This window comes from Tinamus guttatus, unplaced genomic scaffold (assembly GCF_059628265.1).
Source record: "Tinamus guttatus ecotype Peru unplaced genomic scaffold, ASM5962826v1 Tinamus_guttatus_pri_ptg000512l, whole genome shotgun sequence".
In the NCBI taxonomy this organism is placed as follows: domain Eukaryota; kingdom Metazoa; phylum Chordata; class Aves; order Tinamiformes; family Tinamidae; genus Tinamus; species Tinamus guttatus.
This window is the reverse complement of record NW_028289046.1, coordinates 148,599-215,861: the sequence shown is the minus strand read 5'-3', so window position 1 is coordinate 215,861 and position 67,263 is coordinate 148,599. Positions and strand designations below refer to the sequence as shown.

Genomic DNA, 67,263 nt, shown 5'->3' with positions numbered 1-67,263 from the left:
GCAGGAAATCCCTGCCATGGCCTTCTTTGCTGAGGTAGGCCTGGTGGCAAGCAGCGGTTCTCGGCGATGCCTCTCAGAGCCCGGCCTCTCTTGCAGGCAGGGCCACGAGGCGGCAGGGCAGCCAAGGGAGCTGGGCAGCGGCTGTGCTGCTAGTGCCGGTGCTAGGGCATGAAGTGGGGGAGAGGGGCGTGTGGGCCCTGCGCCAGCACCGCCGCCTCCAGCACAGGCCGTGTGTGGGGCTGGAGCCCTGGGTGCAGCGGTCCATGGGGAGCAGGAGCAGCAGGGGCGGGAGTCCTGCAGGCCCTGCCAGGCTCCCACACGCTGCCTCTCTGTGCGTTTCAGCTGCTCTCCTGTGCAGACCTGAAGGCCGAGGAGTGCTCTGTGCTCTACCTCCTGCAGCGCTACCTGAGCTCTCCAGGCCTGGCCATGCGCTCCCTGGTGCTGGGAGGCCTCCTGACCCTTGCCGGGAGAGCGGAGATGGTGAGCATGGTGCCGAGTCACGTGGGGCTGTGTGGGCAGTCTGAGGCTGCTGAGGAGGCCAGGGGCTGAATGCAGTGTTTGGCCTTGGCTGCGAATCGGGACGCATGGCGGTTGCTCCATTTTCCCTTGCTGAGCATCCACAAACGCCCGGCCGCCAGGCGAGCCCCTGTGTCCCTCAGGGCAGGCTCTGGGCTGTGCACTGCTGGCCCATCCCAGCTGCAGCCGGCACAAGAAAGTCTCTCCCACCTGCCTTAGCTGAGGGAGCGCTGATCCCATAAGGAGTGTCCCACTGAGCAGGGCTGGGAAAGTGGAGCCCAGGAGCAGCCCAAGGCAACTGGCTGCCTGTGACAGCGCGTCCTGTGCCCCGCTGGAGAAGCAGGGCAGGAGGCGGGTGCTGAAGGAGCAGAGCCCTTTGCCTGGCTGGGCTTTCCTCACTCCACAAACAGGAAATTCTCTCTTGCCTGCAGGCCAGAAAAGATGCCGGGTCTGCTGCCCGAGCTCATGGTGGCGCTGCAGAGTGCTGACCCGGGTGTGAGCACAAGGCCCTGCTCGTCACCGCAAAGATCATGCAGGGGATGGAGAGGGCAGCAGTGGGCCCCGTCGCCTTGCAGCTGGTGGAGAAGCTGGTTCCGCTCTTTGATGAGGTGAGGCTGCTGTGGGAGCCTGAGCTCTGTGCGTGGGCACTCTCTAAGGAGAAGCACCTTGTGCCAGCTCAGCCCTGTGGGCAGCACTCAGGCAAGGCCTTCTCCACGCCTGGCTTCTCTGTGCTCTCCTGCCTCACTTGTGGCCTCTGCAGCCCTCCAGCACTTCTCACTGACCCCCTGAGCGCACCGCGTTCCCCCAGTGCTCCATGCAGGGCGCAGGTGCTTCCAAACCCTAGGGAGCTCCTCAGTGGCCACTGCAGGCAGGACCCCACGCTGTCAGCACCCACTGTGGCAGGCAGGCAGAGCCCTCAGCAGGGGCTGCACGTGCTCGGGCGCTGGGCTGAGCGTCTGCCTGGGGCTCCTCCTTCTGCAGGGCCACGGCCTGTGGGAGCTCCTGCCGTGGCTGCCTGGTGTCAGTGGGGCTGGGAGGGGAAGGCACTTTCAGGCCCAGAAGACACCCGTGACTCTGCTCTCTCTGGGCACAGCCTGTTCTGGAAAGCTGGTGCCTCTGCAAAGCTGTTTTGGCCCCGGGGCGCTTTGGCACCAGGGGCACATGGGGCCCACAGCTCCACTGCAGAGGCTTGCAGTGCCAAGCACCTCTCTGCACATCAGCCTCACTACTGCTGATGCTGAGCGTGGGCAGGCAGCAGCCGAAGCTCAGGTCCCCCCTCCTCTCTCCTCGCAGGCATCCAGCCAGGTGCGAGAGCTCTCCATCCGCCACTTCAAAGAGCTGATGGAGCTGGTGGAGGGCAAGGCGAGGAAGGAGATGCAGAAGAAGGTGCGCAGGTGCCTTCTGCCGCTCTTCTTCCACCTGCACGATGAGACCCAGAGCGTGGCCAAGGTACCAATTTCCAAAGGGCTGGGAAAGGGATGGAGGGAAGGTGGAGGGGCGAAGCAGGTGCTCCCCAGGCCTCCTCATCTGGGCTGCGGTGCCACGTCCTGCTCTCTGCTGCTCTCTGCAGGCCTCCTGGGAAGCCCTGTCAGCCACTGCAGTGCTCCTGAAGTGGGCACAGCTCAGGGACATGACCCAGGCTCAGCAGAGTTGGAGGATTGGAGACTGCTTGGTAAGGAGAGCCTTTGGTGGCCCAGGGCCCCCTCTGCACGAGGCCTGCTCGTGCCCTCACAGCTGTGCAAGGGGCAGGCGGCTGTGCCTCCCCTGCACTGCTCCAGCACTAAGAGCACCACGTGCTCCTGTGTGCCTGACGCCTTTCCTCAAGTGCGTGATCCCGGCGGGCTCTTGGGGTGGCCCCTCTGTGAGCTCTGGCCTCATGCCAGGTTGCTGAAGGAGACCCTGGCCCACGTGGGCCTTGGCACCACTCCAGCTCCTCAGCAGCACCAGGCCACACGCCGCCTGCTGCTCTCTCCAAAGCTCAGCCCCACACAGCTCCTGCCTGGGAGGTGCCCTCCATGCCCTGATGCAGACGGCAAAGGGAGGTGCAGGGAGCAGGGCCTGCCCTGACTCTGTGGGGAAGCTCTGAGCCAGGCCTGTGCTCTTGTGCTCTGTGCAGCTGGCGAGAGGCAGGAGCCACGTGGCAGAATACGTGCAGCAGAGCCTGCCCTACCTGGAGGACTCTCAGGCATCCTTGCGGGAGGCGGCCGTGAGGTTCCTTGGTGAGCAAGAGCCCCTGGCGTCCCTCTGTTTGTCCCTTGCTCCTGGACCCAGCTGCCATCGTGGCAACCAGCGCCATGGCTGCCAGAGCCCAGCATGCCCGGTGCAGGGCCTGGCCTTCCAGGAGCCCCGCGTGGCCGGGAGGAAGCCTTGCCGCTTCCCAGCACAGCCCCTGGCCCTGCCTTGGCTCCTCCGCTCCCCTGGGGCCAAGCCTGTGAGCGGGGAGGAGGCTGTGGGGAAGTTGTCCCTGCCCGGGGAATCTGCGCTGCGGGAGCGTTCTGGGCAGGGCCAGGAGTGAAGGCTGCTCTGTGCCTAGGGCTGGCGGGGCTGCACTGGGAGAACGCCAGGAAGGAGAAGGTGTTGCAGATCTGCAGCGGTGAGTGAGGGCAGCGCTGCGCTGAATCAGGGAGGGGAGGGCTCTGGAGGGGGCTCAGGGAGCTCCAGCAGTGTGCCCTGCTTCAGGGAAAGGTTTCTGGGGCGCAGGAAGAGGTCAAGGGCACTGGAGGACACTGCTGAGCGGCAGCAACTTGCAGCTGATCCCTTTGCCCCACGGGTTCCCTCCTCACCATGACAAGGGCTGGGCAGGGCCAGGACAGCTTGGAGGGTAACACTGGGGGGTGTCTCTGCAGAGAGGTGCCTAACATTGCTGCTCCCTTCCTTTGTGTGGCAGCCCTCCAGCCCTTGGAGTATGACCTCCAGCCGTCCCTGCGTTCCCTGGCTGCCCAGACCAGCCTCCTCCTGAGAGCTGCAAGCAAACGCTCACCATCCAGATGCAGCTTGTCAGCTCTGTGCTGCTGGCCTCGGAGAGCACGGGAGAGCTGAAACGGCCTCTCCTGGAGGAGAACGAGGGCCCCAGGAACCATCTCCGTGGACACAATAGTCTGGGTCATTCTGTCCATCTGTTGCACCTCAACCCTCCGGCTGGATGCCAGAAGGAAATTAATGCAAGAAGTTTCCCAGCAGAAATTTGTACAGACATTATAATAAAATTCCTCATGTTGTACTCTGGCCTGTGTCTTTTCCCCATATATTTTCTTTTCATTATCTATTTCCCTTTATTTATTTATTCTGTTCTCCTCTTCCTCTTCCTCTTCGTCTTTCTTTGTATTTTGGTTAGTTCCTCCAAGCATGGCTGTAAGGGCAAAATCAGGGAAGAAAACAGAGTGTAGGACATCATTGTGCTGAAGAGCATCCCCCAAGGCAGCAGGGACCTCAGCTCTGCTGAACACTGAGGTGTTCCCTGCTGAACACCTGCACTCAGGCAGTGGCAAGAGAGGACAAGTGATCCTCAGGAGAGCGCGCATTGCTCTCTGGAAAGTCAGGAAGCTTCCAAGGCCGTGCCTGGAAAGCTGCAATCTCACCAATGCTTCTTTTGTAGCAATGTGTATGCATTTGAATGAGAGGCGGTAGAATGACTTGCTCAGTTAGGGAGAAGGGAGGGAGTGTGTGGTGCACGGTAAAACGGGACAAGCAAGGAAGGAGACCAGGAGGCTCTTGGTAGATGAGCTCTAAACCAGCACTGCTGGGCCCACCGGGAGCTGCACGGCAAACATGGACCAGCTACATGCGCGGAACTGCCTGTGTGATTCCCGTTGTGCCCATTCTTCCCTAAAAAGAGTCTTTCTTAAAAGAAATTAAGGACAACAGCAAGTCCTCAATACCTTTTACTCCTGGGAGGGGATTAACAACTTTCTAGAGCAACTAATGTAACTAATCTCCCCCTTCAATTTATAAGATTCTTGTAATCAAATGAGGTCCTTGATCAGAAGGTACCTCTGGGGTACCCTTCTGGTACCCCAGATTTTTGCTCTAGTTCCTTAAGAAACAACACTTTTACCACCTCCCTTGCCTTATTGGTGTGACATGGAAAGGCCTCAGGGCACCCTGAAAACGTGTCCAGTTAAGTGCTTAAATCCCCTGTGCTTTTCTCCCTGCACTTGGCGCTGGTGAGGCTGCAGCTCGAATGCTGTGTTCAATTTTGGGCCTCTCTCTACAACAAAGACATGGCAGTGCTGGAGCATGTCCAAAGAAGGGCAGCAAAGCTGGGGAAGGGGCTGGAGGACTGAGTTTATGAGGAGTGTCTGAGGGAGCTGGGGTTATCTAGTGTGCAGAACAGGAGGCTCAGGGGAGGCCTCATCACTCTTTACAGCCACCTGAAAGGAGGTTGTAGCGAGGCAGGTGTCTCCAGAATATCTACCGATAGGAGAAGAGGAAATGGCCTCAAGTTGGACCCGGGGAGGTTCGGGTTAGACATTAGAGTGAATTTCTACTTGGATAGAGTGGGGAAGTGTTGGAACAGGCTGCCCATGGAAGAGGTGGAGTCACCTTCCCTGGCAGCGCTCAAGAAGCACATAGGTGAGACACTTAGAGACATGGTTTGGCAGGTATGGTGTTGAAGGGTTTGCAGTTGGACTTGGTGATCTTAAAGGTCTTTTCCAACCACAAGATTCTGTGATTCTGTGATCCATGACAATAAAAAAATCATCCGTGCTCTCCCCTTGCAGAGCAGCGCTGGGCCAGGTCCATGCACACATGCAGCCTGCACAGCTCTGCCCAAGGAGCATGCAAGCTCGGCACACACGGGCAAGGGCTGCTCTAACGTGCCCGGGACGATCCCCGCTTCAGACGGGCTAAGCCCGCTCGGGAAGCAGAGGTTTCCTGATGCTCCCTCCCCAGTCCCCTCTGCGCCCAGAGAGCTGAGCATGCCATGGCCGCTGCGGGACGTGGCCCGTGGCCGGCTCCAGACTCCCAGCACCATTCACTTGCTGGGATGACTGTCCTGTGTGCAGGCCTTGTCCCAGCCCAGGGTGTTGGCAGGGATGTGAGGGCTGGGGACAGGCCAACACGGGCACCTGTGGGGCAGCAAGTGCCACGTGCCCTGGGGAGGGGGATTTCTGTCAGGGGTGAATGGGAGCTGCCAGGCAGCAGGGACAACTGCGCTGATGGCGGGACCAATCCAATTTCTCCCTTTCAGGCTCCAGTGAGGGCCAGGAGGGCCGAGGCGGACGCTGACGCAGAGCAGGTCCAAGGGAGCGGTGCCATCGGTGCACAGGTATCCCCAAATACACGAGCCAAGCCATGGGCTTTGACAGGGCTCCTTTTCCTGGTGCTCCGACGCTGGGGCAGCGAGGGCAGTGCCAGGCTCGGTTCCTGCTCCAGGGGACAGGGATTAAGCGCAGCTCATGGCTGACGGGCAGCACCGCTGCAGCCCGCACAGAGCAGGAGAGCCTCTTGCCTGCCCTGTGTCAGCACCACCAAGCCCTGCTCCTTTTCCCCTCCCCACGGCCTCACGCTGACCACACTGACACCGTTGGTCCTTGCAGGGCTTTGCAACGCCCCTGCTCTTGGGTCCTCCTGCTGACGTCCAGGACTGCCACCCCCAAGCAGGACGGAAAATGAGGAGCGCGCGAGGCCACTGCCAGGCCAAGGAGGATGAGCAGGTGAGAGCCTCTGCGTGGCAGCCCCTGGGCACCCATGGGGGTCCCGGCCTCCCCTACCCCTTCCCCGAGCTCGGCGGACCACCTTGCCGCTTGTGCGCAGGGCACAGCCTGCCTTTGCAGTGGGGATGACGTGGCCGTCCTGCCCAGCGCCTGCAGCCAGGACAGGCCTTGTGCATGAGCTGTCGCTGTCCAGGTCCCAGGGAGGCCTGCTCTTGGCATGTCCCATCTCCTGCGCACGTGTGGGGTGGCAGCCTGGCCGTGCCCCTCCAGTGCCCCGTGCTGAGGCACACGGGGGGTCGCTCTGGGCCCCAGAACGCATCCCGCATGTGTGTCCACAGCAGCCGCTGCTCCCCGGCCTGGCCCACGTCCGCCTGGAGATCAGCTCGCTGCCGCCTATCCGTGAGCGCAGCCAGGTCGGCCAAGGCTCCGCGTGCTCCATCAGCACCTTGTGCAGACAGCTTGGGAGCAGCTCCACAACCTCTCCAGGGGCTCAGGCACCCTCAGAGTAAAGAAGTTTTTCTGGATGTTCAGGCGCAGGTTCCTCTCTTTCCATTTGAGTCTCTTGTCTCATCCTGCCACTGGGCAACACTGAGAAGGGGCTGCCTCCTCCTCCTGACAGTCTCTTTTCAGTATTTCACTGCCTTAGGATGCACCGAGGCCCTTCATTTGCATTTGGCTTTGCCCCAGAGGCCTGTGTTTCCCCTCTCAGGTCCTCTTCCCCTCAATTCACACTCTGTGCTGTCCCCAACCCCTCTGTGTTGCTCCATCCCCTTTGCAGGGATGGAGGAGAGGCCAAGCATCCTGCAGTTTCCTGGTCCTCCTTCTTGCCCCTTTTGAAGACTGGAGCGATGTTGGCTTTCTTCCAGTCCTCCGACAGCTCTTCTGTTCTCCACGACATCTCAAAGATGAAGAGATTGGCTGAGCATTGACGCCCACCAGTTCCTTCAGCAATCTTGGGTGCATCCCATCGGGGGCCATCGGTCTGTGGGTGTCTGCTTTGCCTAAATAATGTCTAACCCAATCTTCCTCAACCAGGAGAGAGTCTTCCCCTCTCCAGGCTTCCTCTTCTGTACCCTGTCTGTAGTTCATGTGTGCCTGGACACATTGGCACAAATGCTTTGTCTGCAGCACTCTGCAGATACGAGGTGGCAAGGAAGGTGTCCACAGCACCCTGAGCTCTCAAATGCTGTCTCTGCCTTTCCCTCCACTGCCTTAGTCTCCACCTCCAGGCCCAGGCCACCTCCCTCACTTTGCCCGCTTGTCCCCTGTGCACACTTTGCCATCTCTTAGGCAGCAGGATGAGGCCTGTGATCACCATCTCGCACATCACCAACCTCTGATTTTGCAGATACAATTGCAGGAAACCCAGGACACCCTCATCAATCTCCTGCTCAAAGTCTGTGCAGTTGTGAGGGACCCTGTCTCAAGCTGACTGTCTCAAAGCTTGTTTGCATTTCTGTTGAATTTATGGCAAGGACCAGGCTCAGAAACTGTGAGCAGGTAAGGACTCAAAACAGCTTTCGGATGGGTCAAGGAACACCTATGCTGCATTGGAGGATGTGTACAGCCCAGCCTGGCAAGGCAGGAATGCAGGAATGCCAGGAATGTCCAGGAAACAACCTTCCTGGGTACCCTATAAAAGACTGGGCAATGCAATAATAGATGTTGATCCAGAGATCCCCACCACTGACATGTACAGAGACTACGGACCAATGAGATGCTGCTGTATCCACGGTGGTGACTATCCCTTGCAATCCCATCCCAACTGCTTGCTAGATTTCCTTCTTTCCTGTCTTTCCCTCCCTTTGCTATCGCTATTTTCTCAGTGCAACACATGAATATTTTGTTTGTGAAAGTGCTACATAAATTTCCTTGATAGGCAGCATTTGACCATGTTTGCACCTTGATCTCACTCTGGATATAACAAAGAATCTTCCCGGCTCGGCTCTTCCCGGGCCGTAACAACAGCTCCAGGAAATGCAGTTCACTGGGCTGTACGGAGCTGACTCCCTGGAGCAGAGCCCATCTTCAGAGCTGATGGCCCTTTGGCTGCTGCCCTGGGCTGTCCTGCCGGGCTGCCCCCTGCCCTCCCGCTGTCTCATGGCCTCTCTGTGATACCTGATAGAGCCGTGAGGAAGCTGCAGAGATGCCGAGAGTGTGGAGCTGGTGGGGGAGGCTGCAAACGGGCAGCAGAAAAGAGCCCTGTGGAGCTCACTCCAAGGCCTAGGGGATGCTTACTCTCAGGACACAGACAAGAAATGCTGAGGATTTCTGCTTCTAAAGAGCCCTTCCCAAGGGTGACAGGGGCATCTCCAAGAAAATAAACCAGAGTAAAAAATGGCAGAAACTCCCTTCTGCAACCCTCGTCCTTTAGAAGTGGCAGAGAAGGTGCTGCAAAGGCCTCTCACCAGCGGACCTGATCTCATCTGAGAGAAATTCTGAACCTCAGAGTTAGTCCCTCTATTGCCAGGCACCTTCTGCTGCTTGTGACACACTCTGCTTGGATGAAGCAGGGCTCAGGCAAGGGAAACACACAAAGACTTTACCAATAAAGAGAAGCAATGTGCAATTTTAAATAACACAGGAAATATTTTATTAAATAAAATAAAATTTCTCTTGCACGCTGCTGCAAGAGAAAATAAAAACTTGTTTCGGTGGGGTGAGGCCGAACAGGTTACCCCATTTAAAAAGAAGGAAAAAAATCCATCGTGCCCTAATTCTGTGTTTCGCACCACTGCTGTCAGTAGCTTCCCAGGCAAGCAGGCCATGAGCTTTACTTAGAGTCCTAGGCACAGTGCCATGGATGGTAAATTGACCATCACAGGCTCTCCAGCTGTAATGTTGTTGGACATCCTCTTTTACCTGTAGGTTGAGCTCTAAGCTCAGCTTTCACAAAGAATGCTGGGCTTACAGGCCTTCCAGCAGTCCCACAACGATTATTTAATTGAGGGAGTACTTTGGGAAGTTGGTGTCCCATTGAGTCTTGTGTGGGTTGAGGCTCTTTTTCAACAAGCCAATAGCTCTTTCATCATCCCATTTGATTTGGGATAGTACGGAGTGTGGAATACCCGCTGGATTCCTTCTTGCTTTCCCCAGTCTTGCACTTTTTTACATGAGAAATGTGAGCCGTTATCACTCTGGATAATAACAGGAGTAGGTAGATGTGAGAACCAAAACAATAGTCCTTGCACCACACTCCGCCCCTTGGTTTTCCTACACTTAGTTGTCCTGAGCAAGCCAGAGACCCCTTCCACTCCTGTGAGGATGTACTGATATCCTACAGGGGATCTAAATGGCCTGATATAATCAATCTGCCATGTAGATCACAGAGTTTTCCCCTCTTTGATATGCAGAGCTGAAACTTTAGCAGGATGATCTGCTTGCAAACTTAATGTGCACTGGGGACATTCTGTGAGAATAGTTGCACAAGTTTTCATGTTCAGGACTCAGCCCCTACTCTGTGCAGCAAAGTAAAGTGCTTCCTTATGTGTGTGACCTGGGTTTTGATTTAACCATTCTCCCAACGGATACCACTCTGGATCTAGGGTGATTTTTCTCATTTTAGTCAACTCATTACCTTTTGATTCCATGTTGTGGCGGTTGATTATCCTTAACAGGAGCTTTTGCCCATCCCATTTAAATGGTGTTTTTCTTGCTATAACTAGCAATAGCTGCCAATCCTGTTCTCTCCACCTGGAGAGAACTACTTCCCAGTTAAGAGCTTCCCATCCACAAAGCCATTGTGTGGCACCAGCCCACACAGCAGAGGAGGCTACATAGACAACCCTTGCTCCATTTTGTGTAGCTAAAGCTACTGCTCTTAACTCTCCTGCTTGTGCATTGCCTTCACCTTCTTCTGTTACTTCTTCACCAGTGCTAATATTTAATGCAACAGCCTTTTATAGCTATTTACCATTTACCCTTTTTGCTAAAGCATCTCTAAGCTTTAGCACATGTTTCTTTTGGGGTTCCATCGAAGAGGAGTGGTATGTTCAGAATTGCTGAAGGTTTAAGAGGTTGTCCCAATGCTAATGGGTCTGTTTTTACAGGCATCTGCAGTTTGGAAACCTTAGTATACCCTTCAGTTAACTGCATATTTTTTGCAACACCTGTTAGGAAGGCATAGCATTTTGTGGTAGTGTGGTTTGGTGCAATTCTTTCTGGGGGAGCAGTCCCCTTTAGGATTGCTTCTAGTAAATGAAACAGTCCTCTAGGATGCACAGGTTGTCCCTGATGCATTTTCTCAATCTGTTTATTCGGATGGGAATATTTTGGCTCTTAGTTCTGTTTACCTTCTTTTTCCCCTTCCTTAAGTTTGAATCAGTTGTGACCCACTCGTCCTGGCTACTGTCTGATCCGGAGTCGGAACTCGACTGACCAGTTACTTCCGGGCTCCGGCCCTTTTCCGTTGGGCTCTGTCCCCGCCTACTTCCGTCCCGCCTGCTTCCGTTGCGGGGGGGCTGTTCCCCCCCTCTTGGCTCGCCCCGCCTTCTACCCGCAGAGGCGCCTTTGGTGAAATGGCCGCTCTGATCGGTCCTTGGCCCCTCACTCGGGCTTCCTCTCGGCCCCTCACTCGGGCTTCTCTGATTGGTTCTCGGCCCCTCACTCGAGCTTCTCTGATTGGTTCTTGACCCCTCACTCGCGCGTCCCTCCCCTGTCCGGTCACTCCCATTGGTTCTCGGCGCCTCGCTCGCGCCGGGGGCACCCTTGCCCCGCCCTTCCCCTTGCGGCTGGGCGCCATTTTGAGGGGCAGAGGGTGGTGGCCTGGCCCAGAAGTCACCATACTCTGACTTCTTTTCGATGTTCCTAGCTTCCTTGGCTAGCTCTTCCCAAACAGATTTCGGCTGTTTCTGCTCCTCTGTAAGCGGGACCGGGTTCGGGGATGAAGGGGATGTATCACCCTCTTGCAGACCTTTAGGCTCAGCAGAATTGCCATCATCTGGGGGGGTGCAAAGTCTGTGTGGTTGCCCCGACTCCCAGTTTTGGGGTGGCTAACAAACAGTCCCTCACTGCCACCCAGGTCTCCTGCTCTTTTATAGCTTTCTGCAAAGCCTCTACAACTTTTCCCCAAGCCTTAAGGTTTTTCCCACAACCCGAAGACATCATCTCCTCTGCTAACGCCTCAGTACATTTGTCCCACACTTTAGGGACACGCTTCAGGGATTTCAGAATATCCACCGGCCGGTCTATAACCTTAATTTTTAAAAGCCTCGCAACAGCGAGAGTAAAATCTTTTGATTTACAATCAATCCCCCAATGCTTAGGTAATTGCGATACGACCTTCATGAGGGCTTCCATCCTCCTTGTTGCTCTGGTAGCCTCCTCTCCGCCGGGCTGGTCCACTCGCTCCAGCCGCTGTTCACCCATCCAGGCGATGACTTCCTGGGTTTCGGCACCACTTGTTGCTGTTCAAGCGGCACGGCGACCTGGTTCAGGAACGGCACGGCGACCACCCCCAGGCCGCTCGGGCCATCAGCACGCTGACACCAATGTGGTGGACGGCAAATGGCGTTTATTGATGGGTAACAAGGTTATATAGCTAAGGTTTACAACATCACATCTGTCTGCCTACATGATAAACTAAATGCTATTGGCTATTAGGGGCCCTATCTTTCCGTACAGCGCGATATCTTCCGGCCGCCGGGCTCTAACTATCTGCAACAACTAACCTTTCCTCCTAGCTATTCCCATAATAGTTGGCCTCAGAAAATCCTTTATCCATCAAGCAAAGCAGACAATTGTTTTCATCCTTGGCCATATTAATCTTTCATCTATATTTTCCCATACCAGCAGTTTAGCCTTTTCACCCTTCATTCCCGTCCTATTCCTAAGCCTCAACTCTTAGGGCTATTGTTTGAGCTCTTTACTACCAGCTATTTAGCCCTAGACCTTAAGCCGCAAAGCTAGTGCACTAAGTTCTAATCCTTTAGCCCTGGGTCTTAGGTCCTAGTCCTTTAGAACTCAGCCATAGCCCCAAGCCCATTTTCTTTTAGCTCTAGTCCTTTAGCTCTGACTCTTCAGCATTTAACCCTAGTCCTAGTTCTTTAATCCTGGCCCTTGAATTCCAGCAATTGAACCACAGCGCTTTAGCCTTAGCCATTTAGTCCTAGCCCTTTGACCCTAGAACTTTAGCCCTTTGATTCTAGTTTTTTAGCTCTAAAGGCTCCCCCTTCAGCACTAAAGCCCTTCAGCCCTAAAGCCCTAAAAATTACTAGATTCTCATTGAATGTATCCATCTTTAAGGGGGTTCTGCATGAGAGAAAGCTGCATGGCTGCTCATAGCTGCAGTGGGAAGTGAATGTGTCTTGTCTTGCATGCCATGGCATATGCAAACCTCTCTGGTAAAGGAAGGGCTGAGCTGGGCACTGAACGCAAGTCTCCGTCCATGTACTCCATGGGGCAGTTTCCTCCAGGGGCTGCAGGTGAAATCTGGAAATGTCCCATCTTTGCTGGTGCTTCCCTTCCCTCCTTTCAGAAGATAGGAGCAAAGTGCCCACAGTTTCTAGCAGCACTTGGAAAACCAAAGGAATGCAGTGCTTAGTCTGTGCCGAGAATTCAGGTTAGAGGGGCTGAGACAGCTGCAACCAAATAAAGGTGGAGAGGGAATAGTTGCAGGGAATCAGTGTAGCCTCTCTCATCTTTGCAGAAATCAAGAAATCAGAGACATGGAGGGCTCCAGTTGTGCCTTGGGTTCAGAGCCTTGAAGAGCCTCCAGCCCATCGTGACCTATTTTGGCAGAGCCGTTTCAGCAAAGCGTAGGAAGGGGAGAAACCTCTGCCACTGACTGTGGCAGCCGTGCTGCATGGCCAAAATCACTTTGTGTGCCCCTCCTGCTGGCAGTAACCTTGACCTGTCTGCAAAACCTTTGTCCAAAGCAGAGCAGAGCAAAGGGAAGCAGATAGAGAGCACGCTGTCCTTGTGCTGCCCATGGGACTGAGAGATTTAGGCGCGGGAGGGCAGAACGGTGCCTGTCTTGGTGCCATCTCCGTGCTGTGCTGGAGGCAGCTTTCCTGCTCTCAACAGAGAAGTGGGTGGTGGCAGGGGGACGAGGAAGAGGAGACCCGACCTGCGAAGCTTGGCTTCCTGCAATAACGCTGCGAGGCTGCAGAATGGAGAGGCCTCTCATTTAGGTCCTTTCACCATTTTAGAGCTCTCATTTGGATGGTATTCCCGGAGCCTTGACTCATGGCAGCTCCATGAGGCCCTTTTGGGACTGGAATCAACAGATCCTCTTCTGACACCAGCTTGAGAAATCCTACCTATACCCAAGCATCATTGCAGTGTTCTTTTCGTCTAACAAGGCTGCTATTTAAACATTCTAACCTTAATTTTAAAAATTAATGCAATTCTGATTAATTTAATCCTGACATATAGAAATCAGTTCTGATATTACAATTCTACCCCTTCTAGTAAGAGTATGTTTTTGTCCTTTGCAGAGTTGGAGATGGACTGGCATTGAATGAAGATCCATTAAGTCTAGCCGCTCCACTAGTTACTAGTATTTTGTGTAATGCTTTTCAGGGCATTTTCTTCTCATTTATGCTCTCATATAATTCACTTTAATCCTCATTGTCATTTGAGCATAGTGTAAAGAGTGGCTTAATTATTCAACTGGAATACCATTCTTCTAGGTGTGGTGGAACATCCCTGTAGCCTCCTCCTCCTTCCCCCAAGAGCTTTCCTAGGAGCAGTTTTTACGTAGCCGACAGCCGAGAAGGAATACACACAAGAACGTAACTTGAAAACAACACCAGTCATTTTATTTAGAAAACATAAAGGACTACCTGGAAAGGGAGGGGAATGAAAAAAAAAGAGAGTTTTCTGCAGGTCGCTGAGGCAGCATGACGTACAGCAGGAACAGCACTGCTACTGTATATTAATACTGTGATAATCAGAGCCAAACAAAACAAGACACACACAAAAGAAGGAAAGAAAACGGAGTAGCACTGGCTGACATCACCCCCAACTACCACCAAACAGGAGTGTTGTGCATCTACCCATAGTGTCATTGCTCTGACTAGAAAATGGGACTGAACATGGGAAAGTACAAGAAACCTCATCATTTCAAGGCCCTTCAGTCCTAAAGCCCTAGGACTTTATCCTGCGCCTTTAATCCCTGTCTTACACTGTTTAGCCCAAACTCCTAACTCTTCATTCTTCTTTATTCCTATCCTTTTAGCCCCAAGCTGTAGCCCTTTCCCACTGCTTCTTTCATCTTAGCCTATGGGGATCACAGAGGAGCAGGAACAGCCCTGCAGCCCCTTTTAAGCCCTGGGTTTTGGTATTTTCACAACCTTCTCACCCGGGGAGCCAATAACCCAGTGACCAATCCCAGAGAAGGGCACTCCCTAATCTTCTACAGGTGACCTTTATATCCCCACATCTCCTTACCTTCACCAGGTGATCCTTATTAACCTTTCCTCCTAACTATTCCCATAATTATTGGCCTCAGAAAATCCTTTATCCACCAAGCAAGCAGATAATTGTTTTCATCCTTGGCCATAACAACATAACAACCTTTAATCTATGTATTCCTATACCCACCTTTTTGCCCTTCAGTCCTGTCCTAGCCCTTTAGGCCTAGGCCCTAGCCCTTTAGTCCTGGTACTAGAGCTTTTTAACACCAGCCTTTAGCCGTGGTCTTTTCGTTGCAAATCTAGTGCCCTAAGCCCTTTAGCCCTGGGCCTTTGGCCCCAAGATCTTGTTAGCCTTAGCCCTTTAGCCATTCCCTACAGCCCTTTACCACAATGTCTTTTTCCCTAAGCACTACCCCTTTAGCCCCAAGGCCTTTTCCCTGTAATCATAAGCTCTTTAGTCCTAAGTCCTTTAGCCCTCGCACTTTTGCCCTAAGGCCTTCAGTGCTAACTCTTAGCCCTTTAAGCCTTGCCCTTTAGTCCTGAGTCCTAGCCCTTTAGAGCTGGCCCTAAGCCCCTTAGCCCTAAACCCATTTAGTCCCAAGTGCTATCCCTTTAATCCCAACCATTTAAAGCTAGCGTTGAATGGTACCCTTTCAAGTCTTACCCTATAGCTTTTTAGGCATTTAATCCTAGCCCTGTAGCTCTAAGCCCTAGCTTTTTATACCTGGAGCATTTAGCCCTTTCCCTTTAGCCCCAGCCCTTTAATCTTTGCCCTTTAGCCCTATAGCTTGCTATCACTAGCCCTCTAACCCTAAGACCCAACCATTCAGCCCTAGCCCTTTAGCCCTTGGCCCTTTAACTGTTGCCCTTTAATCCTCAACACTAGCACTTTAGCCCAAACCTCTTTAGCCCTAATCTCTTTAGCCCTAGTCCTGTAGTCATAAACCCTTTAATCCCAGCTCCTGAATCCTGGCTTATGAACCCAAACCCTCAGCCGTTTGGCCCTTCAAGCCAAGCCCTTTAGCCCCCACCCTTTATCCCCACTGTTTTTGCCCTGAGCTCTAGCCCTTCGGCCCTATCCCTTTAGGGCAGCATCTACTTCAATGAAGGCAACAAAACAACACCTCTATCTTTATTTGAAATGAGACACCACACAAACATCTTCATTTGAAATGAGACACGACACAAACATCTTTATTTGAAATGAGACACGCACTCCAGCACTTCTGCATCTTTATTGCTCAAAAGAACGTACAACCGTGCCATTCTCGCAACCTATTTCGCAAATCTAAACTTACCCTATAGACTTAGGAGGATCCTATAGGGATGCTATAAGGCTTAGGGCTCTGAGCCTAAAGGGCTAAAGGGCTGACGCCTACGGGGCTAGGGCGAAGGGCTTGGCCTGAAGGGCTAGGGCTGGAAGGCTGAGGCCTATAGGGCTGAGGATCTTCCTTTCCATTTGGGCCCCCATCTTCTGCACCTGCAAAACCAAAAAACAGGTCAGTTAGCATGCGTGATCCTTTTTAATGTAAAGCCTAACAACCCCCCAGGGTGCATCAGCGGGACATCTCCCTCAACAGCCGCCTCTGCAACCTCACCACTACTACTCACAGCCCCCGGCACACACTCTGCCTTCCTGCTCTAATGGGCAAAGGCCACCGGATTCCCAGAGGGCACCCGGGAATGGAGTTACCGAGTGCCTCCAAAACCTCCCTGCTTAGAAAACCCCAGCTCCAGGACCCAGCTCCCTGCAGGCGCTGGAGACAATCAACACCTTGCAGAGCAGCCAGGACAGAGGGAAAAGCCCAGACTGAGGTTAAAAAAAAAGATCTATTCCTTACCTTATTTCTAATGCTTAAACAATTCTAAATGCTATCTACAACCTGGAAAAGAAAAAAAAATCATTGCACACAAAGTTAGACAAAACAACCTGCAACAACCATCCATCCCCACAGTATCACAGCCAGTAGCACTCTGCCTTCCTGCTATAAGGGGCAAACACCACCAGATTTGCAGAGAGCACCCGGGAATGGGCTGACCGAACGCCTCCGAAAACTGCCCTGCCTAGGAAACCCAGCTCCAGGACCCAGCTCCGTGCAGACACGTTCAGTACCAAAAGCAGCCAAAGAGCAACTGCCCACCAAAGCTCAGCATAACTCCTGCTATTAGATCCACCTGCTTCCAGCATTTGCTACTAAGACTGTGCTGGCATGGTGGGGAACACCCCAAAATCACAACCAAAGATCAGTCAAACAAACAAAATGTTTAACCCCAACCTAAACCCTAACCTAACCCTAGCCCTAAACCCTAATTCTCCAATGGCTTTTGCTCCAAGGCAAAAAGGATAACGATGCTGCTCGGTTCTTCTTGTCTGGGAAGAGGGATCATTCCTCTGCCGACCTGTGGTCCCGCTCGTCACTCTCCAAAAATCCACAGCACGTTGACTCCTGAGGCACCGAGACTGACGCGCCTGCAAAAAGAACACCACAGTCACAAACCAGCGGCAAGTTAAAGCTCCTGTTTACACCCCATCTTCCTTACAAGGAAAACTTCTTCATCTGCAGCTGGCACAGGACCAAAGAGAAACCTAAAACCTTTCCCGCGTGCTCACGCTCACCCAACTGACACAGTCCTACAGAATGGCTGCCCTTACTTAAAACGCCAGCAGGATTTTAATCCCGTCACCACCATCCCACGGAGCAGCCTCATGGCACCTCAGCACCCAAAGCTGCTGCTCAGCTCTCACCAGCAGCGCGAGGGGACCCATGGGGAGACACTTACCCGAGCATGCCCGATTCCCTGGTCTTGATGATGTAGAGGAACAGGAGCAACGCGTGGAGCAGGTTGTTTCTGCCCTGAATGCGTGGGAAGAGAGAAGACTTTGGGAGCGACTGCAGGGACAAGCACTCACACCACTATCTTAGAAAGAATGTCTTATGCAAACCAACAAGCACATCATGACCTTAGCTTAGCCACAGCTGTACAGTTCTTCCTTCAAATCTTTTGGCAAGGTACGTATGCAGGGGGCATGCACCATAATAGAAGGGGTTTAATAACCTGAGATGAGGAAAGACTATAATAGAAACCTCAAAAAAATGGTACAACAGCCTGGGGGATTGCCTCAATATTTACCTCTCACTTAGACAAACATCAGAAAAAAATTATTTTTGAGGGTTTTTTTTTGATGGAGTACCATCCTCAAATACTCAGGAATTCTTCCAGCATTTTTCTGAAATGGGTGATCAAGTCACAACCCAGGGCTCAAGAGAGAAATAAAACGTGCAGGAAACATCTGGCAGTTTGGCATTGAGATGAGATGGTTCCCTCCACAAACTCCTAGAAGGAAGCCTCCGGCTTGTTGGCATTCAGGAATAACAGCTCACATCAGAGCTTACAGAAATTAGGGTCTTAGAAGAAGTCGTGAGAAAATGCACAGGAACCTGCTTTCTGCACTGAGCCAGCCTACATCTAAATGTAGATGTGGCTAGTTACAATAAATAAATAAATAAATAGAACAAAAAACAAACCCAAATCAGTTCTGCTGAACATTTCCTGTCAGCCGAACACACCTAACATGCTCCTACCTCCTGCACATTGTAGATGTGGCCGTGGTAGATGACCTGGTAGTGCGGTGGGTTGATGCTGCTCTGGTAGATGCAGAAGAGCTTCTCATCCGTCAGGTCTGGGAATGAAGGTCAGAAAAGAAAAGAGGGATTTTAAGGGTGCCCATGGGATGCAAGGGGCAAACAGCAGCTAAAGCAGCAGCCCAAGAATGCCAGTACCTGGTTCATGGGGTGTCTGGACGAAGTACTGGGCAGTGAAGGTTTTGCCATCGGGATATTGGATGTTCCATGGCAGCCTGGAGTCCAGGTAGGTGCAGAAGATGTGCATAAGGATCTGTGCAAACAAACCCCAAATTTCACTTGAATGCCATCAGAAAGACCGAGGAACCAAAGGCTACAACGCAGCAGCAACTCTCTTGTCATAATCTTCAGGTATGAGAACAAACACAGGACACAGTCAACCACATGACTGATTTCATGCTAGTTTAATTGATTTAATGCCTTTTTTTCCTTTTTTTTTTTTCAATACTGGTTTTCCTTCAAATACAGGCAAAGAGGGACAGTGTAAAGATTGTTTTCCACTCCCTGGCTTATCCTGCAGTCTCTCCTTTAACTATTTCAGGTGAATTACCTCAGGCTGCTGCCCTCACAGTTACCTGTGGGACATCTCAGAGGAGACTGAAGAAGAGGCTGCCCCCAGACTAACACATGCAAGGGCATTTTTGTGATCTGCACCACGTCCAGGCCCCTTTGCATTATTCAAAACTACACTGAGATCCTGGGGATAAGCGAGGCAAAAAGGATTTGGACTTCTTGCAGCCACCCACAAATGCCTCATGCCAGAAGACGAGCAGCTTTAGGGAGTTTTACCAAGGCATCTTTGAAAACTTACAGCGGAGTCGGTGGGCAAGTCAGCTCCCCACTGCCGGCCTCTGAAATCCCCTCCTCTGCCCCAGCGGAAGCTTCCCTGGGACAGCTCTGGAAACAACAACACCTATTCAGGTACTGGCGGTGGAAGGTGCAAGAAAGACCTATTTTGCACTAGCTTTGGGAACCCCACACCTCCGTGTGCATTGCCAGGGTACCACATTCACTGGGAGGGAGAACTGGACTCATTAAACGCTTGCATATATTATATATACTCAAGGCAGTTGAGTTAACAAGGGAAGTTTTATTCCTAATTAACAAAAGGATTGAATAGGACACTTCTTGCCCCGCTGTGAGTGAAATGAGAAATAAAACCTTCTAAAACCAGTCCCGGGCCCACACCACCACATTGCTGCAAGCAGAGAAAGCTGCCAAAACACCCAGCACTGCTCCTTGCAAAGCAGCTCTCTGCCCTGCTGGGACTGCAGCCCGAGCGTCTCCACTGACGGGGCATCTGGCACCACCAGTGCTTGACCCAGCTCAGCGAAACGCTCCCGAGTCTCCAAGGGAGCACGTACCTTTGATCCGTTGAACCAGGTACTCCTGGTTGGCCGTGACGCCCAGGTACCGCGTGATGGTGAGCAGGCTCTGCCGAATGGCTGTGGCTTCAGCCAGCGCTGCCTGTTTCATGCTGTTCGTGCTGACTTGTGCGCGGAAGAAGAGCCAGCGCGTCACCTGCACCCACGACTCGAACGGGATCAGCCGCCCTGCCAAGGGGTCAACAAACGCACTGTTACAAAGAGGAACTGCCTCCTCTGCTCTAACTACTTGCTAAGCTCAGAGCTCAAGCTCACACCTTAGCCAGTGCCCCACACACTCCCTGCCCGGCCCCATGGAGCACTCGCTGCCTCCCTCCCAGCACAGAGCAGAAACCCTGTGCAGGGCTGGGCAGGCACAAAACCCTCCCTTGAAGACTGCCTGGCGTAAGGAAGGAGAAACAGAGAGGGGCTGGAAAGGGAAGAATCAAAAGGAAATTTTAACAGAGAGCAGCAGGGGAGCAGGGAGGTGCACAAGAGGCCAGCAACGGGGCAGTTCTTCACAGGCATCACAACGGATGCGGGTCTCAGCGGAGACTACAAACCGGAGCACAAAAAAGCAGCCCGTGTTGAAATGCAGCGAATCAAACCCTGCTCTGGGAGAAAGGGACGTCTGTGTGAGCTGCCCATGGAAGGGGCCCCTTCAGACTTGGCCTGGGAAACTGCAGCTGCAATTTCAGCTCAGGGAAATGGAAAAACAAATAAACAAAATACCCTCAAAACATAAAAACACCCAGAACAAACCCAAAATAACAAAGCCACCACCAACAAAAAACAGAATTATCCCCAACAAAAACACCATTTCTTCCTACCCCCGACCAAGACCATTTCTTCTAATGCTCAGAGCTCTCTCAAATCCACCTCAGATTGCCCTGCCCAACCCCATCAGCATGACAAAAATCTACTACCAAGATCTTGAAGATGCTACATAACAGACAGGAAGAGCTCAGAGACAGCTCTCCTCATAACACAGAATCATTTTTGGACACTTGAATTTCCACATATCTTAGGAATAACCCTTCCAGGAAAACACAATGCAACCCCACGGCTCCTCCTATCATCCTACCTCCGCTCGGCATTGCGGGGTACCCCATTCTTCTCAGCTGAGCACTCACAGACTCCATCTCTTGGACAAGGGGCTCTAGAATTGTCTGCAAAATCCACTAGCAAAAAGAAATGCAAGCAGTGAAAAGGTTAGAAGCAACAAGGTGCTCAGGAAGCTGCTAAAGGACACCATCTCAGATCTCAAGAATCTTTACTGTTCAACCCCCCCACTCCTTTTAAAACAAACAAACAAACAAACATGCAATTGTATTTCCTTTGCTACAATGACTCCTGCTCCCAAGACTAAAATGTTATTTTTTTTTGTTTGTTTTCATTTCTTTCTTTATTACGCTCCTCGAGACTGTCAGGAAAAGCCACTGTGCTGGCATTTTCCATGCTTTACTTGAGGAGAAGGAGGTTGAAAGTCAGGAGGGAAAAAAGCAGTTTGGAAATCTGGATTTTAGAAAGAAAAAAAAGCAGTCTTATCACATGCAGTGTGCATTAAGATATATTTGTCTCCATTCAAAGGTGGGTGAACTTTACAACTGGAAGGTTTGCAGAATACACAACACCCAGGTCAGCCAGGGCATAAGTTGAGGTGGGAAATTTGTTTTACTCCTCCTTTGGTACTAGCATGCTCTTTGAATCTCCATGGCCAAGCCCACCCTCATCCCCACCAGTCCCAGAGATCAAAGTCTCTTAGAGATGAGGCCCTTCTCCACCCGGCCGCACCTCTTCGAGCAGCACGAACAGGCCGTCTATGGGCACAGGACTTACCCTTCGGAGCCGATCGGTCCAGAAATCCAGGGCATCCAGCTGCCACCCATGCGCCAGCAGCCTTGACCAAACCTACACAAACAACACAGTCATTATCCACCTACAGAGAGAAACCTGAGAGAAAAACAAAGGAGCTTTTAGGGCCTACGATGTTTTTGGAGCCCAACCACAGCCCACAGGGCAAACTGCAGATGTTCCAGAGCCCTCACACATCTCCTGGCTGCAGCATGGGGAGCCCTCAGCACCTGGCCATACTGCACTCCTACTCTCTCCTCACAGGACACCACATGTCACCCGAGGCCACAGTCACTGCCTGGAGCTCCCGGCTCTCACAGGACAAAACTGGGGCAGAGGTGCAGGACACATGAAAGAGGTACTTGAAGAAGAAGCTTTCTTAGATTAAGGGATGAGATCAAGACATGGATCCAATTTAATTAAAGCCCCCTTAACCCTATCCCTTTGAATGAGACTTTGTCCAGACACAAGTGTAAAGGAGTGTGATGGAGATCATGGCCAACCCTTTGGAGGAGCTCTATGGTTCTGGGCTCCTCTGGTGCTGAACTTACCTCTCCGCCAGCCTGTGGCACGTCCAGACAACCTTCCTCCCTGCGGCCCAGGGGACACCATGACACCTGGTACTGGAACTTCCGCAGCACCTTGGCCTGCTCCACCAGCAAACGTGTCAGGTTGCAAAACGCTGGGCAGCCGAATGGGGAGCTGCTGTAAACTGAATTTGCTGAAATGACATTCAAGGCACGCACAATTAGTACAAGCAGGAGGACAAGAATCACGCAATAGGGCAGGCAATAACTGCACAGATTCAACTCTGACTGGAAAGACGAGCTCATGAATTATGGTAAGGGAGGAGAATTTTCTGAAGTCCCTGAGGCACAGAGATGTGGAGAATTTACAAAATTCTGCCTCCTGTCTCAATTACTGCCTAGAAGACTAAAGTCGTCAGCAGTCACCTTGACCACATCTAGGGGGAATACCATAGCAGGAACGTCATTTTATTTACTAGCACTTCAGGAGCTCGCTCCCTTTCCCAAAATCCCTTCCAGCTATTCTCACCCACGACTCTCTCCACTAACGACTAATAAAACCTACATCCTCTCCTCACCCATCCTTTCAGGCCAAGCAAAGGGATTTCTTTACCCATCTGACGGCTGCGCTCTTTCTCCTCTTCCCTTTGCAGGTATCTTTGCAGGGACTTCTGGTCTGTGATCTCCTCCTCTTGGCTCCGGAGGAAACGAGGCCGAACTGGTGAAGGGCAGTGACGGCTCCTGAGCTCACTTCTCACTGCTTCAATATTCACATCAATGGAAGAAGCTGCAGGAGAAGGGCTGAAGCTGGGAAGCTTGGGCAAACAGAAGCAGACACTTGTGTCATATGAGGAAGATAAGACTTCCACTTTGATTTTACAAACTGCAGGAATCAATTGACTCAACAGATGAATTTATGGCTCTGGAGTTTGCTGCTATTAAGCCTAGTCTGAATCAGGGGAATTGGTTTTCTACTCCTCAGCATTTACATTTGCATTCCTCATTCAGGCTTTTTGTCTGAAACCCACCAACTCCTCCAAAACAAATAAATTAACTCTAGGGAAAGGATGAATCCTGGAAGGACGAATGTGCAAAGGGAGCAGACAGCTGCCGGGCACCTCCAGCAGCTCAGGGCCCAGCACGAGCACACGAGGAGCCAAGCCAAGGCGCTCCCTCGCAGCCAGCGCCGTCCTTACCTGGATGCAGCTGCTGCTGGGCCGGGAGCTCAGAGAACTGCTGGAAGAGGCGCTGCTGGCGGGCAGAGTCGGCAGCTGAGGGTCACAGTCTGGGGCAGGAGCCGAGGCCAAGCTGGGACGGGAGCTCAGAGAACTGCTGGAAGAGGCTCTGCTGGCGGGCAGAGCCAGCAGCTGAGGGTCACAGTCTGGGGCAGGAGCCGAGGCCAAGCTGGGACGGGCCACGCGGGGGCGACCTGGGCTGTAGCTCAACACGTTCTGGCCCTGCATCGCAGCCCCACACCAAGGGACTCTCCTCGCTGACGGCTCCTGCACTGGAGCTATCGGCACCGCTGCAAGAAGCACAAAAACACAGTGAGTCCTGCACATGCAGCAGCCTCCAACTCCCCTGCTTCCTCTGAATCCACACTGCAAAACACAGACACGCAGCTTGCCCTGAAGGAAATTCAACGGTGCTAAAATGCCCTCTTCCCAGCTCCACGGGGAGGCCACAAATTCCTTCTCCAGCTTCACAGAGAGTCTCTCCAGCTGCCCTTTAACAGGCTGCTGTCCCCTCCTTTGTTAGGGCTTCTTCCCTCTTCAGTTCTCCCCTCAATCCTTCACCAATTTTGCACTTCTACTTTAAATTTTAACATGCTGCAGGGAATTTGTCTGACTGCTGTGTTCAGACAAAGAAGCTGAGAATTGTACTTGACCAAGACACCAACTGCAAAGAACACAGATAAACAGGCGTTTATACTACCTACCTGAGTTCTGCATCCCCAGAAGGACCTGCTGCCTGTGAGTCATAACCAGGTGAGTTGGTGCCCTCGTGTATTTGAAATACAGGCAGAGATCAAACACGGCATTCAGGCTGAACAGAGACACCAGTGCAAGTTCTAGAATAAAGAAAAAAAGGTTTTATCATGCTAGATGGCATGACCATGATTAATAACTTATTGTTAATACTAAAAAACAGGTTAAAAATGCATAAAAAACTGCTCCTGTAAGTGCTAGTTTGAGGACGGAGGTCAGGCTTCTTCATGGGTTCTTTTTATTCAAGAACCAGTTGAGACAAATCTCCTTTCTACATTAAAATTCATTTATGTGGCTAAAATTCATTTATGGGGCTTTAATGCTTATTTGCAAAAGTGCAAGGTATTTTCCAGGGAGAACACAACTCTCTACAAGGAAGTTTCACGCTCCTTAGCAAGGCTCTTCCATCAAACCTTCTGTCCCTCATATCTGCATTTGCCTCACTCCTCCTCCTTTCCATCCTCCAAGGGGATTTGATACAGCTCCTTTGGAGTCTACTCCATTGAAAGGAACTTTCATGACCTGGAAATGTCACACAGCCCCACAACAGGGCCGCCAAGAGACTCTTCCCTGTCACTGCAGTGAGGAAGTTCCCACAGCTCCAACAGGGGTAAAAGAAAATGAAATCAAGTTGTGCCTTTTTTTTTTTTAAGTTGTCTTTAAAACAACTTCCCCAGGAAGAAAACAGAAGTGCGAAATATTCCCTTCCCCCAAAACTCATACACAGGCAGCGACAACTCACCAATGAAGCAGAGAGGCCAGAAGGGGATATTGTAGTAAGTGCTGAGAAGTTTTCCAGTCCTGGTAAGGAAATACAATAAAACAGGAAAAGTTACCAATGGGCAGTAATGGGGTTCTGGGAAGTACCGAGGCCTGCACAAGGCAGGATGTTTTCTGTAACGCAGTCACATTCGCAGCCAACATACATGTCCACGCAGATCATGCCGGCAGTGCAGATATTGAGGAGCCCCCAGGCCCAGAGCACCTTCCGCTCTCCAGCCTCTCTCCTCATCCTCATGCTCCTGTCAAGGAGGGCACCTGCTGAAAGCCCTGGGGCTGCCATGGTCTGCAGCAAGAGGGAGACAAACACCCCACAGTTTAGACAGCCACATCCTGGCTCAGCACCACGCTGAGGAGAACAGCAAGAACCAAGAGCAACCTGGACAGAAGGACTTCACCTGAGGATCTCCCGGTCCCGATTCCCGAGCGGGGAGCAGGGCTTTTGGCCAGCAACACTCTCCTGCAAAGCCTGTGAGCGCCGTCACCCTCTCCAGGGAGAGCACGTCCGTTTTCCCCAACGGGCTGCAGGGCACAGGGCCCCCTTCCCATTCCGAGGGCACTTTTGAAAACCAACATTCCGCAGGGGGCCCAGGCAGCGCTGCCTTCCCCTTTCCTGCTCAACATCCCCCCGCTCCGGGAGGCCCCGCGAGCGACACGTCCCGCCTGCACCGCTGCCTCCTGCCCCCTCTGCACCTCCACGTCCCGCCTCGGCGCCCCACAAATTACACACGACGCCCCCGACGCCGGGGACTTTTCCTGAGCCTCCCGGCCCCACGAGGCCCTCCCGAGCCTCCTGCCAAGCCCCCGACGGCTTAAAAACGCCTCGAGTTCCCCAATGCCAAACAGGAACATAAACCTGTAAAAGTGACTTCAGCGAAATAATGGGGCTTTGAGGGGAAAAAAGGGGAAAAAACAGCTAAGGATGAGGGGGAAATGGAATAAAAAGGCTGAAAAATAGAGGGGGAAGGAAAGAGAAAAGCTGAAAGAGGGAGAAAATGAAGGAAAAAGCTAAAACAATGAAAAAATATAAAAGAGGAAAAAAACATGAAAAAAGACAAAAGGGAGAGCCAAAGACAAAACTAAAACGGAGAGAGAAAGGAAAGAAAAAAAGTTGAAAGGGGGCAAAAAATGAAGGAAAAAATAAGCTAAAAGAGGGAAAAAAATACTGAAATCAGTTAAAAGGGGTAAAAACAAAGGAAAAAATGTAAAAGGGGAAAATAAGAAAAAGGGATAAAATGCATGAAAACAAACGAAAAAGATTAAAGGGGGACAATGACAGAAGAAAGCTTATAAAAATGATAAAAATACAAAGAAAAAGGAGAAAAAAAGGCGAAAAACAATGCGGGGATGGGATGGGATGGGATGGCATTGGACGGGATAGGGTGGGGTAGGACGGACGGAACAGGCTGGGCTGGGACAGGACAGGATGGGACAGGACAGGACAGGACAGGACAGGTCAGGACAGGTCAGGACAGGACGGGGTCCCCCCACAGCCGCCGCCCTCACGCAGCCCGTCCCGTCCCGTCCCGTCCCGTCCCGCGGGCAGCGGCGCCCGGGCTCGCGCTGCCCTCGCTGCCCGCGGCACCCGCGCCACGGCCACGGCCACGGCCCTGCCTCCCGCGCCCGCCGCGCGCACGGAAAAGGCCCAGGGCGGCGGGGGACGAGGGGCCGCAGGCAGCGTCCCCAGGAGGGCCGGGACCCGGCCCCAGGACAGGCTCAGGCCAGGTTCACGCTGCGGACGACTCCCAGGAGGGTGTCTGCTCCCGGCAGCGCCAGCGACACGGCTCTGGGATCCCTCCGCAGGGGCTATCGGCTCTCTGGCCAGCCGGGCACCGCTGCCAATTCCAGCGCAGCGAGACCGGCCCTCCCCGCAAGACCTCCCGCTTCCCCGTCTCGGCCTTGGGAGCAGCCCCCAGCGTTTCCGCACGGGCACAGCTGCTGCCAGGGGGCACTTCCAGCTGTTAACTCTTTCCTTCACAGAATCATAGAATCCTTAAGGTTGGACGGGACCTCCAGGGATCATCTAGTCCAAGCCCTGCACACGCAGGGTCACCCAGAGCACGTGGCACAGGGCTGCGTCCAGGCGGCCCCTGGAGATCTCCAGAGACGGAGACTCCACAGCCTCTCCGGGCAGCCTGTTCCCGTGCTCCGTCACCCTCACTGCTAATACGTTTTTCCTTAAGTTCCTGCGGAACTTTCGCTGTTTCAGTTTGCGGCCGTTTCCTCTCGCTCTGACGGTGCCACCGCTGGGCAGAGGCCGCCCCCTCCCCCCGCCGCCCCCCGCGCCCCAGGAGCGGCGCCGCCACGTGGGGGAGGGGGGTGCGCGCATGCGCAGTGCGCTCTGCCGCGCTCGCTGCTGCCCCCGCGTGTCGGGGCGGAGGCCCTGCAGGAGCAGGGCGCGTGCGCGTGCGCAGTGCGGTCGGCGGCCCCTTGTGGCGCGCGGCGCATGCGCGGCGGGCGGCAGGTGCGCGGCGGCGGCGGGAGCGCGCGGGAAGGGCGCGGGGGGGCGGCGCTCGCGGCCCGTGGGGCGGCCGCGGCCGCGTCCTGCCGGCGGGGGCAGCGCCGCGCGGAGGCGGCGGCGGGGCCGGGGGGCCGGGGCGCGGGGCCGGCCTGCCCGTGTGCGGGGTGTCCCGGGAGGGCTGCGCGCGGGGCCGGGGCGGGGGGAGGCCGGGGAGCAGCGAGAGGGGGGGCGGCGGCGGGGGAGGACGTGGCCCCGGCGCTCGGCGTCCTTGGGCCGGGCGGCTCCTGCCGCTGCAGAGCGCTGGGGGCTGGTGACAGGAACCCGAGCCCTGGTTGGGGTGGGTTTGCAGGGCAGCTCCGCGGAGGGGGCCGCGCTGCAGAGAAGCGGCCGGGGCGTCGCGATGCCGTCGCTGCTGCTGCTGGTGTCGGGATCTGGGAGCTGCTGCCTTTGTAGAGGTGTTGATTGAGCAGACATTGGAAACGGAGCAATGTATTAGCTGGTAAAGTGTCTTTCGTGGACGTGTTCATGTTCATTTGTGATTCCCAAGTGCAGAGGACGGAAGCGTGTCCGAAGAGGATGTCCTGTGTGCAGCGGGTGGGAGCGTTTCTGCCGTTGCCGTTGCCCTGGGCTCAGTGCGGGCTCAGGGCCGACCTGTGGGCAGCCCCAGTGGAGCGGAGTGAGCTCGGCCGTGGGGCCACAAAAGTGGCCACCAAAGTAAGTTTGCTCCAGCAGAGAGCGGGGCTGACACAGATCCGAGCAGCAGCTCCGTGGTCAACAGGGCTGTTTTTTCCTGGTACAAACTGGGAAAAACAGTAGCAGCTGTGGTGGTGTAAGACTTTTGGAGGGGAAAAATTCTTTGGAGGGGAAATGATTTTGGCAGAGGAAAAAAGAAATAGAGGTGAGTGGATAATTTTTTGAGAGGATAAAATATTTGGAAGGAAAAAATGGAAAGGAGACATTAGGGGGGAACATTTTTCTGGAAGGAATCTGGAGACTCTGTTTCCAACATGCCTAAATCAAATCAACACTGGGATTGCCTGGCTTGGGTGGTGGGTGCCTCCTGAAGACATTTGCTGACTGCTGACAACTCCTAAATCCTCTTTTACAGGGAGAGAACAGAGAACCTGAATAATTCCTGTAAAACCTGCCCAGGCAGAAACCTCCCTTTATATCAAGTTGGAGACACTTGAACTTCGAAGTTCAGAAGAGATGATTGGGGGACTAAAGAAAAATCTCCAACTCTTCTTATGCTTTATAATTATTTTAAAGCTGTTGAAGAAAGGAAGGACTTAAGTATTCCCGTGTTTGCCTACTTGTAGGGGGAGAAAGAGTAAGTAAGAGACTGAGAAGAGAACGCTCCTTTCATGATCCCCCCGTTCCTAAGGAGAGAAAGAAAGAGAGAGAGAGAGAGAAAAAAAAAAGAGCAAGAAAAGCTTTCCACAGCCTCCAAGGTTAATTGCTTTGAAGGAGTTGTGCGGGTGGAACCATTGTCTTCAAGTCCAATCTTTTTTTTCTCCTGCTGAAACTGCAAATAATGATGCCAAATTTAACAATGGTTTTGCAATATGGATAAATGTCTTCCATACGAAAATGACTAAGTCTTATGACAACTAAGCACTAAAGCAATTAATATGAAATAAGCATGATATCCAGAGTGCATGCAGACTGTGTAACAGTGATAGAATACTGTATATAAGCATTAGAAAATATATATAAAATTGACCATAAAGAGTTTAGTTTTGTCATAATTGTTCCAGTGCTGGTAAATGCACTGGCTGAAGAGAGCCTATATTTTTTCCAGGTAAAAGATGTTGAAGTTCCTTGTTAGCTTAGTGACACCATCCAGCAGATGCTGAAAACAAAATGGAGACAACACAAGTTTAAAATAGCATAAGACCTTCTGGAAAAGCTCAGGAGCTAAACAATCACATCACAGCACAACTGACTGCCAACACTGTTCAGGAGCTGTGCGTGGAGTGAGGCTGTCAGACCCACAGACAGCAACCGGGCAAGTGGAAATAGTGCCCACAACTGCCCATCAACCTCTGCTTCCCTCACAGCAGCGAGGGGAGAGAGTTCCCCACTTTGTTCTCAAGAACACTGAAAACAGACATACCACAAGCTTGCTGTAATCCCTCACAACTGGGGCATCTGGCTCTTCAGGAATTCCCACGGCTTTCTCCATGTTCATCCGTTGCTGCTGTTCTGCCTGAGAACATCCTGCCGGACTCTCACAACGCATGTAAGTTTCTGGAATGAAAACATGAGGTTTCTTACTGCCCAGTTGTCCAGTCTGTCCAGGTCCCTCTTTGTGGCAGCGCAGCCCTCTGGGCTATCGGATACTCCTCCCAGTTTGGTATCATCAGCAAACTTGCTGAGGGAGCACTCTGTGCCTTCATCCAGGTCATTGAGGAATAAATTGATCAGGACTGGGCCAAGGACTGACCCCTGGGGGACCCCGCTAGCTACAGGCCTCCAACTAGACTCTGCACTGCTGATCACCACCCTCTGAGCTCTGCCATCCAGCCAGTTCCTAACCCACCTCACTGTGCACTCATCTATCCCACACTGCCGGAGCCTGCCCAGGAGGATGTTGTGAGGGATGGTGTCAAAAGCCTTGGTGAAGTGGAGATAGATGACATCCATTCTGTTCAGCCTGGAGAAGAGAAGGCTGAGAGAAGACCTGATATCTAAGACAAAACTGCTTAGATGTAAGTTAACTTCTAAAGAGCCTCACGACTCACCAGAACATCTGTACTTACGTGTCCATCTGTTGTAAAAGCTTAAATGTTATAGTGCAGTAACAAAGTACATTAAAACCAGGTCACCTGCAAGCATAATTGTTAAATACTTAATACAACAAAAGATATTAAAAGATATTAAGTAGCAAAAATGCTTTTTCTCTGTTTTAAACTTCCTGCTAGATTCGGTTTCTTTCTAAATAAGCTACTGTAAAGCAAAAGAAAGGTGGAATTTTACATTTAAGAAATTAGGTGAGCTCCCACCAATGCAGCTGCTTAGAAAGAATCAATCTAAAAATACAGCTCGAGAGTGCTGAGTGACAATCACCAGTTCCTTAGATACGATTAAATATTGCTACAATTTAGAGGTTTTGTAAATTTATTTATCTCATTTATTTAACTTGCCTCACCCTATTAAACTGTTTTCTTTGTACCTCAGTTCCTAGTGAGGTGCTCACAGGGGTAGATGAAAATATTAGTATGAAATTAGTGTAAGATAAGGTAAGAAAGTATTAGTACAAGATGAAAGTGCTTGAGCAGGGGAGTTGGACTAGGTGATCTCTAGAGGTCTCTTCCAACCTCAGCTATTCTATGATTCTGTGTATGTTGCACCTTGCACCAACAGGAGTTTATGTATCAAACTGTCGAATCCTTATGAAATATAAAATGAAATGAATGGCAAGAAAAACTGCCAGAGAATGAGTATTTGTGCTAACAGACTAATGACAAATCCGTTTTCTTTCCCAATTCGTTCTCCTTAGGGAAATGTGATTTAATTGTCAGGGAGTGCCGTGATGTTTTGGTGCTTTTTTGTTTTCTGGTGCTTTGGTTTCTCGTGAAGCTATATAGCAAACTCTTAAACTCTTTGCAGTGAGTAATTGTTTTGACTATTACTGGTGTAGCTGACTGGGTACCTCTATTGGCTAACATGTTTTAGGCCTGGAGCATGTATAGTCCGTAAGGGACAGCAGTTTGTGCTGAGGTCACTTCATGCTTCTTGCCCTCAGAGACAAAGCCTGAAGCTCCTTTTATTATAGCATGTCCTAGGCAAGGGCTTGTTACGAGAGCCCGTGCCCTGGCATGAGAGTCAGCGTTTGCATGAAACCCCAGATTCAGTTAGCCGTGTACTTCTCATCTTCCAGCTGCTTCTTAGAGAGGATTAATATTCTCTCGGAAATCAGAATCCCTTAACTGTATATTACACAATTTGAGAGATGTTGATCCTCATGAAAATGCAGATGTAGTGGGCAGCTCGAAATGTAAGAACATTCCTTTAATTTGACTGACTAATCTACCTTGTTTTTTCCTGTAGTTACTTTACTTGACACTTATTTCTGCATTTTGGTGCTTGTCTAGTTCCAATTTATGCATTTGTTCAACCACAGACCCAGGCAGCAGCTCTTTTCCAGAGGTTTTGATGAACAGCATGGAAGAGTCTCGGTCTGTCCCTTCAGGAAGGTGGTCTTCCTCACGAGAGCAGGAATGGTCACAGGTCTTTTAGCAGGTCTTACCTGCCATTTACTCCAGCCACTATGTTTTTTAATGACTCCTCTGTGTATATATGGTTAAGGGTGGTTACGGAAGTGAATTTGTGAACGTCTTGAGAATTGCTGATTAAACTGGAAATATTAAGGTTTAGGTCTTTATTTTAAAACAGAAAACAAAACCAACCAACCAAAAAAGAAAAACACAGAAAGAAAGTCAAGGGTAAATGGCATCCTGCCAGCTGTAAGAATGAAACTGTGTTTCACTCTCTTCTCTTGAGATCCTGTCACTTCTTAAACGTGATTTAATTTGGCTGTCTGCTGGTCTTCACCTGCAGGAGAAAATGCAAATCCAGAAAGCAGTTTGCAGGAAATAATTTAAGCTTGGAATATTTGAAAATAGTCTGAGTCCTACCCTAGCTGAAGAGATGGTTAAGTCAGCTGCTCTTAAACATTGTGAGTGTTTGCCTTGTAAAATAAAAAAAAAAAGGCAAACTGTATGGAAAACTTACCACATGAAAGAACTGTGGCAGTAAAGACCTATAAAGTAGGATTTGGCTAACTTTCTACTTCATTTTCTTCCAGTTAATGCTGGGAATGAGGATGCCCCTTATTTCAGCTGCGGGAAGGATGCTGCTGTATCGTCGGAAGGCAGGATGGTGCTGGCTACAAAAAGCTGCTAAGTGAAAGCTGAAGTGGTCCCCTCAAAGCTCCCAAGTAGCAAAAAGCTGCAGGTTTATGGTTTCACCATCTTCCATTGCTCTCTTGGTGGGTCGGTAGTGCCAGTGTACCAGGAATCTCCACCAACATAGGGGATATTTAAGCACAATAAGGAATATCTTCCATTTGAGAATGCCCCAGCTAACACTGTGGGGACCTTTTCAGGAAGGGACCATGCATGAAATCGCGTGGTCTTTTAAGCCGACTCTAAAGGTGATGTACAAGAGGAAGCGGCCGTGCCTCCGTGCCGTTCCCAGCTCCGCGGCTGAACGAGCTCCGGCGGGAATTCTGTCGCCCGGCTCGGTGCGGCGACGGCTCCGCCGCCGTTCCCTGCGCGCAGGCTGCATTCCCGGCCGGAGAGCGGATTAGACTCTCCTTCCCAGATGAGCGATGGATTTAACGTTCAGCTGCTTCAGGAGTTAGCGAAATGTTCCACGTTCTACACTGGCTTTAAAACTGGTCTAAGAGTAGTGATTCTTAGTGTCCTGTCCGTGTTTGCACTTGGAGAGTCTTTACAGCCCGAGCAAAGGGTTGAGGGATTTTCTGTGTTTCCTGTGGATGTCTCTGTTGTTTCAAGCAGGTTTGTTAGGGATGGACTGAATTTCTCTCCGTTCAGTTACAAGCGGAGTCAAGCTTTGTTGGAGGAAAGGCACATTTTTTCTGCATAGTGGCATACGTGTGAAGAGCTTGCTGCTTTTTTTGTGTTGCACTGTCTGTGTTAAATTATTAATTGCTGAATTATTAATTCACCTAAACTTTTCAGAGATAGGGTTAGTAAATAAACCCTAATTACTCCTGATGTTGCAGGCGCATAAAGCATTCAGATTCCCTTGTTGTTCGTTTTTGCTGGTAGCACGATTAAATATGCCATCCTGAAGGCTGTTATCAGATAAAAGGAAGATAAAATTAACTTTGGAATGAGATTCCCAGGCTTAGAAGGGCCTGCGAGGAGGTAGCAAATCAGGCAAGAGCGTAGGAAGAAGGCTGAGCAAATTTAAAGTGTGCATGCAGTTAGCACTGCAAGTTGCTTTGGGATTGGAAGTTATAATGGGATTAGTTAAGCAAAGGATAAACATATGTAAGCAAAGAGTTTCTCGCTTGTGCCTCTCCTTTTGTAAAAGCTTAAAAAGGCCTGTATGAAGCTTTTGACACTGGCATTGTTTTCTGAAACAATCACAGGCAGTGGCCAGTTCTTCCCTGAGCTAAATGCAGCTTTTTCCTGGGTTAAAGGCTCAAAAATAACTGCCCTTGATAAATTACAGCTTTCTTGCTGTCAGATTTCAAGAGCTCTACCTAAACTGTGGAGTTTGCCCGGCAAGTAAAGGCAGAGTTTGTGCCAGTTGCATCAGAAGAAGCTGCAGTCGACTCTTTGCATCTGCTGTGCCCTGTTGAAAAGCTCTGAAATCAAGATGTGGAGAGAAGGCTGTTTTTGGTTGTTCGTTTTTGTTTGTTTGTGTCTTTTTCTTTTGTTTTTCTCATCTCATTGATGGCTCTGTAGTTCTGAACTTCAAATACAAGTTTTTTTCACTGCTTTCTTGAGGTTTTTTTGTACGTCACTGATCACTTCTGTGTAGCCTCCGTGGATCTCGTGCTGCTGAATGTGCCTAGCAGTGTAGCATGCAGCTTCAGAGCAAGAATTCATATGTGGGAACTCTCCTCTTAATGTCAGCAATACGTAATCTCTTAAAATACATACAGCTTGGAATGGAATGGGGATGGTCTAGTCTACTGTGGTAAAAGAGCAAATACAGTGGGAAAGGTTGTATCATTTAATCCATTGATTGATTTGTTTGATAGTTCTTACCTGGAAAGAAGAGCACAAGGGAGAGCTGGTGGAAAAGATAAAAATCGGAAGGCTGAGAAATGAAGGCTGGGCTATTTCTTGAATGTAACAGTAAGTTGCTGGGTAAGGAATTGGTGTGCAGTCATCCTCTGTCTATATCTTGACACTCTTTCTGGAAAACCTCCTCCAGGCTTGCCATTCCCCGGAAGCCTGATTTCAGTAGCAAAACCCATTTAAGGAATTATTTACCCATGAAGCCACATGGCAAACTGAAGTGAAAGCTTTATTAAAAAAAAATGCAGGATGGCCAAACACTCCCACACAACCCGCTTCTAAGCAGAGCTGCTGCAGAGTAACGCCGTCGTCTCACGTGGCTCAAGTGTTTTGAATGTGCTCGTGTTGTCATCCCGGGTGCAAAGCCAAGTACGGGGGCACCTGTTGCAGCTTTGCAAACTTGTGCCCTCCAAACGTACACATCCAAACTTGTGCCATCCAAACCACCACAACGTATTAAATAGGGTGTGCGACCTGAAATCTGAGTATGTCCTAGCGGCTAGGCAGGAAAAGTGAGTTTTAGACCATTTGAGAAAAAGGGTCCATTTAATGCTGTTTAATTTAGGCATGGTGGAGGCTTGTAAAAGGGTTGGTTTTTGCAGGGGACGTGCGGGAGATCTCTGTGTTGAAACAAAACGAGTGTGAAAATAGAGCAGAAAGAGCTGAGCCCTTCTCTGCTTGCAAGACCCAGAAAGTAAAGAGCAGGAAGCACAGAAGAGCCTGTTTGAATAAGTCTTTGTACCTAAGAAGTGTTTTAAGCTTATTTTAACTCTCAAAAAGCTACCCCACCTCCAGTGTGAATGCACTGGGGCATCTGGAGTCCCCCGCTGAAGGGTGGTAATGGTGTGTCAGGTGGAGCTTCCAGATAGTGGGGCAAAGGAAACCCTTCCCAAAGCTGGGAACTTCGCATTTCTTACTAGTTAAAGAATTAAATATCTTAAATCCTTCTCTGTTAACCTCAGCGTGATGGTTCCAGAAACTCTGTTGGAGCAGCCACGTCTGGGAGCTGCGAGTGAGAGACGGCCGGGGCAGGTCAGTCCAAAGGGTTATCCGCAAAGCTCATTAAACTGCTAAGTGACTTGTTAAGGATTATCCGTGGGATTGTTGTTTCATTATTAATTATAGGAAATGATGCACTTAGATAGATAGTCCTTGGGTGTTTATATTCTAGGAAGATAAACTCAGATATATCCCAGATATTTTTTTCCTGTTCCACGCCTTATCCCAGCGTACTACTCGCATATATTGGCTGTGTCCTGCAAAAATAGCTTGTCTCAATGAGCAGTTGCTGTGCCCTGCTGAGGAGGGAGGCTTGGGCGCTGCGTGCGCTGGGGCACAGGCTGCAGTGCTGTGGTGGCACGTTTCCTGTTGGCTCTGCTGCTCCCTCATAAAGGCACTATGGTTTAAGCCACTGATGTCTTAAAATGCCAGGCCGTTGCTGTACTGAGCTTCTTACCAACCTGGGGTAGCGCTGAGTGATCCTGAGAGTCTGTTTTCTTGTCCAAAACGTGATCCAGGACAGGAGAGGAATGCAGAAGCGCTGCGAGGCCTCTGCGAAGGAGCCGAGTGGCTTGTCCGGCTGTGGCTTTTCCCAGTTCCTGACCATCACTTCCAAGCAGGTGACACTGGTGTGTCACTGTCACGCAGAGCTGCCTCTTAGTTACCATTTCTCAGGGCAGGGTATGTCTTGAGTCAGTAAATGCCTTTTAACGCAAAGGCCTGGGAGGAAGAATGTGGCACCTGGGCATGGAGCCAAGAACGAGGAGCCAGTGCTTAGCTGGCTAGTTTAACATTTGCCAAAGGAAGCAGCTTCTTTCCAGGACACTTAATTTTCCCCTTTTTGGTTGTGGGGCATTCCATGAATGCCCCAAGTCTGTCAGCAGAAGCGGAGGCCATTCTATATAAGAGTAAAGTGTCAGTGGGCTTGTCTAGGGAAAATTACTTGAGCGGAGCAGGTGTTTTGGGTTATTTTCACAAAGATGTGACTGGTTCCCATGTGCTAATTGAGAAGTTTGTGTGTGCGCAAAATCCATTTTATTGTGTATGTGTAGCATTTTGAATACGGAGCCTGCCACCCCTCCAAAACCCAACAGCCGAAGCTCCCCTAGGCTGGATTGAAAACACGTAGAGTAGTTTCTGCTGCAAATAGCTTGCCGCAGCCCGGCTGTATGATTTGCACGCGTGATGCTTTCTGGGTGGCGATGAGGTTGTCAGCATCTGTAATGTCACATTTGTCTTTGGAGGCACACGGGCCTTCACTTTGGTAATTCAAAGCTGAATATGAAAGCTGAATGTGAATGCAAAAAAGTGGAGATCATTGTCAAAAATACATCTAATATTTTACAATATGTGTACTTATTCCTGTATATATAAGTATATATATGTAGTAAGGTTTCCTAGGTTGATGGCACCTAAACCTACAGCGTGATTCTTCTCGTGTGCAGAGGATTTACAAAGAGACAGTCATGTAGCCCAGGGACAGCAAAGTGATCACTCATGGAGAAGAAACAGTGCAAGTCTGTTTGCATTTTAATGGGCTTTAATGAGAATTTAGGAAAGCAAAAATGGATTTCTTTTCCCCCCTGTTACCATCATGTCTGATAGCTGCAGGGCTGGCGCCCCTGGTCCTGGCAAACAAGAGATCGTTTTCAGCTCGTGCTGCTGCTGAAGGGCTGCTAGAGAGTGAAGGGACCGGCGGTACCGTCCTGAGAGCAGAAGGAATGGCAGCAGCCTGGGGGCCTTTGGGCAGTGCGAATTAGGAGGAGGAAATTAGCAGGATGCCACACATGGGTCCTAGCGCCAGAGATTTGCCAAAATACTCCGACGTCCGTCAGGGACCTCCACTTGGATGATGTGGAAGCAGCGCGGTCTGTCCCCAGCCAGCTCAAGCTCCTTCTCTGGAGACTTGCTGCACAATTCGTCACTCCTCACTCTTTCATTTCTGACATCTGCAACAAGATCTTCCTATTTTTGCCACAGTTCCCCCCTCCCTCCTTTGCTCTGCATTGCTGCAGCCTTGGGCAGACTTCTTTCCTTTCCTTTCTTTTCCAACTCAATTCCTCAATTAAAGCAAGGTGTACGTTAAGCTGGCTGAAGTTTGCTGGCAAGACAGGGCACTAAAGCGCCCCGTGGCACCTTGCTATTAATGAGTGTTGCTTTTGCCAAACTGCGTGGGCCATGGGACATTCGTGGAACTGAGCAGAGTTTCCCATCAGCTTGTTGTTTCACTTACCTTTGTCCAAGGTACGCTTTAGGGTCAGGGTGCTTTTCCTCTAGCAGTCTTCCCACAGTGCTCCAGGCCGCCTGTGAATTACCAGGAAGGAGGAGGGAAGCAGCCAGTTGGGACCCTTGCTGTCCTGAAGATGCTGATGGAGATGGAAGGGTAATCACCATAGAGAAACTGGGGAGCAGGGAAGGGTGTAGAGCTGGGCAAGAGAAGGATTGTGGGGAAATGAACAGAAGAACTGCAGGTTTTCTCTTGAGAATTTCTCCTGCTCCCCATTTTTTCCACATCCTACCTCTAATGAAAGTCTGCACTTGCTGTGGGGAGAAGGGACACTCGAGACTCTTCCCACAGCTGGCAGCGGTGTAATAAGGGCATGTCATCCTTTATAATCCTTTCTACAGGTTTATAAGATCCATTTCTCTTCTGAGATTCCCAAGTGTGTTGTGGGCCAAATGGGAATTTAACTGTGAGCGAAAAACATAACTTGAATGTTCAGGAGCAAAGATGAGTGGTCGGGGCAGAGGATGGTGATGGGAGGGGAGCGAAGCCGCTGAGCGCTGTCGCGGGTCCTAGGGCTGCCTTTGAGGAGCTGTAGTTTCAGCCTGTTGTTTGGAACCCTGGGAACCGGGGAATGGCGCTGCGTTGTGTGCAGCTCGGAACCGTTGTTGTCGTGATGTCACAAGGCGCCGCCAGTCCGCAGCGCCGCGCACCTGCGTGTCCCGCGGGTTCCCGGCATGACCGGGCGCTTGTCTTCATGCTCCCGCCCGCTGCGCTGAGGAGCGCGACGCCGAGGGCGCGATGGGAGCTTCCCTGCAGCGCTGCATCGTGTGCTGCTGCTTGCCGTTCACGCTGCGTCCCCTGCGCCGGGGCCGTGTCTCGCGGCGCAGGAGGGTGCGACCGGAGCTTTATGCCAGCTCTGCATCCAGAGGTGCTGCTCGCGCTGCGTCCTGCGCGCCCGCGGCGGGGGAGCGGGGCTCGGGTACCCCTGTGCGGGCAGCGGCTCCCCGGGCTCAGCAGCGTCCCCGCAGCGGGCAGCCCCACAGCACCGTTATGGGGCTGAGCTGCTGCGGGGCACCACGGGGGCTCTTCAGCCCAAATCTGTCACGCTGCCCCAGACTGGTTTCAACTCCAGGCCTAATACTGCAGTTGCCTCCAGCTCCTTAGCGTTCATTCTCAAAGCTTGTAGGAAAGCTCAAAAACTGTCGGCACGCTCAGCATCTGCTAGGTAAACTACTCATAAGACTTGAAGACTTGTGGTTTCTTTTGCTCGTTATTTCCCTAATTAACAGGCAGCCTGGAGCCGCAGCGCCGCGCTGCAGGGCCGGCTTGCTTACCCTCCGCGATGCTCCATCTTGTCCTGCGGCGCCCGCAGGGGCTGCGCGTCCTGGCTCCGGCGCCATCCAAACCCCACGTGCCAGGGCATCGTGGGTAACGCCATCCCTGAAGAAAGCTCGTAATAATATAAAGTTTTTGGAATAGTAGCGAACAAACAGCAATCGAATCATAAATACCAGCGGGTATTGATCTGCACCAGTGTTTTTTTTATTTTAACTGCTTACTGCCTATGAGCAAGAGGGATTCATAACCTTGAGTCTGTGAGCGGAAATGCCATTGTAATTTAGCGAGTAAATCAGAGATGGAGGAATTGGGCAGTGTTTTAATGCACTCAAAACTGTGTCGGGGCGCCCGCGCGGTGCGGCGCAGAGCCCTCCTGCGCCCACTCACCTCCCTCCTCTTCTCTCTCAGAGGTCTCGGCAGAGAGGTCTCCTTGCAGACAGAGCATCTCGGGGACCAGCACGTCGGAGAAGACCAACTCCATGGATGCGGCGAACACGTCTCCTTTCAAAGTGCCAGTGAGTCCCGCTTTCCTCCAGGAGAGCAAATTTTCCCATTGAACTGGAGATGGAGGTTGAAATACCATAATGTATAAACAGGCTCTGAGGAGGAAGGAGTATTTCCATTTTTTCAGGTGGTTTTGGTACCTGCTGCTGTATATTACTGGTGATATTTCTGGTAGATCCGTAGTTTGCTTTTTTCTCAAGGATGGATCTAAGGCTGCAAATAATGACACATCAGCATTAACGTAGGCAGCAACAGCAGAAGAATAAATACTTCTGAAGTTGCTGCCAGGGTTTGCATTCTATATTCAATTTTTGGCTAGGAGAAAAGTTCCTCTAGGTTGGTGATGGCATGTTATTTTTGCTGAGCCTGTAATGTTCCTAATGAAGGGGGTAAAGGAAGGGGCACCCATGGCGGCTCCGTGCAGCTGCTCTGCGGAGGGGGAGAGCTGATTCCGCCCCTCAAGTGCGGCTGAATCCTACTGGATTAAGGAGCTCTCTGTTTGCTCGGATCATGCTGAGGAACGCACGCACGTGTGCCTGCAAGCCCTGGCAGGATCTGATGCAATATGGTTTAAAATGTGTGTTGTCTTCCAAGCCCCACGCGGGGCTGTGGCGCAGGGTGGAGCGATGCCTGCTGGAAACAGCCGTGACTTCCCCGCGCGCGGAGGTGCCTGGCGCTGCCCGTCAGCAGCTGGAGCTGCAGTGGCGCTGCCAGGGGAACATGTGGCTCCCTGTCCTCGTGGCCCTGCAGAGCACGGGCTCGGAGGAGGAGGTGCAGGCGGTGGTACCAGCAGCCCAGCAGCAGTTGTTTAGAAGGCAGGTTAGCTGGACATGTAATATGTTTAGCTCCTGGGTAGATTTTGGGTTGAGTTTTGCTTCAAAACAGCACCTGGAAAAGTATATGAAGTCACTAATACTGAAATATTCAGAGATTTTTCAAGTGTGGATAGTGAGAGTTTTGACACTGCCTGTTTTTTGGTAAGGCTTGTTGTATCCCAGTCCAAAAAGAGAGCTTGGATGCAATAGACACAAGGCATCTTCTAGTCTTAATCCAAGAACTAAAAACATGGTGTGTGAAGGGGAGCATAGGGTCAAATACTGAGTAGCCAAGACTACTGCTCGCTAATAGCGGAGGGGGGTTGTTTGTTTAATTTTTGAGTCTTTTGAGTAGTAATTGGAGTTCACTGAAGTTCACCTGTAACATGAGCAGTGCCGCTTGTTGCAATTCAAAGCTGTCACGCAGGGGAACGGTCATCAATGATCCTGTCCTGCCCCTCTTTCTGTTCTGGGAATCCCAATTCAGCAGATCCCTCACGGCGGTTGGTGGGAATCACTGAGTGTGGATGCAGTGACACTGCCCTGATTGATTTGTTCCTGGCACAAGAGGTTCCCTGCTTCACTGCTGTGACTTCTCGTTTTAGGGCCTCTTCAGTAAACGTCTGAAAGGCTCCATTGAGAGGACAAAGAGCCAGTCAAAACTGGACAGGAACACAAGTCTCTGTCTCCCTACTCTGCACAACGCCGATGACAGGTAAGAGTCAGAGCATCTCCCAGGTGATCTCACCCATCTACGGCGTGAGTATTGCTGAGCACAAGCCCAGAGAGGTAAGTGAGGGAAGGATTTTATTGCCAGCTGGCAGATGGGTGCGTTTGGAACTGACTGATATGTTAGGATATGCGATGCAGCACCAACACAAGGCTGAAACCTTTAACTACTCTTAACAGTTGACAAAAAAGGTCAGGTTAAGCATCTGCAGTCAAATACTTTTTTCTTCTTCAGCATCCCTGCAAGTAAACGATGGGCCTTAGATTTCATGATAGAAAACCACTGGATCGGGTGGTTTTAGTGCCTTTTGCCTGCACGCAGTTGCCCCGGGGCTGCAGGTGCAGGCAGGTCGGAGTGAGCAGCCCTGGCCAGCCCCGAGGACACGCGGTGCCGCTCCGGCACGCGAAGGGACCTGGCTAAGGCCGTAGTTGTGTAGCTGCTGCAGGGTGGAGTCCTACAGTGAACAGAGCATCTATTTCTCAGAAAATGAGAGAACTCAATAAGGAGCTTAATTCTATCCATCTAAGAGCTCCTTCTGCTAAATTCTTGCTTGTGTCTCTTGCTGGGACTTTGGGCTGGAAATGGATTATATAAGAGGCAGGTAAAAGCTGCTTTTTCCTAACTATTTGTAAAGTCTCTTAATTGTCTTCATTAAACCTTAGAGTGCATTTCATTCCGCAGTAGCTCAGCAGGAGTATCAGACAGAGTGAAAAATAGATTGCCCTGTACTTAAGAGCTCTCTGCCCTTCTGCTGTTCAGTGCATTTTTGCTTCTCCCTTAGCTGAGCAGAATTCATTAGCTGAGCCTGTCATGCTGTGCCATTTCAATCGATGATTCTGTCTTCTCCATCTGAAAGGCAGTGCCATAAAATTGTGGAGATGGCTGTGGGTGTTGGAGGTCTTGTTGACGTGAGGAGCTGGGGAGCGGACGGCTGCTGCTCACCCGTGGTGGCTGATGCTGTCCCTTTAGTCCCGGCAATGTCATGCAGTCCGTTTGGAGTTAATTTTGTTATAAATCCCTATTTTCAGGAAGCTGCAACTTGGCTGCATGAAACAGTGCAGTGAGCATAACCATATTAAATAAGGTTACCCTGTGGTAAAGTACTTTTTGCTTTTAGTGACTTCTGTCGCCAGCTTTCTTTCAAGTTCTGTGATGCAAAAATCTCTGCCATAAATAATGTAAAGGACATAAGTGTTTCCATAACATGGCACTCCTGGTAAATGTGGGCTGATGAAGCATCCTTTTCCAGTGGAAAGGATACTATTTTAGGAAGGTCAATAAGCATATTTACAATGAGTCGCTATTACTTTGCTTTGATGCATGATCTGCTCCACAACAAAGCCCTCTCCTCTCTTCAAAAATGGATCTTCCTCTACTGCCTGCCAGCGTGGGCATGAATTGTCAGCTAGACCTGAGTGGCACGTGGGTTTTCTTCAGTTGTGTGTGAAGCATAAAACTCCATCCACGGGGGCTGGCACGGCCCGGCACTGCTCTGTTCCCTTTGTCCTCCAAGTCTCCTGTGCACGGATTTAAAAACAAGGATCCAGGAGGCAAATGAACAGGGTGGCAGGGCCCGACACTGGGATTTGGGAAGCCAGTGGTGCAGAGAACCCTGGATAAGGACAAGTGTCCACGTGATCCTCCTCCTTTCGGCCGTGTGTCCGCCGAAGCAAGCGGAGGGCACACAGCGTGGAAAAGGAACATCTTGGAGAGCAGCAAAGCAGGAAGAAGCCGAGAGGAGCTTTGTTTGGAGAGAGACCTTTGTGCGAATGAGCAGCACGGCTCAAAAGCATGAGCCCTGTGCCAGGCTTGACTGCTGGGTTGGTGAAACCTCGTGCTGCAGGATCGTGAGAGTCAAGAGCACTGATGAGTCCTGCTTGGAGAAGGGAAGTGTCTAGGCACTGCTCCACCTCATAGGTACCTTCTGTTGGAAAGCCTGAGGCTTCATGGAGTTCTGTTCCCGCTGGTTGGCCACGCAGGCAGCTGCATGTAGGGGTGCTGAAAGGTTGTAGTTAAGTCTACTGCTTTTCTAAGGATGCTTCATCAATCAAACCACAAGGGAAACTCAGTTCCATCATAAAGATAAACTTGAAAATAGTTTCTTCTCTCCCCACCACCACCTGCCACCACCCCAAAGTGTCAGTGTGTATCTCAGAGCACCTGCAAAATGCAATTGGTGGATCCAATAGCAAGAAAAACAACTCTGAAGTCATGTGGGAATGAAGCTCTTAAGATGAAGAAGAGATTAGGATGCTGGAAGGAGAAGGGCTGGAGGGAAGAGGCGGCCAACAAGATCTCATCTGTGTTTTGAACTATGCTGCTCTTTGGAGGTTTTTCCAACAGCAAAGCCAGCTCCAATTGTTTGGGTGCAAAAGAAGGTAGCATAAAGTAGCTGAGTCTGTGTAATTATTTGGAATTCATAGGAGGGAATGACCATTTCCTCCCCATCTCCTGCTCTCCCTGCCCCTGTTTGTTTCTCCTTGCAGGGCAGTAGGAACACCCCTATCCTGCCCCATGAATCAGCCCTTTCCCGTTTTAAGCAGGTAGTGCTTGATGGCACCATGATGCTGTGCAGACTTCCAGGGCCAGGGTAACTGATAACATCTACCTTTTCTTGCTCTGACAAACATGGAGCCCTGCCAACTGTTGTGTAGCTCTATAAAGCAAAGCCCTGTGAGGTTGAGAAGGAAATCGAGGCTGTCCTCATGTTGTTTTTCGCATGCTGCTGGGGCAAAATCCAGTTCACCTGTAGTTTGTTTTCGGAAGTGAAAGCATTAGTTTAGGCCTAAAAGTATTGTGTCTTTATTGTAGCTTATCAGCTCGGTGTCAGCCCTGGGGAAGAAGGGCCCAAGGTAAAGATGCCATCACCTGTTTACTGGGCTGTTGACAGCAGATCTTCCTACTGCACACAAATGTCACCGTAAAATCGAACTGGGAGAATACAGAAAAATTTTCAGTGCCTTGGGTAGTTGGTTCCAAAATGCCTGGAGGAGGGAGGGGTATTTATAGGGACAAAGAGGAGCCCACGCTAGTCTACAACGGTGTTGTGGAGGTGACCCTGCCCAAGCCAAGGGACGTAGGGGCTGGTCAGCTAAAAGAGAGAAGAGCTGCAGGTGTTGGGCTGGGCGCTAAGAGTGAGTAGTGGAGACATGGGGAGGAAGAAAAGGGGAAGCATTAATTGCAAAACTTCAGTATAGCTAAATGACTTGAGCGCCATAAAGCGGAAATTATTGTGTTTGATTTTAGGTCAAAGACTCTATATCTTAAGAAAAAAAATTGTATCTTGCAGCGGGTATTGTTGCTCTAACAAGAGCAGCTACCATTCTGCGTTGGTTTAGAGATTTAGAGATGTAAGTGTGCTTTTTGCTGTTAGCAAATATTTCCCTAGTTGAAGAAACACCAACAAGTCGTAGCTTTCTGCGGGATGTTGCCACATCTCTTAGAAATGGTCAGAAAAATAATGTTTCCTTTCCCCGTTGTTGTTCTTCAGGTCACATGGATTGCCAAAGCTGGAAGAGTCCCGTTCCCATGCGTCTTTACTGAGCCCGGGCAGCGCGGTGGAGACCTTGGATCTTGGGGCAGAAGAAAAAGTCTTTGTCAAACCGCTTCACAGCAGCATCCTTGGACAAGACTTCTGCTTTGAGGTGAGCACTTTCCATACACCCAGCAGATTATATGCTGTCAGTCAGTTTGAGTACTTATGTATTAGAGCATGCTGGCCTGTGATGAGGCAGCTGGAGAGCAAACTGGGAACACATGTTCTCCTGAGGTCTGCCGAATTGGCATGAGATCCCCAAGTCCTGATGGCTTCAACCAGTCAGCAAAGAGAAAACATTCTCAGTTACTGCATCTTCTAATTGAACATCTCTTACCTTGGGAAATCTCTAGGCATTTCTAGTCAGCACGTGTATGTACGCCCTAAGCGTAGCTATAGCTAGTAAGCTGGATTTTCCTCCTGTCACCTAAATTCACTTGAAAATATACCATAACTGAGAAATGTCATTTCCACTGTGAAGCATCTTGCAGCAGCTCAGCCCCTTCCCAGGTTGCTTGAGGAAAAGCTTCGGCAGCTGAGCACATTTCCATTGCACCGGGCAGCGGGGAGCAAAGCTCTTCTTTGCTTTTCAACCCGGGCTGCCTCCAGAACAGGCTGTTTGTGCTCGCACAGTCATTTCCCTGCAAGGGCAGCACCAAGCTGGATGCGCCCAAGGCCGTCGCGAGCGGCTGTGGCAGGGGAGAGTCAATGTGGCTTCAGCTGAGTCCTTTGCCTGTGTCTAAAGCTCTGCAGTACAACCTGGAAGCGGCCCTGGCAGAAAGCCAGCGGGTAGCAGGCTCTTCTCTGAGCCTCGGCCAGGAGCTCTTCCTGCTCACTTGGCATTAGCTCCGTGAAGTCACCATTTCCAGGGAGTTTTTCCTTGTGTCAACACACTGCTAGTTCTGTCTTTGCGCTGTTTGTGACCAAATCATCCAGTACCTGGGATTTTCTGGGGAAAACTGCAAGTATTTCATAGCTATGGATCAATTAACAAGTGTAAAAAATAATTGACTGGCTGATTATAGCCAGATGTATTGTAAGATGTTTAAGAGTCTTTTAAGAGTAACCTTTGGCCCTTCATATGTTTCCTTTTAGTTTGATATTAATTTGAACTGACTTTTTTTTTTCTCTGTTTTCTGTGGGCCTCTCCATCTCTGCTTTCTGGGATCTTCTAATGCTTTCCTGCCTTTTTCATATTTACTCCCTGTTTCTCAAACATTCCTAGTTGTCATCTTTACTTTTTGCAGGATCGTCCATGTCTTCTGGACTTGCTTGATCTCAGCTGATCACTTATATATTGCAGGTAACCTGCTCCACTGGCAGTAAATGTTTCAGCTGTTCCTCAGCAGCGGAGAGAGACAAGTGGATGGAAAATGTACGCAGAGCAGTGCAGCCAAATAAGGTAATGGAAATTCCAGAAATAAGGAAGCAAAGGACATGGAGCTCTATGGCTTAATGGTGCAGTACAGCACTGGCAAAAGGAAAAGGGATTTCAGAGCTGGGTGAAAGGAAGTCAAATTTTCCGTGGGTAAACATGCGGTAGGTCAGCTCTGGAGCTGGCATGCTGCCTCCCTGGCAGCTTTCTGAGAAGAAAAATGTTCTAGTCCCTACCTTTGTCATGCAGTAGACAGCAATTTGCTTCTGCTTTAGGAGAGAATATGTTGAATTTCCTAGAGATTCTGAATCAAAGCTGAGATCTTTCTTCCATGCAGGACAACTGCCGTCGAGCTGAGAATGTGCTTCGTCTTTGGATCATGGAGGCAAAGGACCTGACCCCTAAGAAAAAGTACTTCTGTGAGCTGTGCCTTGATGACACTCTCTTTGCCCGCACCACCAGCAAAACAAAAGCTGACAACATTTTCTGGGGAGAGCACTTTGAGTTCTACAGCCTCCCGCCTCTTCAAAGCATCACAGTTCACCTCTACAAGGATGTAGAGAAGAACAAGAAAAAGGACAAGAATACTATGTGGGCTTGGTCAACATTCCCGTGGCCAGCGTAACTGGTCACCAGTTTATGGAAAAATGGTACGCAGTGAGCCCATCTGCACCCAAGAAAGGGAAAGCAGGGGGACCTTCCATTCGGATCAAGTCCCATTACCAGACCATAACCATCTTGCCCATGGAGCAATACAAAGAATTTGCAGAATTTGTTACCAGCAACTACACTACGCTGTGCTCCATGCTCGAACCAGTGATCAGCATCAGGAAAAAGGAGGAGATGGCTGGTGCTTTGGTGCACATCCTGCAGAGCACAGGGAGAGCAAAGGTAAGAGCAGGCGGCCCCTGTCCAAGTGACTCCCTCTTGCTGCTCGCAGCGGGTGTCTCTGGGGCTGCAGAAAGTAGGAAGCCTGGGCTGGCCTGACCGCACACAGCAGCAGAAGGTGCCTGTGGCATTTCTGGATATGGGATAGAAAGCTAGGAAAAGGGTCTAGAAAATACCTTTGAGGACCTGGGCAAATGCATGTGGATGGGTGTCTTACCAACAAGCAAGTGCCCTGGTTGATGCCAAGATTGAAGATACTCTGTGCCAAGTGAAGAGGAGGAAGTAGGAGGGACCATCCAACCTTATGTTGCTCTGAGCATTGGGGACTGTTCTGAGCACCTGAGTGTTTAGGAATCTTAAGAGAGAAATAAGCTAGAAAGTAACTTCCAGAAATGCCTCTGATGGGCTGAACTGCCGTTGTTGTCTCAGGCTGGATCAGTTAATCACTTCCAGCCCTGGAATCACTTCCCTGACTTTGGTCAGGGTTTGAACAGCTTTTACAGAAGCTGTGCTCAGTTAGTGTTGATCCCAGCTGCCCCAGGGATGTTATCAGGACTTCTGTGTGCATACGGGAAAAAAGTGCGTGAAAATGTCCTGTAGGGCTTAGACAATTTTGAGAAGTATTAAAAGGCATCGATTTACCTGGCTGCTCCTGCCAAGCTGGGTGTGTGAGAGGGGTGCCCAGCTGTAGCCGGCGGGGTGAGTTACGCGCCCCCAAACACAAGTGTGAGGGTTTGAGATGTGGAAGAGCAGCCGTTGGCAGCATCCAGGTGACAGCCCCACTCAGCTGCTGTGAAACAGCCTCTCGTGTGCCCGTAGTCATGTACCCTGCCCGCCTTGACGTGCCCCTCTGAAGGGGGGCTCTCTCGATAAGAGCTTGTTCCTCACCACGCTGTTTCTCGAATCCAGGGAAGTTGCTAGCTGGGATAACTCCTCTAGGATGGTACTAAAATGCTTTTGGAAAGCAGCCCTTGGATTCCTGCAGTGCTAGCTGCAAGGAGTAGGCACGTTGATGTGATCAGTTTGTCTTTGCAGTGCCACAGTATTTTTGAAGGTCTCTTTTCTAGACACGTTGAGCAGCCTGGGCTGCCACAGCCTACATCTACCAAGGAACCTTTGCAGCTCACACTGTGGTGGTGCTGATAGAGCTGCATGGCCCCAGCCTGCACCATGTGAAAATATTTTTGTCAAATTTCATCAGAAAGCAATAGCTAATTTGTTCTGAATATTTGCACTAGTTTGTTCTGAATATTTTGTACTGATACATTAGTTTTGTATAATCAGTAGGGCTAGGATGCCTCGCTGCAGCGCTCTTTGGAGGACACTAATGGTTGGAGCAGCACTAGCAAGTCACAGTTATCATTTAGTCCTAATTTAGGATCATGGGTATTTTTTTCTTTTGAAAAGTAAAAAACCTTGGACAAAAATACAGCTCCTGTCCTGGAGATTCATTAAGTACTGAGTGTTTCTTGTGATGTGCCGAGTGTCCTTGGCTCATAAGCACTTATCACTTGAGGAAAGAAATATTACTACAGGACCAAGCCCTATATTAAGTGGTTTTTCACAGTGATGAAACTCGATCGTTACTTCCATGCATGTAGATCCACAGCAAGTATGCCAACGTTTTTTTCCAAGTCCAGAGCTGTTTTCATTTTGTGAATTAAGTTGTTGTAAGCTGTTCTTCTTAATTAAATTTTGCTGAGCTGCAAGAATTGATTCCCAACTTCCATCTTGGGTTTTTAAATGTATAGTTTGTCTGTGTTCAGCATGAAAAGCAGTCCTTGGCACCCCATGTCCAATGCTAGACAGTTATTTCAGTGATCCTCTTGCTCCTGTGTTTATCCTTCCTCCTTGGCTTCTGCCTAGCGTGACTGAGTCCAGTTAGAATAACCTCTGCCCATGTTACTTTTTTCTTCAGGACTTCTTGACAGATTTGGTGATGTCTGAGATAGATCGTTGTGGGGAGCACGATGTCTTGATCTTCAGGGAGAACACACTTGCTACCAAAGCTGTTGAGGAATACCTAAAATTGGTAGGGCAAAAGTATCTTCACGATGCACTAGGTAAGAAAGTGCCAACCTTTTTTTTTTTTTTTTTTTTTTTTTTTTGGTATTGCAAGGGCTAATCCAGTTGCAGAGAACAATAAGTCAAGGAACTGGACTGGACTCTGTGTGCTGGGATCTGGGAGGTGACCCATCCAAGGACCACGGCTGTAGTGGTGAAGCCGGAATGAAAATTAATGACTTTTATCCCGTGGTCTAGAACATTGGTGCTGAGTGATAAGACTGTAAATCACAAGTGTTGGAGATGGAGATACGCCATCTGTCATGCAGCCTGTCTGGTGCCCAGGGCAAGGCTGCTCGTGACAATATATCCCTCTCATTCTTCATCACGTGCTGAGTGTCGCTAGGCAGTTCACTCCGATGCCGTGCTCTTTGAAAGAGTTAGTGACATTACGTTGGTGTGAGCTGTTTATTTTATCTGCGAGAGCGTCTCAATACACGATTAAGACAGAGCCTCGTGGACCACAAAGAATGTCTTTCAAAGACATTTAAGGGAAAAACATAACCCAGGAAGCAACAGTTAAAACAGAGCTCACCCACAGAAGTGATGCTGATGGTTTAGCAAGTAAGTGATCTAGATGCCCTCAGCAGGACGATTTTGGACCCAAGCAAACCAGTTTAAGAAAATGTGGCAGCTGATCTGCTTGCAAGAACACTGCTGGCTTTAGCTTGGACGGGCTGGATGGTTGGTTAAGGCCTTTTAAGAAAACAGAGGTCAAAAAACAAAACCCCTTTGCACGAACAAGCCTTGGGGTGTTAGCTCAGAGCCGGCAAGGTCATGGCAGGAGGTGAACTCGGAAGACACTGAATCATTAAACAAATGAATGAAGGTTTTGTCTGGTGAACAGCAGCAGTTTAAAAAACATTTCTTAGCATAAGTCTAAAAAAAAAAAAAGGAGAGAGAAAAAAAGGTGAATGGTGCATTTAAATATATTAAGCAAAAGAAACCTCATCCTTTTTCAAATGTGTGTCCAAGGACTACAGAAACGCAAAGGGCTTTGGAAGATGCAGGCGACAGAGGTATTGTGAGATGTTCTTGTAAGAAACTGAGAAAACAAGCAGGATTTATCTCACGCTGGAGTATTAGTCTTATCTCTGAGCCAGATTTGAAATGTAAGGAGAGCGAGTTTAGAGATAATAAAAATAAACGTCACTGTCAAGTGCATTTCCTGGGGAAGGCCTGAGGACGAGTAGCAAAGCCTCATTCCTCTGGGAGAGCCAGAGGAGCCAGGCCACCAAGGTCTGGTGTCTGGAGGCCGTGTTGCAAGGCAGCGAGGTTGCTCTGGAAAGGCACAAGCAGGATGGAAAGGTGCATCAGGGAGGCTGTTCCTCTAGTGACTGTGGTCTGTCCTCCTCTTTCCTGTGCCCAGGAGAGTTCATCAAAGCTCAGTATGAGTCAGATGAAAACTGCGAAGTGGATCCCAGCAAGTGCTCACCCAGTGAATTAGCAGACCATCAGAGCAACCTGAAAAAGTGCTGCGAGCTGGCCTTCTGCAAGATCATCAATTCCTACTGGTGAGGTGCTCTCTCCTCCTTCTCCCTCACAGCTCTTTTGAGTGGAAGGTGTGAATTCCTCTTCTAAGGATGTGAAGCCAGCAGTCGTGCTAGGAAGTAGCCGTCTATCTTCTGAGACTGCCTTGTTTCCTTTTCTCACTGCCTTATTACCTGAGATGCAATATCATGGGTGACTTTGCTGCCTAAACCAGGGGGTTCCAGCGGGAGCTTCTGCTGAAGTCTTCTACAGGGGACGGATAGTGAGTTGTGCCTGAACAAGGAGGGAGTTAAGGGAAAAGACAGCTTAGCGGGAGCTCGGAATAAAAAGTGGGTTTGGTATGTATAGACAACTCTGTCTCAGCCCCTTTAGAATGGTAAAACCAAAAAGTGTGGGAAATCACACTGGCCGAAAGATTTTTATTAATCTCTGCTACTGAGTGTCCTTGGAAAAAAAATGTCCTTTCTGCTTCAGGGCAAAGTATATGCAAAGCAGTGGAAGAGCTGTACAAGCAATGTACAAATTTCAGTTATAGTTAATATAGAGTTATATAGTTCGTTTTGATCCAGTTTGTTTTAAATATCTGGAGCACTCTGTTCCAGCGTGGTCGTGGTGGTTTTTAGTCTGCACATCGGTGGGTCTGAAAACAGCTTCATTTCACATGTTTGAACAAGAGATGATTTAACCAGTACTTAAGAATCACCAGATTAAATGGTGGTCTAAGAATAGATGTCTAATGACATTTCCTGGCCTAGAGAGGTGGAGTGAAAATATGAGTCAAGGATGATTTCTCACAGTTAATTATTTCAAGCGATTGGTCACCATTTTGACTTGCTGCCTGTCATTGCCCACACAGTTTTGTGTCTCTGCTTGCTGTTTTTCAGCGTGTTCCCTCGGGAGCTGAAGGAGATGTTTGCATCGTGGAAGCAGCAGTGCCTGAGCAGGGGCAAGGAGGACATCAGCGAGCGCCTGATCAGCGCCTCACTCTTCCTGCGCTTCCTGAGTCCTGCTATCATGTCCCCCAGCCTCTTCTACCTCATGCAGGAGTATCCTGACGACCGGACATCCCGCACCCTCACGCTTATTGCTAAAGTGATTCAGAATCTGGCCAATTTTGCTAAGTAGGTGGTGGGGATGACCTCGAAATCTCTGCTTCTAGGGGTGCAAATCAGGTCAAGTAAGGAGAGCCCTGCCTAGTGGTCATTTTTGCAGACTGCTGATTCTTGGGCAAATTGGAACATACTTTAGAAAGGAAGAAACTTCCTCCATTCCCTTTGGAACAGCCCAGAGCTGAGTTAGGCAGAGTCAACTTGAATGCAGACACTGGAGCTGCTCTGAATTCAGTAGAGGGACACAGGAGAAAAGCACGAAGAGGTTAATGGTTTAGCATGCCTGTGTGTGCCTGTTTTATGCTATTAAAAAAAAAAAGTGTCGTTCCTGCCAAGAATCATGTTTTTTTTCCCCTTCCACCTCCCAGGTTCCCAGCTGAACATAGGCCCGGGGCACTTCTCCGTTAGGGAAAGGGGTGCAGGGAAGGTGCTGGAGAGAAACCAAGTCTGTGGGAGGGAAGAGATGTTACCAACCCCCTTGTTGACAGTATGAGTGGCAAGTTACTAGTATTTAACCAAGTCGAGAAAGCAGGGAATCTCTTAAATTGCCCATTTTCTCCCCTTCCAGACACCTTTTCAGAAAGGCAAGTCAAAAGATAACTATGAAATGTTTTCGGACAGTTATTTTACTCTTGTGCTTTTTTGTGGTGGTTGTTGACTGAGTTTTCCCTCCCCTTTCTTGCAGGTTTGGTAACAAGGAAGAGTACATGGCCTTCATGAATGACTTTCTGGAACATGAGTGGGGAGGAATGAAGCATTTTCTGCTCGAGATTTCTAATCCAGAGAGCATCTCCAACATGCCCGGGTTTGAGGGCTACATCGACGTGGGCAGAGAGCTCTCTGTTCTGCATTCCCTCTTGTGTGAGGTTGTTTCCCAGCTTGATGAGGTAAAGCGGAGCAGAGGCCTGGGAGGGCGAACGCGGCGATTGTAGCGTAGCGACCGTAAACACGAGGAGACATCAGGGGAGCAGCCGGAGCCGCGCTGGGGAGAGAGTGCCCAGCGGCTGGGGAGAGGAATGTGCGATAGGGCCATTGCCCAACAGTCCCCTCGCGCTCCAGCTGCGGCCCCCCCGGCTCCGGGAGGCCCCGGGGCGGCTGCTGGGGGCAGCTGGGCCCCACTGCTGGGGCGGACACCCAGATCAGGCAGAGAGGGCAGCACTCGAGTGCTTGGCTGGGAAATGGAAATGCTGGGGGGTGGCTCTTTTGGAGCCAAGTTGAGGCACCTGGCTGGACCCTCCCCTGCCCAGCTTGGGCTAAAGTCACGTCCTGGCCAGGCAGAACTGCTCTCCTGGAAGACCAGGGCCAAACCCACTGAGATTCGTCCGTTTCTGTGACGTTTGCATTAGCTTTTAGCTTAGAGGGGCCCTTGCCAGAGCCACGCTCCTTCCTCCCCTCGGGAGACGCTTGGCTGCAGCTCTGAGCACTGGGGCCATTGAACTGCACAAGAGCAGAGTCTGGGTGGTTCTTCCCCAGCTACATTCCCTGCAAGACCCCAAATCATTAAAACCTTGTTAACAAGTAAAGCTGACAAGAGTCAGAAAAGCTGAGCTCCATGTCAGCATTTTTTTTTTTTCCTGAAAGTACTTAAAACTGTTCCATATTTGCACTTTTGGAGCTGCATTATTTTGTCTGTATTCTGTGTCTTTTGAAACTGGAGAGCTGAGGTGACTTGCAATGTGTTGCTAATGATTTTTGTTGCTAGAATGGTCTGCCAAGATAATGATTTGTTGGATATTTCTTTTCTCACAGCGCATTATTTAAAAGAAGGCACTGAGCTTTGTGCATCAGAGTAAATCTAAATGTCCTTGACTCAGAAGGATAATGTATATTAATCTCAGTTAATCTTAGGCTGATAACAGTTTGTGGTCTTGTTTTATCTGTTTTCGTCATACATGCGCAGAGTTTGCACTCATAGTGTCAAGGCAATAAAATCTTTGTTATAAAGACAGCTCAGCAAGCTCGGAAAAACAGGCAAAGGGAGCATGTAAAAAACCAGTTCCACCATTTCCATAAGTTGGGGTAAATCCATCCGTGCCACGAACTGTGCCACCTTCCTCCAGCTGCTCAGGCCATCAGGTCAAGGGAAACCCAGTTTCTACAGGGCAAATGGGTACTGCTCTCCAAACGAAAACGTCCTAAATGTCTCGGGCAGCTGGGAGGGGAAGGAGCCAGACGTAAAGCTTTAAAGCAGATGTGCTTTGTCCTTTCTGTAGGTTAGATGTATGGATCTATCCTAGCAGGCCCCTGGGAGCTGGCATAGTGGATTGCTATAAAGAGAATTAAGGGATAAAGTTACACTGCAGTGCTGTTCTACTGTGGGTAGTGAGTGGGAATTGAGGAGACAAGTAACCTCACAGATCTTAATAGAGCAAGAGATGCGCTGTAAGAAAGCTTCTGTAAAGAGACCTCTCTCTGGAGTGACCGGATCCTTGCTCAAGGGGAAAATAAGGACATCTTTGAAAAGAGGAATGTCTTTGAGGGAGTTTTACTTCAGCATTAAGTCTGTACCGCTTTTGTCTCCTGCTTCGGGCGCGAGAGCAAGCAGCACCGTGTAGCTGATGCAACCAGTCTTGACCCAGAGAGGGCAAAAATAAAGAATCCAAAGGAGCAACTTCCCCTTCGGGCTGGTGCCGTGCTCGGCCTGGGCAGCACCAGGCTAGGGTGGGAGTAAACCTGAAGCCAAGCGTTTAATCCCACCTTCCATGGCAGTGTTGGAATGAGGGTCACTGGTGTTTTCATGCAGTTGCTTTTAAGAAGGGAGAAGCACCTTAGTTTTTGATAACCATTTGCTGCAGGAGACGGCATCAGTGTAGCATGCCAAGCCCAAAGGCTTCTGAAATGAAAACCTTCTTTTCCCCACCTCCCTCAACCCTCTCAAGTTTCTCGTGACCCTCGAATGCCGCATTCCTTGTCTGTTGGCATGCATTTCTTTTACCACATGACTCCCTTTGCCTGGAAAGTTCCCTCCCACTAGCTGAATCTGTAGCCTTTAAACCCCCCTGCTTAATGAGTAGATACTGTAGTTTTCACTTTGACCTCACCCAGCCTGGCTTTAGTTTGCTTTGCATGATAGTTTTGCATTGGAATGGCCACAGTTTGGTTTTCTTGAGCATGATTTTTTGTTTGTTTTGTTTTGAGGGATCAATCCTAATTTCTTTTCTATTTCCTTTTCTTTCCTCAATGTCTGCTGCACCCCGTTGGTCTCCTCCATCCATCTCGTCGCCGTGATTATGCTGCTCCGTAACACTGCCTCCCGGTCCGGGCACACCCGCACACAACCACCCACCCTCCTTCCTTCCACCTCCACCCCTCCGCCTCTGGGCATCGTTATCCAAAACCTGGCGGGTGTCGTGGTGCTTGTTGTCCAATTAGGGTGAAAATTCCTTCCTACAGGCGACCTTGGCAAAGCTGGGACCTCTGCCTCGCATTCTTGCGGACATCACCAAGTCCCTGACCAACCCTACGCCCATACAACAGCAGCTGAGACGTTTCCCTGAGCACAATTCTAGTCCCAGCATCAGTGGCAGTCTCTCCTCAGGGCTTCAGAAGATATTTGAGGACCCCACTGACAGGTTGGTCACGGCCAGAGCTGGAGGGGAGATGGGGGATGAGGAGGGTTCACTTCAGAGCGCCCAGGCAGTGGTGAATGCCTTGTTGCTTGAACCTTCCCACACCATAGGAGTGGTTCATGTGAAGTAAAAAGCTGGGAGGTGGCAGAAACACCAGAGATCTTGCACAGGGTGGCCTGTGTGCCAAGCTTCTGCACCGTCAGGTGTAGCTCCCATTGGAAATGCTGTCCCTCCAAGCTGCCTCGACTTACAGGAGCTTTCAGATAGCTCCTGCTGAATTTTTAGACACATGCAATAATATAGAGCTGGGGAAGGGTTAAATGGGGCCTGAAATGTTCCTAAGTCTTGCTGGGAAGCGAAGGGTGTGAGAGATGGGGGAATTGGTGGGAATGGTTTGCATTTCACCTGTGAAAAATAAATGTGAAGTACTTCTTGAATCAAGCCTAATGTTCAGAGGTAAGTGGTAATTAAGGAAGAGTGTGTTGCAACTTGAAACACTAAGATCTCGTAAAAGTAAATCTGGTTCCTTGAGTCTTTCAGAGTGAGGAAGTTGCCGCAGGGGTTAAATGAGGTAGAGAGGCTTCTCTGGGACAGATCTCGTAGGGATGCGGCTCAGTTAAAAAATAACCAAATTCCTTTTTACTCCACAGTGACTTGCATAAGATGAAATCTCCAACACAGGAAAATGCAGATGGATTTTTTAGAGGCAAGACCTTGCTGTTGGCTCAGCAGGCATCTACCCAGAGCACGAGTTACTCAGATGAGGACGAAAGGGAGAGCATCCTGCCCAACGGCTGCAGCATCTCCCTCGTGAACCTGCAGGACCCACACGCGGCCCACGGCGAGCACGCCGCACTCGTGAGTGAGGAGCCGCTGCGCCTGGCGGGCAGCCAGGTCCCCGTGGCCCACGTGGCCACCATCAAGCAGCTGTGGGAGACACAGAACACACCCCAGAGCGCTCCCCAGGTGAGAAGGCCTCTGCGCCCAGCTTTGAACCGACAGGGCAGTCTCCAGCCCCTCTCCTTCCAGAGCCTGGTTTACCACCTAAACAACCCTTCCGCGCCAATGCCGAAGACCTCGGTGGACTCCAGCCTGGAGAACTTGAGCACTGCCAGCTCCTGGAGCCGAAGCAACAGCGAAGACTTCAAACTCAGCGGCCCCAGCAACAGCAGCCTGGAAGACTTAAGCAAGCGCAGCACGCAGAGCGAGGACTTGTCGCGGCGGTGCACGGCACCCGACGGGCCCGTCCCCATCGCCCTGCCCTGCCAGAACAGCAGCAGCCAGGTGCAGATCCGCAGAACGGAGGCGTGAGAGTGCGTTTGTCCCATGGTGCTCATTTAAAATCAGAGCCACCTAAAAAGAGAAATGAATAAATACAAAATACCACTGGGTAAACTGCTGTCTGTTGTTTTCTCTGGATTTACTGGAGCACTCGCTCCTGCTTCCCTCACAGAGATCGGTTTGTTCCTCCCTCACCCTCACCCCGCAGACACGTCTCAGTGTGTGCCAAGCCGAGCGGCTGCAGTGTTTTGGGAGACAAGTCGTGTATCCTATTTAAATACTGAGATCATAGTGGATTCTTCTAGCTAAGAATGCTATCAGCTTCTTTATATGCACTAATTACTAGCCCCCCCCCCTTTTTTTTTTGAATTCTGCATATAAACGAGGACTTTATTTCACCCAAGGACTTTATTTCACCCAAATGTCAAATTATACAGTTTTTAATTATTTATTTTAATCATGGCACACAGGAGACTAAAAATCCACTAAAATGGCCAGGCAGACTCTCCCTTTAAATAAATTATCTCTATGTCTTAAGCAAATGATTTCTACTCCTCACAATTAAATAGTCTAAGGTTTTTGGAGGGGGGTTCTGGCTTCAAATCCAAAGCTGAAGAATTTCAGTGGCTGAATGTCAGCCAATATCTTCATGGTCATCTCGGCACTAATCCCTGACTATTGCTCTGTAAACAACTAGTGGCTAACAAAGTTTTCTTAACGCCCTCAGACTATCACAGGAATAGTCATGATTATTCTCTAATTCTCACCCATCTGAAAACTCTTTAAAGCACCATTTAGTGACATGACTAATCAGCAATCAAGTGAAGGAGAGATCCCAAGAGAGGTCGGAAAAGAGGTAGGATTTTTATACGAGCAGATGACCTTCTCTGGAAAAGTCACCCCACTTCTAGGGTGCTGACATTAAGGTTAATGTAATCACGGTTCCTTTGTAGCATTTCACCTGCAGATTTAACATAGCACCATTCACTGTATATACTATTACACTTCCTTTTTAAAGGTATTAAATGACCAGACATAGGAAACATAGGAATATATTACCTGGTAAAGTTAAATTCCATCTCAAAGGAAAAGGGTGGAAGCATGTCTGAGGACAACGAGGTATCTGAAAGAGATGGAATCATTTCTTCCACTGATGATGAAGCATTTTCATTGAGATATTGTCTTAATGAAGGTTCCTAAGAAAAGAAGGACATTCAAATATATTTATCTGAATCATGTAGCTGAGAAGGAATTTCTGCCTGACTGAGGCACTTTGGTTCTAAAATTCTCCTGACTGGTAGAGGGGCAACTAATAGCTGGTAAATGCTGATCCACTTCTGCACCTACAAGCAGCTTTCGGAAAAAACAACATATTAAAAAAAAATCTTTCAAAGTTAGTGTTTCCCCCTCAGCTTTTCTTGTAGATGAGGGAAGCATGAAAACCTGTTCAGCTTCAATACAGAGACAGGGAAAAAACTTCTGCACCTCCATAGGGCACCCAGGTTCAAACACGCCTGACAAACTTTCAAATGAGGAGCGACATTTAAAGGAGGGGTTTGTTTATCAGCACACACAATGTAAGCAACTAAAACCCCTCTAGTTCTGCTGTGTGGAAACTGGGCTGCACAACAAGCAGGGCTCCAGGGCAGGGCTCCCCGGAAGAGCAGAGTTTGGGTCTGTATCCGATGGGCCCTCCCTCGCCCCGGCAGTGTGGAACATCCCATTGGGAAGAGCCCTGCCTGGGAGGAACGCGGCGGGGTGGCAGATTTTGAAAGATGCATTAAAATCAATGAGATTTTCCACCTGAAATTGTTCACTTAGGAGTGGTAACAGCACTGGGATGTAGACAGCATAGACAGAACTGCGCAAACTGGTGATTCCCAAGGTTTTGCCCTTAGGTTGTTTAAAAAATAATAATAACAAAAAATCTTTAAACATTTTGGGCTATGCAAACGGCTGACGTAATTAAGTACAAAATAAACATGATTTCTAAGCACTGCTTTGCTCTAAAAGCCCCCCAATGGTAACTCTACAATTTTCCCTGGAGCGTGTGTCACACCTAACTCCCATTGCCCACTGGAAAGCAGTTACAGATAAAACACTCCATGTCAAACATTATTTTTGATGTACATAAGCCATTAAAATGATACAAACTCTCCCTGTAAGTGTCACCTTGGTTATCTTAAAAGGTTTCTAAGGTCTTTTCAGGATGATTACTTTTTTTTATTATTTTTTTTCCCTCCCGAGGAATGAAGCTAACCAAAGCAAGCTGTGATCAGGAAGCAAATTACACTGAATTAGGGTACTCAGACCCGCTTTGAAGCATTTCCTGCTGCTGCAGGCAGCTCAGGGACTGCCTATCAGCAGGGATCAGTTCAGGCTGCCTGGAGCTGCCCTCCTTGCGCAGCAAAAATGCATCAATTTGGGTGATGCTGATGCCCCCTGCACCAGGCGGATGCAGAGCAGGGGCTTTTCTAGCTGCAGCTGCTCGAGCCCTGTGGAAACTTCCTTTAAAGCCTTTGCTTTCCCTCGCGGGCAGCCCTGCCCCGTGGTCCCACAGCCAGAGGGGGCGGGCGAGGGGCTGCCCTGGGGCCGCCACGGCCCCTCTGCGTGCTCTGGGCCGCCCTCCTGCAGCCGCCCGCGCCCTCTGCCGCACTCACCCCCTGCTCCTCCGACTCTGCGCCAGCTCCTCCGTGGCGCCATCCAAGGCGGCGGCAGTGGCGGGCCCGGGTGGGCCCAGGTGTGAGGGCCGCCGTGCGGCGGGGGGAACTCATGGTTGGCCTCCTCGCCGCGGTCGCCAGGCAGGGGGTCCCCGCGCGGCGCCGTGTCATGTCCAGTGCGCGATGGGACCACAGCACCGCCCCGGACCCGAGCCAGAACCGACACCAGCGTGACCCGAAGCGACAGACCAGGCTGCTTAGCTCCTATGGGGAAAAAGAAATCAAGCTTCAATATGTTAAGGTTTATGTAGCAAAGAACTTTTAACTCTGGGGGCTCATCAGGAGGCTTCTCCTGGGACTGCAGGAGCACTGCCATGGGCCTTGTACCCAGACCAAGCACAATGAGCCCCTGCAGCTTGCTTCTTTGAGGCTTTTAATGTGGCGGCCTCTCCTTGAAGGCCAGCACTGTCCCATGCCAGGGGCTGGCACAGCAAATGCTCAACATAGAAGCACACAAAGAGATTGGTCACAAAATACTCGTCCTGTCAGGCAATACTAAATGACTACAGCATGAACCTGTGCGTCCTGAGTGCTCCCCGAGAGTCACTTCTGGATTCATAGGTGAGAGGGACACGAGCATGTCCTGATGTCCCTCCACAAGGAAAACATATCCTTTTTGCCCAAGGCAACATATGGCACCGCACACCTAAAAAGTCACAGAAAGTCCAAAAAAGAGCTGCAGCCCCAACCACTCACAACTCACTCCTTGCCTCCAGAGGCTAAAGCTTTGCAGGTGAGAGCTGGCAACCAGGCACCCATGAGGAAGAGTTTGTTCCACACCCCATTGGCATTACCACTATCTGTGGCTTCAGGTGATGGGTCCTGAGACAGATGCTTGCCCAAGGATTTCCCATTGACTTCACGCTCTGCACCGAGGGCACGAAGAGCTTGCCCTTTCTAGAGCTGAAAGGCCATTTTTTTTTCTCCAGCAAGAGATGCTCCTACAAGAGGGAAGAAGAGCAGTGAGGAGTTTACCACAAGGTTTCCTTTGCCCACAGATGCTCCCTCCAGCATCCTGCACACAGCTCACATGCACTCTTTTCTCTCTACAAGAGAAAGGGCTGCTCCAAGCTTCAACACACTTCCTAGCATGGCGCGGTCCTTTTGTTTTGGGACCAATCCTTGTGGAGCAGGAGTGCAATGAAGAACAAACAGGCGAAGAACAGAACTGCCAGGCAGCAAGACACACAGTCGAAGTCCCCCTTGTAAGTACATTACTCCTATGTTGCTTGGCAGAGGATTTGTTATTGAAGGCTGGAGAGGTTTCTTCTTGTCTGCATGAGATTGCTGTATGACACAGCAATCTGGCCATTTCCTGGCCAAGCAAGGAAATGCTGTATTTTCTGCTTTACTGCTTTGCGCGTGTCCACCAAGCTCATGTGTCCTCCAAGCTCATATGGAGAGGCCCCTTCACCTCTCCTCTCAAGCTGCACTCCCGTCCACAGCAAGAACAGACCAAGTGGCGTGTGAAAGGAGGCAACCTGTTCCTTTGGAGAGCACCTAGGAAATGCCCTGCTCCACCCCAAACACAAGAGACACAACATTCTTTCTTTTCTCCTTTTCTTTCTTTTATTCTTTTGAAGAAAAGCCAGCAGCATTAGTGCTGCGATGCTCTTTTTCCATGCACCTGAACTCGATAGATACAGGTGTAGTCTGGATTTCCCCAGTTGCTCTCCACCTGGATTTTTATGTACTGAAATGCCTTGTGATGATGACTCTGCAACAAGAAAGTAAGCAAAAGAAACAGCATTACTGGGACATAAATAGCAACAAGAGCAAGTAGCATAGATCCTTTTTAAGCCACACTTGTGCTCAGGAAATGACACCAACGCTCTCAAGAGAGGGAGCTTCCTACTCCCTCTTGGCCCTCCTTTCCTCGGGCTCGCAAAGACTCCGCTGCAGCTCAAAAGCAAATTCCTGCTCTCAGGAAGGTGGCAAGAGCACCTGTGGAAATCTGAGGCTCAGTGATGCTGCGCACTGTGTTTGCCTGTCAGGCACCCATGTTTCTGGACAAAGCACAGGCTCCCTGCGGGTGAAGCACCACGGACACCACTGGCTCTGCCAAAAGCGATGGGTGCAGCTGGGGAGCTCCGGGGATGTCGGTGCCCATGCCTTGGCCCTGTTTGCCATCTGCTTTTACTTTCCTTCACACAGCCGGCCTCTGCTCAGCCTTTGCAGTGGCACGTGTCCCTCTCGTCTGGGACTCAGCATGCTCTGCCCCTACAGCCACCCAGTGTGGGCCCTCGCTCTGCCACAGACTTGCCCACACAGCCGCCTTCCTCCCCGGTGTTGTGTGCACACCCTTGCCGTACCATCAGTGGGAAGAGCTGCAGGACCTCCCTTTCAATGTCGTAGACGAAGGTGCCGAGCAGAGTGGCGTGTCCTTCGTCGTCCAGTCCCTGCGAGACAAGCACAAGGGCAGCAGGTGAGGCGCGACGCCAGCAAGGGCAAAGACGCAGCACGCTCAGGGCCCGGGATGCCCCATCCCTGCCCTCACCCTCGCTTGCAGCAGCAACCTGCCCATGGGCTGTGATGCAGCTGCCCCTCCCGAGGGCCTTTTCGGCTGCAGCCCTCCCTTCAGAGGCTTGTCCGCAAAGCGCTGCACCCATCCTGAGAGCCCAAAGGCAGGCCAGGGCTTGAAAGGTGCCCTTAGGACAGTGCCGGGCTCAGCAGGGTGCAGTGCGTAGCCTCTCCTAGCAGGGGGGCAGGGACAAGACAGCCCCTGCTCAGCCCTTTCCCCACAGCCAGCTGGTAGGCGGCTCTGCACGACAGGCCCTTACCGAGACAGCGATGTCTTTGGGGGCACTGCTGACACTCCCAGAGGGTGAATGTGCTTTTGCAATGTGCTGCACAGCCAGAGCAGTGGGCCAGACTGGTGCAGGCAGCCTAATGACCACGTGGCCCTGAGAGCCTTGGAAGGGCCAGCACTGTCCTGGAGTGAGGTCCGTCTGAAAGCAGAAGGCAACAGCAATGAATGGTGAAGGAGTGCCGGCAACAGCACCTGCTCCTGCTCCTGCAGGCAGGAAGATGGCAGCCCTTTGTCGCTGGCTCGTATTGCTGCCCCTCAGTGAAGGCGTGGGTGGGAGGCAAGGGGCAGAAGCAGCAGGCCTTTTTCCCCACCTGCTTAAGTGCACTCTCAGTGTTGCTTACAAAAGGAAGCCGGCTAGGGCATGTAAGAGGGGCTAGTGCACAGCTGACTCCAGGCCCGGGCACAGAAACATCCTCCAAGGCACTGTCAGAGAGCAGGTAGGCAAGTGGGCAATGTAGGGAGAAACGGCTTCCCCCAGCTGCAAGCCAGGGCCACGAGGCTTGTGGGCACGCTGCGGCCACACAGATGAGTTCATGTGAGTCCTGCCGCAGAGGGGAGCGCTGCTTTCCAGCAAGTCAGCCTTGAGGTGCCAGGAGCACGAGCAATGGCAGGGAGTCGAGCGAGAGTGCTGTACGGAGGGCCAATGCCCTGGGCCTTGCTCTTCTGCCACTTCAGAGGAAGCAACTCGGGCAGCAAGGATGTGGTTTTTCTGCTACAGTACCTTTAGAATAGTCTCGGGAGGGTTGGTGGTGCAGAGGAGCCAAAATACACTGCAGAACCAATTCTCTGCCAGCGCGGCATTGCTGGAGGTTCTCTGCACATCAATTGTGGCACCTGAAAGGAGACCCATGTGCTCACCGTGGGGCAGCGCACGCCTGGTGCTCAAGGAGTCTTTGTGAGCCTGCGTGCCAGCTGTGCCTGTCACTGTTGCATGCAGTTACATCCCTTGTGAGGGGCTCTGCTGCCTAGGAGAAGGGAGATTCCTTGAGAGCAGCCTCGGCTTCTCTCCCACAGAGGCAGGAAAAGAGAGCTCTGCAGGTGGGGGCAGACAGCGAGGGCTCACCCCAGTGAGAAGGAGAGCAGAGCAAAGCGCAGGGCCTGCTGTGTGGGCAGCAGAGGACAGGGCAGCCCTTCCCACTTGATCCTCAGGGCAATGCTGTGCAAACCAGGAGAGCCTCTGTCAGCACAGAAATGTAGCAGGGCGGTGCCAGAGGCAGCAGCAAAGGACGCGAAGGTGGCACAGGGCGGCAGTCCGAAAGCCCATCGTGACCGCCTGTCTCTTGAGCCCCTTACCATGGCTCACGGCATCGGGGTGGTGCTGCCGAGCAGGGCCTGCAGCACAGCGCCCTTTGGCAAGTGCCATACACGAGCACAGCCCCGGCACCCTTGCCTTCGTGGCGCCATACCTGAGGATTGCAGGGCCCAGTCTGCCATCGGCAAGCCATGTCCTGCGGGCTCCACAACCATGGCCTCCCTCATTTGCTGCACTTGCTGACAAAGACACAAGGGAACACAGAAAAGGACCACGTCAGCAGGCAGTGCTGCACGACTCCTGAGTCCTACCACAGATGTGAGGGGAGAGCCTGTGCCCACAAGGCCAATGCAGACCTTGTGGCTAGAGCCCAAAGGCCCAGGGCTTCCTGAGGAGACGCACGAGCTCTCGGCAAACATGTGCCTGTCTGCAAGCCTTGTGCCCCATAAGCCAGGTCCCCCAGCCGTCTCTCCAGCCTCCTCCAAGCTCAGGCTGCAGATGGACTTAGGCCCTGCCAGGGCCAACTGGGCACACAAGTGTCTCCCCACTGCTCCCGGGGCCAGGCCAGAGCTACAAGCTACGAGCGGCCCATTCTTAAAGCAAGCAACAGAGGCAAGGCTGCTTCTGAACAAGGCCACACAGCAGAGCAAAAGGCAAGAGCAGGTGCCGCTGCAGAAAACTTTGCAGCAGCAGGAGGGCCAGGCATAGGTGCAGGAAAGGCAGGCAGGAAATGCTTCTAGAGCACCCCCATGCATTCAGGTAACTTTCAGAGACTAGGTTTCCTTACATTAAACAGAGTCAGCCCAAGCAAGAAGGCGACAAAGTCTGCCCATGCAAGGCTTCAGGCACAAAATGGAACATCACCTGCTTCATATGTCCGAGCTGCCTGGTGAGGAGAGACAGCTCCTCCCTGAGAAGCTGCATCTCCCTGTCTTGCTCCTGCAGCCTATTCAGCAAGTCCCTGCAGACAGGAGCAGCAGCTGTTAGCGAGCTTTCACCCCTGCCAGGAGCACATGCGAGCTCGGAGAAGAGGAGAGGGGCCCGTGCATGGTGCCTTTTGTTTTGTGCCCTTTTGATGTTGTGGTGCTCCCCTCCCCTCTCCCTCCAGCCTAAACAAAAGCCAGAGGCAAGGAAAAGAGAGATGGCCTGGGAGGGCAAGCGGCGCACGCTCCGCTGACACTAGTGCGTGCCACGAGTTCTGCGCCAGCAAGTGTCTCACCCGTTGGCCTTTGTGTCCGGTGCCGGTGTAAACAATTTCAGCATCTCCTGGAAGGCAAAAGGTCTCCATGAACAGAAATCCTGGGAGAGCTGTGGGGCTTCACAGGGAGCCTTCAGGAGGAAGGCCCAGCAGAAGCTGTTGCATGCCTTTGGCAGAAGGAAGCTTGCAGAGCTTCACTCTGCAAGTCTCCGGAACGCTTGGGCCTTGAGTGGTCTTTGCAGGAGGTGCCTGTCCCGCACTGACTGACCTGCGGCTTGTCTTGTGCCCACGTCGTCCAGTCGTGGAGACTCTCAGGACTCACGGGCCAATAAAGAGCAACTGCAATTCGGAGCACCAAAAAATGGTAATGACCTTGGTCATTATCATTAATGGTAATGGTCTTGGTAATGACCACTAGAGTAATGGTAATGGATTGCTAGAGGCCTGGTGCTTTCTGCCAACGATGGGTGCCAAGAGCTTTGCAGTAGGGAGGCGGTAGGGAAATGCTGCAGAGAGAGGCACAGTGGCACATGGGAGACGTGGCTGCAGCCCTGAAGGGTTGGCACAGTCGCCCCGTGTTGCCTAGCTTTGATTTGGACATTCTGAGGCAGGCGTTGGGCCACGCGAGGTTGCACATGCCAACCAAAGAGGGAAGCTGCACAGGAGGAAGGAGCTCTGTGCCCAAGGGGCTGGCGCTTCCTAATGCCGAGAGCATCTGGAGCACGGCCTAGCGCAAGGGTGAACCCCTGGCCTGTGGACAGCACGCCTGGAGCTCCCTGGAGTGCAGAACAGCAAAGCTGACAGCTCTTTGCTCACAAAGACTCACCAAGAGCCACAGGGATCAGTGCCATGAGGATTCCAAAGAGCTTCCTCTTCTTGCAGATGGAATTTTGCCTAGAAAAGGGGGAGTTGTGTGGGTTAGGCAAGTTTCAAGCTGTGGGCAAGGGCCCACTCCAGCACACCCCTGCTTTCCGTGAGCTGCCTCCATCAGCACAGGCAGAGCTTGCTGGCAGCAAGGGCTCCAGGGAAAGCGTGGAGAGACATGGACAAGCAGATGGATAGCAGACCAGCTTGCCCTTGAAATCAAAGCAGAGGGCTCTTCTGTGCTCCAGAGGCGCAGAAGGGATGATACTCACATGGCCGAAAGACATGCGACAAGCCAGCTCCATAAAACCGTCAGCAGCACGGCCAGGCGCTCCGGAAGGCGGAACATCCTCCCTGAGGCAGCAAAGCAGAGGGAAGTGAGGTCTGGTTGCTACGGTGCCAGGAGCTGGGTCTCCACGTGAAGCCCTGTGCCCTTGGGAGGAATGTCTTGAGCCCCACTCCGGAGCAGCACTTTGGCTGTGCCACCAGACCGCACAAGGACATGCCATTTGTAGGTAGCATATGTGGTGTCTCCAGAATTCCCACTCTGAACATGACTACATTGTTATTTGAGGGCCGCTTGGCCTGGACAAGGTGGGATGGGTTGGACAGACGTGGAGCCTCCCAGAGGGGACCCGAAGCAGCGGCGTAGCCAACTTAGCACTGAGGCAGAGTCAAGCCAAAGGGCTCTGTGGCGAACACTTACCAGCGACACTGCTGGTTTGGTGGCTCCTGGTGGCGGGCAGCTCGCCCACCGCACTGGCAACAGCCCTGGTCACCTGGGCCCCCAGCAGCAGCGGAGAGTCCCGCTCAGCTGCGGCTGCCCGTGACTTGGAACGGCATGCTCGCCGCGGGGCAGCCCTTCTTGGGCCCATTGCTGGGCACAAACCGGTAGCTGCCAATCACTTGCTCCTTGCTAGGCAGGGCCTCTTTGCCAATTGGGCAAAAAGACGGCACCCAGAATGCAGAGGAGCACGTCCGCTAGGGCCAGCGAGCCGTGAGGCCACAGCCAGGTCCCTGCAGCGGACTGAGGGCGGCTGTGGCCGTGTGGGCTGATAAAGGGCATCTGGCTGTGAGCTCACAGAAGCCCATGAGGTGGCATCAGTCCTGGTGAGATGACAAACTGGGACATACTCACCCCACGCTGCTGCCCGCGGCCCCACGTCCACCACCATGCAAGACGGCCCCTGAAAGCGCATCACTCCTCTGTTGCTTGGCAGAGGACTTGTTATTGAAGGCTGGGGAGGCTTCTTCTTGTCTGCATGAGATTGCTGCATGAGATTGATTATCTCCTGGTCGAGCAAGGAAACGCTGTATTTTCTGCTTTCCTGCTTTGCGTGTGCCCCCCCTTTCCAAGCTCATACGGAGAGGCCCCTTCACCACTTCTTCCTTTATGCTTGCCCTGCTCAAGCCGTGCTCCCGTCTGCAGCTCCTCCCACTCTAGCAAAGTTTTTTAAAGCCCTGTGGACAAGACGAACTTGGATCTACCAAGTGAAAAGAGTCTCGGAGATGTGCTTGCTTTCCCTTTCACTAGGAAAGCTGACTTGTTCCCCCTTGAAATCAAATATTTTGGCTTTTCTGGACAAGAAGGGAGAACAAGTACTCACAGGGCAGAGATGCTGCTTGTGAAAAAGCTCTAGAACAATATAAAAATGTGTAAAGGGAGCCGCCGGCACCCTCCCCCCACACTCACCCGCTGCTCCTTGCTCTCGGCGCTGGCTCCTCCGTGGCGCCATCCGAGGCGGCGGCAGCGGCGGGCCCGGGTGGGCCCAGGCGTGAGGGCCGCCGTGCGGCGGGGGGAGCTCATGGTTGGCCTCCTCGCCGTGGTCGCCGCGTCGCGTCCAGCGCGCGATGGGACCACAGCACCGCCCGGCCCTGAGCCAGAACCGACACCAGCGCGACCCGAAGCGACAGACCAGGCTGCTTAGCTCCTATGGGGAAAAAGAAATCAAGCTTCAATATGTTAAGGTTTACGTAGCAAAGAACTTTTAACTCTGGGGGCTCATCAGGAGGCTTCTGCTGGGACTGCAAGAGCACTGCCATGGGCTTGTACCCAGACCAAGCACAATGAGCCCCTGCAGCTTGCTTCTTTGAGGCTTTTAATGTGGCGAACTCTCCTTGAAGGCCAGCACTGTCCCATGCCAGGGGCTGGCACAGCAAATGTTCAACACAGAAGCACACAAAGAGATTGGCCACAAAATGCTCGTCCTGTCAGGCAATACTGAATGACTACAGCATGAACCTGTACGTCCTGAGTGCTCCCCGAGAGTCACTTCTGGATTCATAGGTGAGAGGGACACGAGCATGTCCTGATGTCCCTCCACAAGGAAAACATATCCTTTTTGCCCAAGGCAACATATGGCACCGCACACCTAAAAAGTCACAGAAAGTCCAAAAAAGAGCTGCAGCCCCAACCACTCACAACTCACTCCTTGCCTCCAGAGGCTAAAGCTTTGCAAGTGAGAGCTGGCAACCAGGCACCTATAGAGGAATGGTTAGAGAGTTGGGGCCATGCTCTCCTGGAGAGCCTGCACAACCCAGGCGTTCAGGTGGAGACTTGCCCCT

General features: G+C 51.1%; 2 protein-coding genes across 2 annotated transcripts; one reads left to right on the top strand and one right to left on the bottom strand.

The window, feature by feature from the left end:
* Positions 1-16,892: 16,892 nt before the first annotated feature.
* LOC148592823 (transmembrane protein 209-like) lies at positions 16,893-24,985 on the bottom strand. The gene is made up of 14 exons (XM_088533661.1): positions 24,834-24,985; positions 24,650-24,708; positions 23,859-23,990; positions 23,116-23,444; positions 22,533-22,734; positions 21,944-22,113; positions 21,378-21,449; positions 20,623-20,719; positions 19,539-19,727; positions 18,986-19,071; positions 18,313-18,427; positions 18,115-18,212; positions 17,312-17,385; positions 16,893-17,000 (listed from the first exon to the last, which is right to left on the bottom strand). The coding sequence occupies exons 1-14, from the start codon at positions 24,968-24,970 to the stop codon at positions 16,946-16,948; spliced, it is 1,815 nt and encodes a 604-aa protein (XP_088389787.1). The 5' UTR covers positions 24,971-24,985; the 3' UTR covers positions 16,893-16,945.
* Positions 24,986-37,954: 12,969 nt separating this feature from the next.
* LOC148592822 (ras GTPase-activating protein nGAP-like) lies at positions 37,955-55,885 on the top strand. Its single transcript, XM_088533660.1, is given in 13 exon segments — positions 37,955-38,135; positions 38,903-39,009; positions 40,419-40,528; positions 44,034-44,187; positions 45,382-45,480; positions 45,791-46,037; positions 46,040-46,344; positions 48,260-48,404; positions 49,775-49,919; positions 50,781-51,017; positions 51,691-51,892; positions 54,378-54,577; positions 55,225-55,885. Coding segments are annotated over 13 exon segments (2,793 nt in total).
* The last annotated feature ends 11,378 nt before the right edge of the window (positions 55,886-67,263 follow it).

What these genes read in the sequence shown, in the direction of transcription:
- LOC148592823 (XM_088533661.1), bottom strand. Translation starts at nt 24,970, where the DNA reads ATGGCAGCCCCAGGGCTTTCAGCAGGTGCCCTCCTTGACAGGAGCATG. An exon ending in GGACCGATCGGCTCCGAAGG is followed by an intron (nt 20,720 to 21,377) that starts GTAAGTCCTGTG and finishes TCTTTTTGCTAG; the next exon opens with TGGATTTTGCAGACAATTCT. An exon ending in CCTGGTTCAACGGATCAAAG is followed by an intron (nt 19,072 to 19,538) that starts GTACGTGCTCCC and finishes TGTTGTTTCCAG; the next exon opens with AGCTGTCCCAGGGAAGCTTC.